The 61,574-nt window shown below is 43.6% G+C and overlaps 3 protein-coding genes and 3 pseudogenes across 8 annotated transcripts in view; 3 read left to right on the forward strand and 3 right to left on the reverse strand.

The window, feature by feature from the left end:
* Positions 1-1,965, forward strand: part of LOC147418337 (glutamate receptor 3.3-like) — a 16,739-nt gene extending 14,774 nt beyond the window's left edge. The window contains exon 8 of the mRNA XM_086507514.1: positions 554-1,965. Coding sequence (XP_086363640.1) covers positions 554-1,060 — 507 coding nt within the window. The 3' untranslated portion in view covers positions 1,061-1,965. The remainder of the gene's footprint in view (positions 1-553) is intronic.
* A 30,426-nt stretch (positions 1,966-32,391) lies between these two features.
* On the reverse strand, positions 32,392-35,006 carry LOC147418338 (uncharacterized). 6 transcript variants are annotated; one of them, XM_086507014.1, is made up of 7 exons: positions 34,882-35,006; positions 34,035-34,046; positions 33,866-33,947; positions 33,694-33,789; positions 33,394-33,446; positions 33,087-33,122; positions 32,392-32,851 (listed from the first exon to the last, which is right to left on the reverse strand). In XM_086507014.1, the coding sequence occupies exons 1-7, from the start codon at positions 35,004-35,006 to the stop codon at positions 32,785-32,787; spliced, it is 471 nt and encodes a 156-aa protein (XP_086363140.1). In that variant the 3' UTR covers positions 32,392-32,784. The 6 variants fall into 6 exon arrangements, 1 of the variants encoding a protein (XP_086363140.1); XR_015187295.1 differs by lacking the exons at positions 32,392-32,851; positions 34,035-34,046; positions 34,882-35,006 and having other exon boundaries at positions 32,921-33,122; positions 33,411-33,446; positions 33,656-33,789; positions 33,866-33,919; XR_015187296.1 differs by lacking the exons at positions 32,392-32,851; positions 34,035-34,046; positions 34,882-35,006 and having other exon boundaries at positions 32,921-33,122; positions 33,411-33,446; positions 33,623-33,789; positions 33,866-33,919.
* A 2,740-nt stretch (positions 35,007-37,746) lies between these two features.
* Positions 37,747-59,807, forward strand: LOC147418339 (uncharacterized; annotated as a pseudogene).
* LOC147418340 (uncharacterized) lies at positions 41,428-41,921 on the forward strand (annotated as a pseudogene).
* Positions 53,761-54,003, reverse strand: LOC147418341 (uncharacterized). The gene has a single exon (XM_086506550.1). It carries the CDS (start codon positions 54,001-54,003, stop codon positions 53,761-53,763), a length of 243 nt encoding a protein of 80 aa, XP_086362676.1.
* LOC147418342 (uncharacterized) lies at positions 54,091-57,550 on the reverse strand (annotated as a pseudogene).
* Positions 59,808-61,574: the final 1,767 nt, after the last annotated feature.

Consider the following 61,574-nt stretch of genomic DNA (forward strand, 5'->3'; position numbering starts at 1 on the left):
GGCCGTTTTCTTAAATGGTGTTTTAGTGGGTGCATGGGGGAGCCCTCTTAGCCAGTGTATGAATGTAATTGAAACTTTCAAAGTTCCAACTTCTTCAACTGTTGAAAACATTAGGTTATAAAACGCAGGAAAGTACTTGTTGAGGAAAGGTCCCACTTGGAGAGACATGGAGAAAACCTCAGAGTAAAGGGTCAGGAAATGAAGGGATATGGAAAAAACCTAAGACTGAAAGGTCAGGAAATCAAGAGAGAGAGAGAGTCATGCAGGGAAGTACTTAATCAAACCTTGATGTATGCTCAGCCTTTTAGATTTTGTTATCTGTTCATGTTATGGCTGTTAACAGTTTAGAGTGGTAGATCATTTTACCTCGGTATAGGTTATAACTTTTGGTTTTGATTTTCCTGATACCTGTTGTTTGGTTAAAATTGGTGTCGTATCAAGTGATGAAATGCACGTTGAGAAGCAAGACTCCGGGCTGACATATTTAAGTAATGCATTCTGAGAGTTGAAGGTTTTAGCAGCAGCATCTTGTAAGGGTCACTGATTTTTTCAGGCTTTTCCGAAGGACTCGGAGCTGGCAGTTGACATGTCTACGGCTATTCTCACTCTCTCTGAAGCTGGTCAACTGCAAAAAATCCATGATGCATGGCTTTCAACCGATAAATGTGCCTCGGATGGAAGCGAAGTGGACTCCAGTCAGCTTAGTCTAGACAGCTTTTGGGGCCTCTTTTTAATCACAGGGTTGGCATCAGTAGCCAGTCTCTTGGTCTACACTATCAGATTGCTATGCCAATTTTCTCGACACAGCCACCATCATGCCGCTGCTGCTCCCAACTCACCGGCAGATCAAACCTTGTCTTCCCGAAGTACGAAGTTTTTGAAGTCTTTTGCTTCTTATGTGGATGAATCGAGTATACGAACACCTGACACGAAAGGGGCTAGTACTAGTCAGAAGAAGAAGAAGATAGAGAACGAGAGCAAGGCACGGAACGGTTCTCAATCTGAAAACGACCATGGCTCTCTGCATATAGGCATGGTGGAATCAGATCAGCGATCATGACGATGATGGTCAACATAGCACATTGCGATGAAGTGGGCAGGAGTCTCTGTAGAAATAGCATAGCTGTGTCTCCAGTTTGAAGGCCGTGGAAACCATCGCACCATGAATTTACAAGCCAAGCTATTTTTTTCCATTGAATGGCAAGCTTGCAAAGCTCTTTCTACATGATGAGAAGAGGCTTCCTCTCAGAAGCATCTCATTACTTCTACTTCTCCTTTTTACTTTTTCGGGCAAGGGGGAAAATTGCCTCCAGCTGCCAGCTTGGAGCAGGAAGCATCACTCAAAATGTGGTATACTTTGTCTCCGCCTCCTTTTCAATCAAAGGGGGGGACAGAGGCCCTTTTTTTATTTTCAGAAAGCATGAAAACCAGATCAATTTGCCAGCAACGCGCTGTTGAAAGGCCTGTTAAGCGCTTGCTGGCGAGACAAAGAGATACCTTTCAAAACTCAGCTCTGCTCTTGAGCAGGCAACAATGAACTATTTTTCACATTATCGAGGGTACAACACTCTTCAAAAACTACAAGACTACAATGTTTCACACAGTTGTCCTACAAAATGATAGTCTTGCTGTGGAGTTGCCAAGCAACAGCAGCTGTAAAGTACGCTACTTCTTTGCGATCATTTGGAGTCTCTCTGGTACCACACAAAAGCTATAGAAATGGGCAGGATAGGCTGAATCTCAGCTAAACAAAGCCTTTCTTCCCATTGCAATGTACATCTTAAACTCTTTACACCACTTAGCACATGGGTAAGAGCGGCTCATATAGTCTCTCGCTCTCTCTCTCTCACACACACACACACACACACACAAAGTGGGTGACAGAAGGATCAAGGTACAACGGTCACATGGCTTTTATTTACCAGTGAGAAACACGGTAAGCTCAACATTCATTTGCTTGCTGAAGGTTTGAAGGCCGTTGACAAAATGCTGACCGGTAATTGTTCTGCATGCCCCATCAATCCTCCTGCCTCTCTCTCTCTCTCTCTCTCTCTCTCTCTCTCTCTCTCTCTCTCGGGATAGTTCCCCCCCCCCCCCGAGAGAGAGAGAGATTCATTCTCTTTTGGATTTTATTGTATTTTTTTTCCCCGACACCAAAGGGACCGGTGCTAAGTTGACACATGGCCAGACAAGGCCCGTGTACCATCGGGCAAGAGCCATGTGTATGCATTATCATGGCCACCTAATTGATGCACCACGACGATAGAGAGAACTCGTAGCAACCAGCTAGGAACCTCCTCCTCGGGTGACCCACCCTAGGAGGAGGATGTACTCGAGTGTCCAAGGGCAAGAGCCCAAGCAACGTGAACACAAGGTATCCCTCTAGAGGTGACCCAATGGGGGATTTGAACCGACAACCTGTAGGTTGAGAGGCCAAAGCCTTATTGTTAAACCAACTCTTTGGGGACCTCTTTCGGATTTTACTACGACACATTTGACATGTTAATGGGGGGAGAGAGAAAGAGAGGTGGAGGTTTTCTTTCAAATGAGGTTCCGTTCACAATGGCGGTGGAAACGGAGGGATGCAAGGGGTTGCATCTCATAAAGGCAATTTTTGCTACTTCTTTGTTCACACAAGCTTGGCGGAAGCCAACCTGGAGGGATTTACGTCACTCCCCGTTCACATGAATACCAGATATAACTTGAGGAAAGTTCACACAATAGCTCCGAGTTCTAGTTATCTATTATCAAAGGCACTACTAATCATCCAACTGTCAAAAAAAAAAACAAGAATTTGATTATGCTAAAATACTAGAACACAATAAAGTCAAATTGATAAACTGATTCGAGATTACAAACATCAAAACATGGACACCATGGTGTAAATCCAAACCCTATTACTATAGCTCAAATGGAATTTGATGATGATGACTCATCGGAAAAGTATCACCAAAGACTTGTACTTTGTTCTTAGCATATTCTTGGTACAATGATCTTGCAAGATTGTCGCTTGAACCAAGGTCATTCACCACTCTTCCTTGAACACCTCCATCACCTCTTTGAGCTTGCTCAATTGCATTGTCTGTCCTTGTGGAACGGAGAGCTCGAATTTCTACCATTTAGCTTGCTGTGGTTCTTTGGCTCTCTTAGAGTGAATTACCAACTAGTGCGGTGTCTTTGGTGTATCAGGGACCCATTCATTTTAAAAGCATCATTGTGTCGTATACAAATGTAACACGAGGTACATTGCCACAAGATCAGTGTCACGTCCTTCATAGCATCGGGACCGTGGAGCACACGTGGCATCCATAGATATGGTGCTTAGTACACACCGCTTGTGTAGAGCTAGGAGGTGGAGTCCACTCAGGGTTTGATGATGTGTGTAGCCTGGCACACCATGATGATGGGTCATGTCCAATTAAATGTGAATGGCCAGGGCCCAATCTCTTGATAAAGAGACTCCTACCTTCCCTCCTATAGAAGGAATGCTCCAGTAGAACGGTTACTAGCATCTGTTTTTAATACGAATAGTTTCAAAGATTCCACAATAGCTAAAATAGGAACCGTAGCTAATGCGTCCTTGAGAGCATCAAACTTAGCTCTTGAGCTACACCCTACTGAAAAAGTTTTCCTTTGGCTTTCAGTGGGTCCATCCATCAGAACAACAATATGGACATAGTTTATAACGAACCTTCGGTAAAAACTTACAAATCCCAAGAAATCTGTAACTCTTCCAGATTTCTTGGAGAATGCCACCTTCTAATGGCATCCACTTTGGATTATCCATATGTAGCCCGGAAGCTGAAATAACATGCCCTAAATAATGAATTTTCTTTTGGAGAAAATCACACTTTGATTCCTTGGCATGTAACTTATTTTCTTGTAACAATTCAAACACCTACTTCAGATGTTGCGAGTGATCTTCCTCAGAGGCACTGTACACTAGATTGTCATCGAAAAAAATGATAATAAACTTATCCAAATATTGTTTCAAGACATTGTCCATAAGCGTCATAAAAGTTGTGGACGCATTGGTCAACCCAAAGGGGATAACAAAAAACTCATAATGTCCAAACCTTGTTTGGAATGCAGTTTTGGGTATATCAGCAAGCCTAATGCGTATTTGACGATACCTTGACCGGAATTCTATCTTTGTAAAGATACAAGCATGGGTGAGCTTATCAAATAACTTATACACTCTTAACAACAAATACTTGTTCTTAGCAGTAACCATATTTAGTCCACGATAATCTACACACATGCACATACTACTATCTTTTTTCTTTACCAACAAGATGGGAGAGGTACATGGTGAAGAACTGGATTGTATAAACCCTCTACTGAGATAGTCAGCAACAAGCTGACTTTCCATCTCAACAGCCTCAAAATGACTCATTCTATAGGGTGGTTTACTTACGAGCTTACTGCCTACAACCATGTTTATGCCATGTTGCACAACACGTGTCGGCAGTAATCCTCATGCCAAATCATTTGGGAATACATCTAGTTTAGTGCTCGTAATCTTTATGCCATGTTGCACAACACATGTCGGAAGTAACCCTGGTGGCAAATCATCTAGGAATACATTTTTGTATTCCATAATTGAATCTTTTAACTTATTAGCAACATTTGCTTGTTTTGGTGAGAGAGAAGTAGCCATAGTTGGAAGAGAAGAGAGAGAAGCATGTGACATTGAGGAATTTTCTTTCAAAACATTATCAACATCTAACAAAAAATTATAAGAACTAGGGAACTAGACTATAGGATCCTCCTCCCAACCTCCCATTATATAAGCAGGCTCCTAGCCTCTTGCCTTAGACGGATCCCCTTTCCACACTATCTAGCCCAACCGCCTGGCCATAGTCCGTGACCGCCCTAGTCCTTGGGTTTGGACCGTGCCCCTTAGGTCCGTGACCTCTTGGCCTTGCCCCTACGGGACCCTTGTCCTGACATTACTACGCGCATAAGAAACAAACAGAATGGGAAGAGTATCTACCTCTTCTTGAGTTTGCTTACAACAGTGCTAAGCATGTCACGACTGGATTTAGTCCTTTCATGCTCATGTATGGTTTCCAACCTAGGTTACCCGTTATGGTGGCGTTGGCAACCGAAAAAATCCAACAGGTTAAGGATTTTCTCCAAGACCATATGGATATGCTGAAGCTCGCTGGTCAGAATGTTGGATAAGCGCAGGATTGGTATAAGAAGTATGTTGATGAGAAACGTCGGCAAGTTACCTTTGAGGAAGGGGAAGAAGTATTTTTGCGTGTGCCAGAGCATTCAAAAAGTCTAAAGACTGCGCCATCACTTAAATTATCTCCAAGATATTGTGGGCCTTTCAAAATGCTCAAGCGAGTTGGTGATCGTGCCTACAAACTATCGTTGCCCACACACTCTCGTGTCCATCCGGTATATCATGTAAGCCGTTTACGTAAGCGATTACATGGGGATGACAATGTTATTGACCAATAGATTCTGGTCGATTTCGTTGAACCTCCTACCCCACTGTATGAACTTGAGCGAATTCTTGACTATCATGATTTATATACGCTTTATCATGTACGTCGACAAGCTTCAATCAAGTGGAAAGATCGACCTGAAGAAGGCGCCACTTGGGAAAACATTAGTGCTCTTAAGAAGAAGTTTCCCACTTTTGTTTTCGAGGACGAAAACTCTTTCTTAAGGGGGAAGTAATGTCAGGACAAGGGTCTCGTAGGGGCAAGGTCAGGGGGTCATCACGTACAATGACAAGCTTTAATCAAGTGGAAAGATCGACCTGAAGAAGGCGCCACTTGGGAAAACATTAGTGCTCTTAAGAAGAAGTTTCCCACTTTTGTTTTCGAGGACGAAAACTCTTTCTTAAGGGGGGAGTAATGTCAGGACAAGGGTCTCGTAGGGGCAAGGCTAGGGGGTCACGGACTTAAGGGGAACGGCCCAAACCCAAGGACTAGGGAGGTCATGGACTACGGCAAGGCGGTCGGGCTAGACAACGTGGACAGGGGATTCATCTAGGGTAAGAGGCTAGGAGCTCGCCTATATAATGGGAGGCTGGGAGGAGGATCCTAGATTCTAGTTCCCTAGTTATTATAAAAATGATATAGTAGCACAAAAATAGTTCTTCTATTTCATCTATAGAAGAGAGATTCATAATCTTGGTTGTAAAAATAAGTGGTGAGAAAGGAACATCCTTCTCCACCAACAATAGCACGTGCACGCCATTGGATTTGAACATTAAACTATTGTGCTCACAGCTATATTTTAATGATGGTCCTAAACATATAACCACTCTCGACTAAGGATCACATTTGCCCGATCCATATTGATGACTTGAAAATTCAAGGACGTGTGTTACTCTTGAATCTCTAGTGGTACATCTTTCACTTGTATTCCACACCTTGGCGTCATGGCCGTTAATCATCACTACCTTGTAATGGTGGGAACTTAGAGTCTGGGGCAAACTAAGCCATTTCACTAACTTACAATCAATGAAACTTTGCGAAGTACCATTGTCTACCAAGATTTTCACTTTTTCACCTTGGATAAACCCATTCATATGCAACAACCCATGCGACGGACCATAGGTCGACTGCCACATTGAGGCCGTGATTCAGTACTTGTGTATCACTTTGGTGTGTGTTACTTCCACATTAAAGAAATGAGAGGAGGACTCAAGAGGCAGCGGTTGCACCATGTGTGCTGCTTTCTCCTTACCTTGGGATTTTTTTTTCCTCGAGACAATCCTTTTTGCCATGTCCACTCCCTAAACATGTAAAACATAACTTTTTCTTCTTACCCTTCTCAAACTCTTCATTAGACAGATGGTCCCTAGGCCCCTTGGGCTTCTTGGACCCATCAAATGAAACTAATATAATTTTCTCTATTTATGTTCATGCTATGTTTGTGCATTTGCAAGTGCAATGTCAAACACATGAGTGTTATGCAATGCTTTTTCATCTAGATCGTCGTGTATATGTACTTTCTCTATAGCCTCCTCAAGCATCGTTGGCTCCTGGGTATTGACATGCTTCTTAAGCTTTGGTGTCAACCCACAGATGAACCCATATACTTGATGAAAGGTATCTAAACCCTCCAACTTGAGAGTCACATCATGATAATATGAGATATACTCCAATAGTGGTTTGTATTCACTAACAAGTCATCCACCTCTTTTTGAGAGAGAAGGAGCAACCCCTCTAAATTGGAGCCTTGCTTCTACAGACCAGTTCCCATGATGCAAAAAAATTGAGGATCATCAAGGAAAATACATACACATATGCCGATCATGTTACTAAAATGACATATCATGAGACGATTGAAAGTACCCATGGCGCCTGTCAATCCAAAAGGCATAACAACATACTCCCACTGCCCTCGCTCGGTCCGAAGGCATTCTTGTAGATGTCGCCCTTGGATACCTTTATTTGATGGTACCCACTCGTGAGATCGAATTTGTTGAAAACCTTAGCTCCATCGAGCCTATCAAGGATATACTCAATGTAAGGCATCAAAAACTTGTTCTCGATTGTCATCTTGTTGAGTGCCCTATAATCTACACACAAACAAGAAGACACATCTTTCTTGTGGAAAAACAAAATAGAAGCAATAAAAGGAATCGCACTAGGTCGTATGAATTCCTTGGCCACCAGCTCGGTTAGTTGCCACTCTAAATCCTCTTCTTGAGACTTGTTCAAGCGGTAGGAAGCCTTGCTGATGGGCTGTGCTCCTTTCATGAGTTCGATGCACGATGATCCTCTGAACCCTCAAGAGGGAGACGGGGTGCGAGATGATCATGCAAGAAGAGATGCTCCTCCTTCTAAAACAAACTTGAATATCATTCTAGAGTCTCGAGTTCCAGAGTCACTGGAGTTGCATAAATGAACACCGCTTGAGCTCCTCGTCGTAGCTCGTGCTTAGCCTGAACATGAGAGATTAGAGGCAGAGAATAGATGTCCTTCTCGTTGCAAATGACCACGAGAGAGGCACCCTCGCATCCAGTGAGAGGAGAAACAAAAAATTTGTGGTGGAAAGATGCTTGCTGAACAGAGACTAGCACACTAGGACATTCCTGCATGATTAAAGAGTTCATGCGAGAAGTGAATCCAGACACCTCAATGGGAGTTGTTGAAGTAACTTCTAAGCGTGCCCTCTTCACAAGAGAATCACTAATCACATCATGTACAATGCGAGAATCAAACACGATCAGAATACACCGATCTTCATATGACTTTGGTGTAGAGGAAGATTGAGAAGAGGAAGAATTACCGTTGTCCTTACAATTGTTCTTACCATTATGTTGGTTATGATGGGGTACTTTGAGATGACTTATTGTCTTTAGGCTTACCTTTGTTGTGATTCATTTTTTGCTTGAGAGAAATTCTGACAGCGTCATTATAGTCAGTGGGTCGTAAAAAATTCACATCATATCTCATGTACTTGTCCAAAGCAAAGATGAAAGCCTCCTATAGATCCTTATCCATCTTACACAATTGAATACCTATTTGAAAAATACAATTAGAAAAAGACATAACGGGAGTGCCATTTTTCTTGAGGCCTCTCCAATCCTCTTTCAACCAATCAAGGTACTGAGGTGGCATAAAACGAGCCTTGAGCTTGTTCTAGAAGTCGACCCAACTGAAGGATAGGGGTAGCCATCCACTCCACGCTCAAGATGCTTAGCCAAATGTGCCTCTTGCTAGGCTTGATACCAATTAATGGCATCGCCCAAAGTTACATATGGCAACAATCAAAACATTAATGTAACTATTTTTCTTGTTAGTCGCAAAGTAAGCATTAAATTGATGCAACCTTGAAGAATGAATCACAAAAGCATCCATCTTACCATCATACTTATTGAAAGTCAAATTCTCAATGATTGGGTTGTTGGAGTCGTTGTCTTTACTTGAGCTACGTGATGACCCACCGGTCTCCTAGAGTGGCTTGCTCTTTGAGGAGGGCACTTGTAGGACCAACTCTTTCATGTGTTGGTCTCATTGCACCTCACTCTCTAGCTCCATAGCTGGCCTCCCTTATTTACATTTCCTTTCCATGGAGGCCCACCGAGCCTCTTGTTGTAGCATCATCTCCATCATAACTTAACCAAAGCCTCGATATGATTTGCTGTAATTTGTGGTGTAGATGGGGAGAGGAGGATCTAGAAACGGTCCTCTTAGTGTAGGGACTTCTTCTTCTCCAATTCCACTCTCATAACCTTCATGCAAAGTATCCATTCCACTTTTGGTGATGACCATGCACTGAGTACTTGGGTACTTGGGTTCTTGGGGTACTTCGGTACTTGGTACTTGGCACTGCCTGCAATTTGTGTTTAAGAAATATTTGCTCTTACCCAAGCTCAACTCCTTTCTGTGGGTGTACCCCTTGGTAGCCTTGTGCTCACACCAAGGTTTCTTTTTCCCACCTCATGTCGATTGGCCTGCCGCAATGTGCAAGGTGCGCTCTCAATGAGTGGAAAATAGAAACAAGGGAATGCTAGTCAAACCCTTTTTTTCTGGGTTACCTATAACTCTTCAAATACACAAATTAGAGAGATCGATACACACAAGTGGTCTTGGGTTACGTAAAATCTCAAACAAGTAAATTTTTCTTTCTATGGTTCTTTATGACCCTTTTGTTGAGCGATGATGGTGAACATTGCCAAAGAGCTCCGATACCAATGTTATGTGTAGCAGAAGTGAATGATGGTGATGGCTAAAGGTTGAAAAAGCTGAAGTGTACTAGTTGAAAACACAAAAATGTTGAGGCTACAAACAATGACTGATGAGGGCTGAAAACACTGAAGTGTTGAGGCTGCAAACGATGACTAATGAGGGCTGAAAACGCGGAATTTTTGAGGCTCCAAATGCTAACAGATGGGGGCTAAGCGTGAAACGTTGATGCTGTCCTTGTGCTGTGGGTATGAGGGTACTTATTTGCTGAGAACTGAACCCCCTAGGGTCATTTATATAGGATAAAAAGTTGGGTCTAGTAGTGCTTTTTTTTTTGGACCCCGTGATCTTGAAAAAATGATGTTAAAATGGCACTTATTAAATAGTTGAAGAAATACTAATAAGAGGTGCTTTGTATGCAAGTATTACCTGGGCTTGGTACTGATGGTGTTGTATGAAAGACTTCCCTATGCCTACACCTAGTAGACACTGGTTGTGCTCATGTGCAATCAGAGTATAGAGCTACTCTAAAGTGCCTGGACATGCACGTCATGCGTACAGGCTCACAAGGGTGCCAAAACACTTCCTAGGCCGCCTTGAACCCTAGAAGTAGAAGTTATAGCTTGTCCACATGCATATATGGTTAGATGTGCATGTGACAGTTGTATGTGTGACGAGAGAGAGAGAGAGAGAGAGAGAGAGAGAGAGAGAGAGAGAGAGAGAGAGAGAGGGTTGGGAAAGGGTGGGAAGAGGGGTCGAAGCATTATTTGGTATGGCAAAGAATAAACTGTCGCTACCTCAAAAATCATGGTCGCCGTAAATGGCCTACAATAACAAGGTGAAAGTTCACTATGGCCTACATAAGGCTATGATAACAATTTAGTAATAAAAGATTTTTTGGTGAGAGAAAACAAGAAAGTGACACTAATTTTTTAAAACATTTGTTATTACAACAAAACATTATGTTTCTTGAAAAAAGTGTAATACTAAATTATTTAAATTATATATATTCCAAAAACATAAAAAATAATATTTGAAAAACCACTTGGAAGCATTGTAGCAAATTGAGAAAAAAAAGGTGGAAGAGGACTAAAAAGATTGTGTGTGACCCAGTATTCAATGGTCCTCTTTAAAGAGAGAGGTACACAAATGTCAACACCTCTCACAAAGACCTAGAAGAAATATTAAAAAAGAAAGTTTTTTGCCATATGACACTAATCCGCAAGCTTTATCGAATGGTCCACAATTGCACAAAAAATCCAACGATTTACTAAGGACTCCTTATGTAGTTCAAAAAAGAGAGAACATATTACACATAATTCAAACACAAAGGTGCAACATTCCATTGCTTTGCACACATAGAAAATCACCTTCTTGCTCTTGTCACTATCAATTAAAGAAGGCAACCCATCTAATAATGCACAGTGCATGTAGAAAAAGCTCAAAAGAGAGGTGTGTGTGTGTGTGTGTGTGTGTGTGTGTGTGTGTGTGAGTGAGTGATAGTTTGTGAATGTGAATGTTTACAAAACAAGATGAAGAGGCAGTAAGGCGTTCTAAGTGAAGGGGAGATGAGGGAGAGTAAGTTTCAAAATGTGCCTACAATCACATGGAATTCTTATTGTGTTTTAATATAAAATTGTATTATCTACTATACATATATAATCAGAAATGGTTTGTATATTACGAAGGGCCTCACGTAAATAATGTGAAAGGTGCACATTGCACATCAACATTTTGAAACAAAATAAAATGAGAAGGAAGTAAAATAAAAACAATAAAATAATTTTCAATAAAAGCGACTTTTCATAAAAAAGATAAATTATCAAACATAAAAAGTAATTAGTGAAATAAATCTTTATGAAGTCCTTAAATCAAAGGACCCTTTATCAATACTTTTTTTTTTTAGCAGAACTCACAATTGTGAGTGATTGTATTATAATGTGACCAAGAAATATACAAATCAGCATCAAGCTCATGCCGAGCCTTGAGGGACAGAGGGTTACATCCGAGCTTAGTTAAAAGTGCCTAATAGGATACAATTGCAAAAATCCCAATCCTTTACAAGCAAGGCTCAACTGGATGGCGAGGGCCGCCCTAAGACAATCATTTGAGTTATGCCTTTTACCTACCACATATATTAACTCCTTGCTTTCTTGTACAATCTCTACGAAGCTAGCCACAGAAAGGTCGCTATTAAAGACATGACTATTCATGGCCTTCCAGATACTATTGAAGAAACAATATCTGACAATTTAAGTACATATTACAAGTATAAAACTTTGAAACTATTTGCCACCAAGTCACAGTTCCTTTCTGAAAAAGCTTATCTTCCACGTTATTTGTATCCACTTGTACATCTTTCCTGCAAGGCCCCTAATATACGGGCATTCCATGAAAAGGTGGGTGAGTAGATGATCTGCATCCTGAATGTCTATTGTGAGTGCGTGAATGCGGTGCATGTGCGGAGAGTGAGAAGGGGACCGAGAGAGAACAACACAGGATGTGGGGTGAAGCTCCCAAATCTAACTGTTTGAGCACCATGTGAGAATGAGTGAGAGCTCCTTATTCTTTGTATGTATAAAGAATAAGGAGATAAATGTGGGCGGCCGCACACTTCCCGACAAACACGGGCAAAGCAAGGTGAGACACACTGCCTTTACCTAACATTCTCCCACTAAAGGCTGTGTGCCGATAAGTGGCGAGAAGACTAGCCTACAACTAGTATATACAAGAGGTGAGAGAAGACGGCTCTCAACCTATGCCCACTGGCTCACTCTGTAACCGCTCTAGTGTAGATGCAACATGCATACCACTAAGACTAGAGCTGCAATGACACTCCTGATGCAGGTATGGAGTTACAACCTACATGGCTCCACAATGCACAATGCCAGTGTCAGTTATCGCACGCCTGAAAACTCCCATTGTAAATGCACCAACCGCATAAGCAAGATCAGGTCTCGTGACCAATAGGTCGACATGAGAGACCCTAAAGCCAACGAAACATGCACTATGTGTGGCACTCTATCCCTGTCGGCAATCTCAGTGCCGTATGCATCCTCATTTGGAATGACTTGACTATGCATCACCATGTCAACATCGTCTGACAAAGGCATATCTGATGAGATCGACTGCAAAACCAAAAGATCAGCACCACTGCAATCATACACAGCTTCTGAAGGACACTGTCGTCCTCAAATGTATCAGACGTTGAAGCGGTCCGGGGCGGGCAACAAGAAGAGCAACCTCTAGACACCCTTCAAGGCTCCCGTGCTGCTCAATGGGGCTAGGACACAACACAACACAAACCAAAACAACAAACCCCCAGTCAAATCCCAACTACACAAGGGGCACCACCTAGTTTAAGAGCGAACTAGGACGCAAAAGAGGAGAATCGTTAGAGCAACCCACAAACAAGCAAGGAATTTACACTAACCCTAACACCAATGGAACACTCTCACACACTAAAACACGAGAGAGAGAGAGAGAGAGAGAGAGAGAGAGAGAGAGAGAGAGAGAGAGAGAGAGAGAAAGATGGTGCTCGGGCTGCTTTGAAGTGTATCGTTAATGATCAAGCAAACATAAATATATATATGTAAGAAAGAGAGAGAAGGAAGAAGGGGGTGCTTGCTGCACTAATGCCTTCTTACAAATCTGTCATGACCAATCAAAGTGAGATTAGTATTTGTTCAACATAGCCTGAGTACATTACACCACAACACATCACAAGAAAAAAGCCACCCCAATCACTGTCTTAAGGCCAGGGGAGTCCTCTCCACCCTGTCGCCCTCTTACAGCATGTGAGATTTATGGCTAAATTGATAACAATACCCGGAGACAAGCTATCAAGAACTTAAATAAAACACCAAGACACTTACACATCATTATTGTCCATGACTTCACGTTGGAAGGGAGACAAGGTATCCATGCTTAGTCCAAATTCACCCTCCTTGATTCAGCAAATGTTGGGCTTACACTAGTAGGAGAAATGATAGATTTCCTACCCTCAATTTAATGATCCCTCTCTCTTACAATGGCATAGAGTTCCCTTGCTAATCACCCCTAATACAACACATACATATGCTTAATGCCAATGAGATTCCACTCAAGAGCTCCTTCTCAAGAGGTTGAGCTTGGCTTCTCAAGCTATAGCATAGTGCTCTTTCTTCTCCCCCCTTTTTTGTGCTAGCTACACCCTCCTTTTATAGAAATTTTGAAGGCTAGGGTTACTCCTCTAACCATGGTTGGGTTAGATTTTCAGCAATTTATCTAATTTCTTTTGCTTGGAATTATCAAGAAGTTGGTGGGGAAAGAGAGAGGAGAGAAATGGAGGTGATAGGACTTTTCATAGTGGGTTAGTGTTAGTAGAGTTAGTATTAATTTACAAATGGAATTGGATATTTACAATGGGAGTATCCATGTAGGATACAAATAAGGAAGAAAAACTCTTAAGAGGTAAGAAAAGGTGGATTTCTTACAAGGTTGATGCTCCAAGTGTCTTGAGTAGGGCCAATTTTGACGCTTGTTGACGGTCCACTAGCTTTGACGGTACATTTTTTCTCCACTCTTGACCTTCCTTGAGAGACAAGGTAATTGAAGCTGAGTAATCAACCACCATGATGCTGTCTTTTAAGAGAAGAGGCTGAATTTTGTGGTTTTTTTGATAGATATGGGTAATTTAGAGGAGGAAAAATGAGACTAGGTGGTCAATTTTGGAATGGAATTGTGTGTGGGAGGTATGAGTTCACCATGGTTTCTCTTATTCTTCAAGGTTGAGGAGAAGGTGAGTAGGGTGCAGAGAGGAGTGGTGAGAGAGGTGGGGGTGATGAGTGGAGAAGTGTGTGTGAAAAAGGAAAATGATAAAGTGGAAGAGAGAGTGTGGCTGCATAGCATGGGAAAACTGGGGTCCACTAATAAAATCATAGCTCACAGCTCGTAGCTCAAAAAAATATGAAAAAATTTGAGGCAAAAGTTCAGCCCACGAGCTACAACTTTTGTTTGTATCACCTTTTCAAATTTGGAGAGCAAGTGAACTTTAAAAATTCAGTAAAACCGACCGTTTTTTTCCACTGCACAAGGTCCTTGTGGGGTCCTTCTTTGGATGATTCTTTTGAATACCTCCAAGAGTGAGCCCTCCATAGTGCATGTATGCATGACACCTACCCTTGACCTTATTTGGTAGGTCTATAATTGAAGATATTGTTGAGATCATGATATAAGTGAATAGTACAACTAAGAAAATCAAATATTGAGGGGTCTAAAAAATATGTACATGTCAAATATAAATAATATAAGTGGAAAAAATATAAAGGGGTCAAAAGAAATCTCTCTCATTATGAGGCTACCATAAAAAGGTAAATATTTTTGGTGTTCTAATTTTTTAGAAAAAAAACAAAATAGATGTAGGAAGGGAAAAATCACAATAGTGAAAAAATATACACATAAATAAAACTAGTTTTTTTTGGATTTTTGTTGGGGTGGAGTTACACCAAATATAAGAGAAGCTTACATGAAAATATTTCTATATGGAATAAAGAGTATGAAAAATGGTAAGAAAAATTGTGGTAATGGTGAGGCAATGTACAGAGCATAAATAACACACACCTACGTAGAAATATTTAAATAAATACCAAAATAATTATGAAAAAATCTTTTATTTAGGCCCTATATACAAAGAAATATTTACATACGCATGGGCCATAATCTACTTATATTTTTTATATTTTTGGCTTAACTAGCCCAATGACTAGCTAATTGAGGGTTTTTTATTTCAGTAAGGAGATATGGGAAAAGTCCCCTAACTCACACACGCCTATGTACAGTGAAATGGTAGGGATAGCCATAGCGTTTGGGTGAATTTGGTAGGGTGGAGTAACTTACTATGGCAATTATGGAGAGCCGAAAAATGGCTATCAACGTATCATAGAACAATGCATTGGTCTCTGGCTCAACTGACATCACCTCAACTGATGACTGACAAATTTGTGCATCCCCAGAGATACCACTGCCTGCGTGAACGTCACCACAAGACAAATACACAACCTGCTCACCATGCAACACATCCGCAAAAGAGACACGCCTCGTCTCTCGCTCCAAACATGGATGCAAATACACAGAGACTACACCGCCTCGGGTGTCAGAAATATGCAAAGCGTATACCAGACCACTCTAGCACCTCTGGCTATCACCAGTGATCCCCTATGCATCTGAAATGACCGCTCTCCAAGCAGTACACAATGTACACTACTCTGCAATTGACGCACTTGAAATGAAACTCTGGCTGAGTCCTGGTACATAGCGTACATCTCGTAGCGTAAGCAATGCAGCGCGAGATAAAGACATGCATACATCTCCATCTATGTCATATGCTGAACCATTAGCAAACTACACACAACCAAGTGTTAACCCTCACGGCTCACGGACACCCTATCACCTACGAGACGGACGTTGTAACCTACGGTGGACATTGTATTATTTATTTGGTAGAGTCAGGTACCGGGCTTGTCGGTCCAATAGGAAAAGGGTAAGAGTGATCGCCGATGAGAGGCGCACTCTAACTGGGACATTCAAGGGATTAGTTGGCTAAGCATGGGTGCCCAAGTGTGAATGGGGTGAGCTCATATAAAAGCCAACTAAACCTAAAATTCACTCATTCTCTCATTTGTGCAATGCAAGAAAGGTACTCTTGCTCCATCCCCTTCTCCATCTCCTTGTGTACTAGTGTGTGTGTGTGTACTTGAGAGAGAGAGTGTGTGTGTGTGATCGAGCATTGCAGTGTCTCCTTCTTCTTCGCGGTGATGAATCCTCCACGGCAGGAGCATAGAGCGGTGAGTGACACACCATTGCCCTCTTTTGAGCTTACTAGTTAAGCTAGTTGTGTGCTTGGAGCCGTCTGTGGCTCGCACAAAGTGTTAGGGTTGGCACACAGTGTTAGGCAAGTCCCTTGCTTCGACAGTGCGGCAAGGAGCGCACATTTTTGGCGCCGCTGCCAGGGAATCGCCCTGCACTAAGCCCAAGAGGCACTTTGTGCTTCTTCTATGAGTTGTTTGTAGTAGGAAAGAAGAGGAAGAGGAAGAGGAATGAGTTATTTTTCTGCAAGTTGTTAATTTCTTGCTTGTCTGCAAGTTCTGTGATTTCTGCATAATCTTGTGTTTTCTGTTTTCACACAGTCTTTGCACAATTAGTAGTCGTTAGCTTATTCGCAGTGAATGAGTAAGTAGGTAGACAGTTAGCAATTTCTGTTTGCACACAGTCTGTACACAGTTTTCTGTTAAGGTTTGCCTGCACACAGTCTTTGCACAGTAAGGTAGTGAGAGAGGAAGTAGGTGGACAGTTAGCTCACTGTCAGTAAGCAGTTAGCAGAGTGGTTAACAGATTAGTTAGTAGATTAGTTAGTGGTTAGCAACACTGTTAGCAGCACTGGTAGTAAGTAGATAAGGTAGTGAGCTGTGAGCTGTTGACAGAGAGGTTAGGTAGATGTTGACAGTGTGTGTGGCCAAGAAAGGGTCACCTAAACCGCGCGCGGTTGTCGCCAATTTATTAAAAAAAAAAAGAAAAAAAAAATTTAAGCGTGAGTGACTGGGGGGCTACACTAAAATTTTGATCGAGATCATTTCCCCAAGCCCAAGCCCAAGCCCAAGCCCAAGCCTTAGTCCTCAGTCTTATGATATATACTAGACTCGCTCTTATATATATACCCTACCCCCTCAAGAGGGAATGAGAGCATGTGGGGCAAGTCCTCCACTCTCCTCCCTTCTCTTCCCACTTGCACCCTTAGAATTTCTAATTTGGGCCTAGTTCCCTACTAGAAATTGACGGTTTTAGGGATTCCGAGGGCATAAAGTGACCAAACGGAGGGCTGTAAAGCACGGCACGTCCCTCTGACCGAGACGCTTGTTTTGAGCTATCATACGTTCTATTCTATAGCTGGGTCAGAAAAAAAGGACCAAAAAATCAAAAAAAAAAGAAGAAAAGACTTGGGTTGCAAAACACCCAAAAATACTAGGTGAGTAGCCTTCACGGGCACTCACTAACACTTCTAGGGGATCCAAGTCATATGAACCTACGTTCTGGACGAGTGTTAGAGCACGAGCATATTGGTAGTGCCTCCATTTACGCGGGCATCCATTATTCCTCCACCCAAGGTTCTGGACCTTCGACCGGGACTCAAGGTAGCGCGATCCAAGATCCTCATATCGCGTCTAGTGATTCTTCCTCTGACTACGAAGTCATGGAGGGGTATCCTACACCAAACCCTGATAGTTCAAGTCAAGATATGCATGCCATGGGCCCACGGCCCGGGTCTAGCGTGTTTAGCCGCTTAAAAGAGACCCTTAGTAGAGCTACTCGCTCCGAACATGCGGTTAACGAAATAAATGAAGGGAGTGGGGAAGTAAATTCGTCATTCATGTCTAAAATAGACCCTATGCTTCTTGAGAGTGTGCATGTGAATGTTCCATCCACTGCACCTCCTGATCCTTTAGGACTATCTCCCTCTGAGGTTCTACTACCCGATGGTAGGAGTCTTGCCGAAGTACAAGAGATCGAACGCTATATGCAAGCAACAAGGGAGAGGGAAATTGAGAACCTACGAAGGCTAGAACAAAGTCGAGCGCTGAAAACAAAGGCTCCTATGACAACAATCATGTCAGCCAAGCAACCAAGTGCTCCCAAGGTAGCAATCATGGAGGGGCAAGCGATGGGGAGCAATAATGCTTCCACTTCGAGGGAAACCTCCAACACGCCAGGCCTAGATGGGATATTCCTAAACGAAAATTGGGAGTATGACCTACAAGCAGAAGCTTTAACTGATCGGTACACAGGACACACCTATCATGTGGGTTGGTTAGATGTTCTACAATCCACATCGGGTGCTACTAGCATAGATGAGAAACAATAGAAAGTCTGTGATGTCCTCCATAGGATTGTCGAGTTAGAAAGACAGAACACAGGGATCAACATGCCTTCAACAGGCCTAATGAGATTCTTGGATACGGGAAAGGCCAACCAACCAACCTTATCACAAATGGAGACTCCCTCAGTGAGCCCCATTGATCCTCCATATGTTGTTTCGCCAGGAGCCTCAGTACAATCTGAGCCCACAAGTGGCAGCTTTACCTTCCCAGATCTAGCTCATATTTCTCTGAATGACACTACGGCTACCATGCATATCCCAGTGGTGAGCATGACAAGAAGTACACCATGGAGTTTATTTGTTAACACTGCGCCGATGCCTAGTAGCACAGTGCCCCCAACTATACCTACATGTATGTATCAATCATGTGCACCTGTCGTACCTCAGCCTCATGTAGCTCCTACACCTCCGATTATTCCAAGATCTTACAATCCACAATGGCATTATCCAAGCTCTTATACAAGTGGAGCCATGCCATTTAATAATAACATGCCATATCAGGCACCCCCTATGCCTAGGGCCACGCCTGTAAACTTTGGACCACCATCTGGTACACCACCATACGAAATATGGGACCCAAGAGCTGCACGTATGCCAAGGCCAAGGCCAACTCCCATCTCACATGTGGTTCCAGAAGCACATACACCCATTATACCTGCTCAAATAGGAGATTTGGCAGCATTTTCTCAAACTATCGGTTGCTCTATTGCGGAAAACATGCGTAGTGCACCTGATAGAGAGCCTAGGAGCAAGGCAATTCAAGTAGCTAAGCTCACACAGAAATTCAGTGGAGACGGAGATGCTAGAAATCATATGGAAGTCTTTGAACATGTGTGCAATTCCTTGGAAGAGCACAATGAGCTACATAAGTGTAAGGCTTTGAGTTTGATCCTAAGCGGAAAGGCTGGAGATTGGTATAGAACCTTAAGAGTAGAAGAGAAAGCGATCTACTCTACTCTTAGGAGATTGTTCTTGAAAGAGCACATACGAGAGGGAGTACTTTGGGGTGTAGCCTCTCAGCTCCAGAAAGCCCAACGAGAAGAAGGTGAATCCGTGAGAGACTTCATTAGTCGCCTAAAGAATTTGAATTCTCGATGTAATCCAAACGAGCGATTCAACAACAACCAATTGCTCGATAGATTCATTAGGGGACTACGACATGAAAGTATCTATGATGGCCTAGTCATTAGAGGTATCACTACTTGGGAAGCAGTCACCATGAATGCAATCCAATTGGAGGATAATTTAATGATTGCAGGAGAAAGAGTGTCTGTCGAGCCGAAGTCTAGTAGCTCGCAAGCGTCAGGGCATGAGCCAATGAAGATAAAGCCAATTGTGAAAGAGCAAACGACATCTGAGATGACTTTGGCAGATCTCACCAAGGCCATCCAAGAAAGCCTTAGGGGTAATCGTGCTCCACAAAACACTCATATGTATCCAAGAAGGGAGCAACAATGGTGCTCAATTTGCTTGGGCCCACATACTACGAGTGAATGCCCTACTTTTAGAGTAAAGTTTAACGGGACTTGTAACGCATGTGGTAGGTATGGCCATCAAGCGAAGGATTGCCTAATGCTTAAACGCATCATGGAAAACCACCTATAGCTTGGGCAGACTCACCTCGAGTTCCTGCATTGATGCCTACCCCACCCATGGAGCAACAATTATCATTACAGCACATGGTCCCTAGAACCCAAAATGTGGTCCAAACCACACCGTTGCCACCTCCAGTGCTAGGACCGCAACCCCCTCATCCAAGAGTTACACCTATGAACCAAATAGGTTGCGAGTCATCTAGTACCTATGTAGATTGCGAAGAGGACATAGACTCTAGTATCACCTATGGAGTCGACATGCTTGAGGAGTGTCCCATGTACTATATGGAAGACCATTGGGGACAAATCAAACCGGTATATCAAGCTACTGCGCTAGCAGCAAGAGGCCAAAACATTAATAGTTTTGCCAGGAGACCACCTCTTCAGTGCTACGAATGTGGTGGACCACATCGAGTAGCTGAGTGCCCCATTAGAATGCAAAAGAATGCTGCACTAATGCAAACAAGTTAAGGGAGTGCATTGGCAATGCCAATACTCACTTGTAATCGTTGTGGCATAGATCATTTGATCGCACAGTGTCCTAACAATCCAAACGCACCGAAAATCACACCATTGAACTTAATAGAGATTGTTGATGGGACACCACCAACTATAAACATAGTACCAGTAAATGCACTCACACGATCGATGCTCCGAAAACAAAATTATATTCTTGAGGAAAGAGACACGGCATCAATTGCCCAATCTCAGAAAAAGAAGAAAACACGAAGAAAGAGATCGCAAAAAGCAGCGAAGTCAAACCCCAGCTCAAAGACCAACATAGGGACTGGTGATGACCCCATATATATGAACGACGCGGAAGAAGATTCTGATTCAGGTGAAACCATGGAGACCAAAACGACCACTAACATAGAAACCAACAAGGAAGATCTTCATGAGCCACAATGGCCAGGATCCAAAAAGAAGATAGGAACTTACCCAAACCCTATAGAGGAGATTGAGTGAGTCAAGCATTTAAGGATTTTGGTAGAAGATACCCAAAGGGATCTAGAACCAGCACCTAGGAAGATCCAGATTACAGACACCGTGTTCCCTACACAACAACAACCTCACCAAGTCCATAGACCCTTGGACATACCTAGTGTCATCCAAGAAGAAAGTGACTTAAAGTCATGGGAAAGTGGGCGTACTCACTTCTTGATGGAAAGAATGTTTACAGAGGGACTACCTGATCCTATCGAAGAAATGGAGATCCCATCTTCCCCACGTCAAGGGACTCAAGGCCAAAAGGTGCCGTTAAACATTGCCAAATTGATGGATTTCATGTCTTCAGAAGTTAGAACCACCATCATGTCCAAACTATATAAAAACCCGAGCTAGTCTCAGCTCTTCGAGCCTTCCTCAATGGAGAATTACAAGCTGGATTACCACAGTTTGCACATATGAACAAACCTGACTCGGTAATGAATGATGAGGAACATTTAGCACCACCATCTGACCTAGCGGGACATGAATCTGTAATTGAAATACCCGTTAACAAGTTGGGGCAATACTTTGAAGGTGATAAATCTAATGCTATTCTACCAATCACTACTAAAGGATTAACTGTAAAGGGGGTCCTTGACGGTGGTGCGGGAGTCAGCAAGGTGACAAAGAGTTGTTGGGAGTCTATGGGGAGGCCTCACCTTGAAGCCACAAGCGTAGTGGTAAAAATGGCTAATGGATCTATTGTTACGCCTATTGGAATGCTAAAGGATCTCAGGATCAAGGTCTTGGGACACAAGGTAAGGCAGACTTTCATTGTTATGGATTTTTCCAAGCATCCTATGTCATTTGAGATGATCTTAGGGCGTCCATTCATGAGGGAAGAAAAAATGGTGCATGATTGGTCCAAAAACCACGTTTACTTACAGTTCCAAGACTCTGTCATTCGAGTTGATCTTTTAAGTGGTCGAACGCATCCTCTAGGAAATAAATTCATCATTGATAATTGATCAGACACAACAATTCACTCAGCTCCATTACAGTATTGTTACACGTGTAACGAAGACACGGATATTGGGGAGAACTCTCCTTATGTGGATATCCTACCCGGAATGGCTGAGTCAGACAATGTCGATTGGGTACACCTAGCGGAAACTATAGATACATGGGGAGCTAGAGGAACAACCTGGGTAACACCAGATGGGGAAGAGATACCACACATTGCACCAGTAAACATGTTAGGTGTAGCGCATGTAACATCTGATGATAAGAAAGAGGCACACGTACCTGAGAGTGAAACCGATGATTCCTCAAAGGCTTCAGGCCAATACACATCAGAAACGGAACCTCAGGGAGAAATGGATTCAGAACCTGAGGAAACATTGAGTGAACCAAGTATAGAAACTAAACACTCAAGGCCTAGTACGACCATCTATGGTAATTTATATGAGAGTGAAGAGGATACAAGCGAAGACCTATCAGGCGAGTCGAGTTCAAACATTTACCAAAATCAAAACCTTAACAAGAAACAAAGGTCATATAAGAGACGACGATATCGAGCAAATGTGAGAGCTAGGATAAACAAGGAAAGATCTACTGCATAATGGCTTAGCTATCTAGGGGCATGTGATGCTCATCGAAATCTAGTAGACAATTGGGGTGAACATCTCTAGAGTGTCATGTGGTGCAGCCCGCGACCCATTGACCTCGCTCAATTGGAGGTTACAGAGCCGAAATAGAGTCGAACTATAAGAAGACGTCAAAACCGAGAGTTAGCACAACAACAACAGGAGACAGAACTAAAAGAAAGGTCTCTGTTAGGACAAGAGCCTGCTGACTCACATACGGCTCCTGAACATTTTAAATCTTATACCACGGGGGAGCGAAAGGTTGTGTATGCCAAAGCCCAACGAATACCTACCAATGGAAGCAGTGGAGTCTATGATGGTCCAGCGGTAGTCAAAGAGATGGAATTAGCAGAACCAAGTGAGTAGTCTAAACCAGTCTTTATTGCTCAAGACCTTACCGAAACTGAAGAGGCTGTACTTAAGGAGCTCCTCAAGGAATACAAGGATATCTTTGCTTGGACATATCATGACATGAAGGGCGTTCCACCTTCTGTGGTGCAACATACAATTCCCATGATCAACATTGCTAAACCCGTCCAACAATGACCCTATCCAATGAATCCTAAGTATGCCAAAATTGTACAAGAGGAGATTGAAAAACTTATCCAATGTGGATTCATATACCCTATTGAGCACTCAGAATGGGTTTCTCCAATAGTCATTGTGCCAAAAAAGAATGGGAAACTAAGAGTGTACGTGGACCTCAAGAAAGTTAATGCAGCTACTAGGAGAGATCATTATCCCTTGCCATATTCAGAACATGTGCTTGAAAGAGTTGCGGGCAAGGAAGCTTATAGGTTTTTAGATGGGTACTCTGGTTATAATCAAATCACAATTGCATTAGAGGACCAAGCTAAAACTGCTTTTATCACAGAGTTTGGAGTGTTTTCATTTCGTGTTATGGCTTTTGGCTTAACAAATGCCCCTGCTACATTCCAACGATTAATAAATACTGCGTTTAAAGAATTTCTAAGGGAGTTTTGTGAAGCTTTCCTAGACGACCTTTGTGTTTATTCTTCTTGGGAGTAGCATTTGTTATATCTACGAAAAATATTTGAAAGGTGCAGATTTTATCGCATCTCATTGAACCCTTTCAAATGCCAATTTTGGATTAAGCATGGAGTCATTCTAGGGCATATAGTGTCCAAGAACGGGATATCCACAGATGAGAGTAAGATTAAAGCCATTGCCGATTTGCCACCACCTACGAACTATAAAGGAGTTCAAAGATTTATGGGCCATGTTGGTTATTATCGAAGGTTTATTTTAAACATTGCCGAGATAGCGCGTCCATTGTACAAGCTTCTTATCGAGTTTCACTGGACGAAAGAATGTCATCAATCTTATGAGTTATTAAAGAAGGCCCTAACAAGTGCTCCAATCCTGCGAACACCTGATTGGAATGTACCTTTTCATGTGCATATTGATGCATCAAACTTTGCTATTGGGTGTGTTCTAACTCAACCAGGAGAACATAAATTGGACTACCCTATTAGCTTTGCAAGTCGCCAATTAAATGATGCCGAGATGAACTACACTACTACAGAGCGCGAAGGTCTTGCTATGATTTACGTAGTAAAGAAATTTTGCTATTACCTTCTTGCTACCAAGTTTGTGTTTTATGTTGATCATCAAGCATTGCTATATTTGGTAAACAAGACGTGTTCCACAGGTCGAATTACACGATGGTTGTTAATTCTTCTTGAGTTTGACTTCACCGTTGTTGTGAGGCCTAGGAGGAAACATGTCATGGCGGATCATTTATCTCGTATCCGTAATGGCGAAGCTCCTACGGGGGTTGATGATGAATTGCATGATACTCCTTTATTCATTGTTGAGACAATGCCTGAATGGAGTGAAAAGATTGTTAACTTCTTAGTTAATGGTTTTCCACCCAAAGAGCTGCGAAAAGATATAGCTCGAAAATTAATCAAGGAATGCGAACCCTATTGCTTAATGGCTGAACTCTCTATAAGAGAGGAAAAGATGATGTTCTTAGACGTTGTGCCTGCGAGAATCTACATCAGGAAGGGGGGCATGTTAACCCTCACGGCTCACGGACACCCTATCACCTACGAGACGGACGTTGTAACCTACGGTGGACATTGTATTATTTATTTGGTAGAGTCAGGTACTGGGCTTGTCGGTCCAATAGGAAAAGGGTAAGAGTGATCGCCGATGAGAGGCGCACTCTAACTGGGACATTCAAGGGATTAGTTGGCTAAGCATGGGCGCCCAAGTGTGAATGGGGTGAGCTCATATAAAAGCCAACTAAACCTAAAATTCACTCATTCTCTCATTTGCAAGAAAGGTGCTCTTGCTCCATCTCCTTCTCCATCTCCTTGTGTACTAGTGTGTGTGTGTGTGTGTGTGTACTTGAGAGAGAGAGAGAGAGAGTGTGTGTGTGTGTGATCGAGCATTGCGACGGCACGACGGCGGTGAAGCGGTTGAGCGCGACGTAGCGGCGTCTCCTTCTTCTTCGCGGCGAGGAATCCTCCACGGCAGGAGCATAGAGCGGTGAGTGACACACCATTGCCCTCTTTTGAGCTTACTAGTTAAGCTAGTTGTGTGCTTGGAGCCGTCTATGGCTCGCACACAGTGTTAGGCAAGTCCCTTGCTTCGACAGTGCGTCAAGGAGCGCACACCAAGTCTCCCACTAGAGAAAGAGCAAAACAAATCACGACGTGGCATCACGTGAAAAACTACATGCTCGTCTAGTAGAAAACGCGTAGACAATGTGCTATCCCAAGACACAAAGTAGTCTGAAGGCAAGCTAGACTCAAAAGTGACATGCCCGTACTCTCTAGCATCTGTCCTCATAGTAGCACTATGCATCTCCTTGTTCCACTGCCTCATACGCCTGAAACAACGGCGTCTAATGTGTCATGTGCGACCACAATGCCAACAACACAAGTATCGGCAAGAACGAGACCGTCATCTCTCAAAGGTCACCGTAGTGGACTCTACATTGTCACACATATCTGCAACCATAAGTGAATGGCTAAGAACCAAAGTATGGTGAGAAAACCTCAACCACTGTCCCATAAAAGAATACACAAAGCAAACACTCAAGACACCTGCTGTATCGAAATCGGTCTGCATGCCAAAACACCGCAAAAGATATCCTCAACTACAAATGGCAAGATATGTGGGAGTACTAGACTCAACCTGTAGCTGGGAGTCAAAATTGGAAGCTCCAAATGGCCGAGCACTCACAGCTCAAGACAAAAAATGTAAAGCAAAACACGCTCGCGATGCACCATTTAAAAGGAAAAACATTGCATGCAATCCTAAGTGCTACAAGCAATCGCAATCTCGATCGCACCAATTGTGCGCATAAAACTGTTGAGAAAATTTTGCCAAAATTTTGTCCACAAAACGACTACAAAGAAAGCAACCAAAGTGACTGTATGCTCAAAACCATGAGCAACCAAAGCACATCAAACCACACTCCAAATGCATGCACCAATCTCCACACTTTGCATACATCATTGCAAGCACCTGCAAATCTAGAACACAAATACCTGCTCTACCTGTGTATGCCAAAAAACACGCTCGAGGCATACATTGTCAAGCTCAAACTACAATCACATGAGTCTCCCTGAGCATCAGACCACACATATCATACTTCGTATTCTCCCACTTGTGAGCAAACTTGCAGCCAATACCACTCTCATATCCGAGAGCAAACCTTGTGTGGAATCCTCGACACACAATAAACAACTGCAGTTGCAAAAATTTCAGAGGTCAAAATCAGTCTAAATGGATGTCATCATTGTGTTCGGAGCGTGCTAAAACTCCAGGTTACACCCTAACCTTGCATAAATCGCATTCCGTATACAAAAGTTATGCAAAAAACTATGTTTTGGATCTCGAAAAATGACCTGCAAAAATAAAAATCTGCATTCTTCCTACAAGTATGGCTATAAAAAAGCATACACACTTGCAATACACCTTTCTCTCAAGCTTGGAAATGTCCCTCAAGCTTCCATAAACACAAATCTGGTGGTTGCTCACCGATCTCAAGCTTCCACCGAAAGTGAGCTCACCATAGCCGAAAGCTCACTTCTATGTAGCACTCCATATGTCGCGAAGCCAAAGATTTGATACCAATTGTGACGGCCGGACACTTTCCGATGGACACGGGCAAAGCACGGTGAAGCACACCGCCTTTACCTAACATCTATTGGGTGCGATGCCACATACTTGAATCTTGACGCCTATCAGTAAGGCCCCCAATAGAACCTTCCATAGAAATATCTTCATAAAATGAGGCCAATGTGCATATCAAATGTTCTTTGTAACATCTACCCATTGAGCCTCCGACCATTTCTTCTTCCACTGTTTGTTTAAAGAGGCAAACCAATTAGCCTCGTGTATTAATACTTAGTAAATGCCCTTGGTATGGGGTTTAGAGAATCAGCTACTCATGGGCCATTTCCAAGATTTCCACTCAAAAGTAGATTCACATAGCGACAAAAGAACATTATCCAGGCCTTCTACAACCTTGTCGCCAAGTAGCTTCTTAGTGCCATTGAGCTGAAATTGGGCAACCACCCGGTCGGAGGATTTTCAGCTCTTGCCATTTCTATCCCAGAAGTGGCCCAGTCGCTAAAGTTCTTTATTGTTCATCCTTCTTGCAGTTTCTCTCTAGTAAGGGTTCAGGATAACCCCAGCTGCTTTAGACAGCTAGGGGGACCAGTGTGAGATGTAGTTCTGCAAGTATCTGGTTAATTGACCCCATTCTTGTGCCCATGTTACTCTATTGCACTTTCGCACCAACTCTCCCATGATGCCACTCAGTCTTAGGCTAGCCTACCTCGGGGCCAATAGTTTGTCGTGCACCTCGATCCCTTTCCACAGACCACCTTCAGAGCAAAGTTTCTCCTTGTCTATCATATCCTTGGTCATAATAGCCCAAGACTCGTCTTGTTTTGAGATTGAGACCACAAACTTGGCACACATGGCCTCAACATGGGACAGTATGGTTGCGAATTTTGAGGCCACCTTGGACCAACGGTTGAGCAATACCTTCCCATTTTGCCCATTTCCATGGAGAGAAGGCTTTAGTATTGTTCCTCCATAAGAATCTTTTAATAGATTTCAAAAACTCCTTCGAGTTACATTTGGCTATTTTGAGGAGTGGGCTAGTGAAGGCAATATAAGGAAGCATAAATGAGTTGATCACTGTGACCCGGCTCTAAAAGGGAAGCATTACATACTCCCACCTTCTCATCTTCTCTAGGACCCACTGGGACCTTTGCTTGTGAGTAACGTCCACCCGTACAGGGACCTCCAGATGCCAAAAAATCCTACCTTTAGACACAATCTCCCCTGACCACAACATAAGCACGTGGCATGTGAGGTTTCAAACAAGGCTTGCCAATAACATTTTTCCTAATTGAACTAATTTACTAGCTTGCCAAACGATAAAAATACACTAAACTTTTACAAATTTTATAATTTTAACCAGATAAAAATATACTAAACCCCTTTTACAAATTTTACAATTTTAGCCGGATAAAAATATATTGAACCCCTTTTTCTTGGCAAACACATGTCTCCAATAGACCCAAAATGAAAGGGCATGAGACACATAAAAACTTGGGTGCTCAATATATCCCATCCACAGTCACTCTCTCGCCACCTTGAGTCCAAGCTATTTATAAAGAGGAGAGTGCACTTGTTGAAAATCTATTACACCCTCATGTGGGGCATGAGAGAGAGAGAGAGAGAGAGAGAGAGAGAGAGAATAATTGTAACTCCTTACGGGCTTGAATTTTCCCACACAGAGAGAAAGGTTGATAGAGAGAGACAGAGGGTAATCGAGTGGTTGTACGCAACACGTGTGTGTGTGTGTGTGTGTGTGTGTGTGTGTGTGTGTGTGTGTGAGTGTGAGAGAGAGAGAGAGAGAGAGAGAGAGAGAGAGAGAAGTAGAGAAGTTTTCATATCATAGGAACACATCGAGAGACCTCAACTCTCTAACCAAACAAATCTTTAATATTATAACCTCACATATTGTGAGATTTAAAAAAACAAGTGATAAAATCACAAGGCCTGCTAATACAAGATGTATCCAACCAAAATGGCCAAGTGTTAACGGTCACATAAGATATCTTTAACTTGTAATGAGGATCCCTTCTCTTATGAAAAACTACAATTTTTTTTTTTTAATAGAAATCTACTCTCACCGGGGTGTTGTGGGAATTTTGGAAAATTTGAAAGGCATTTTGGAAATTTATGACAAAGTAGGGGGTACCCGGCTGGGGAAAATCGGAAAAAAGACGGAATCATGCAAGATGCGTTTTGAAGCTGAATGGGACGTGTCGTCGGGCATCAAAGCAGACAAAGAAACGTGGGCAGAGGGAGGTGTGAGGCGATCTCAACGAGGGCGGCGACGGCCGTGCGACAGTGAAGCTGGCAGTTGTGCGCGTATTTTCTTTCTATAACATATGGTTGCGCTCTATGACAACAACAAGGTGATGTTCGGTTGGTTACATGGGAATGATTGAAGTCTGTGTATGTGGCGCGTGTTCGAATCCTCTCCACCTTTTGTAGGGGTGAAACCCATGAGAGAGATCTCAAATCAGCGAAACGTTAGCAGTGGGACGGAATATAGAGAAGGTATCATACGAATGAAGGAATATAATATCGAGAGAGCCATTTTGGATATATTATATTATAATATAATATAATATAATATGGTATGTCGTACCCATTTTGGAAAAAGGCTAAATAAGTCGAATCTCAAAAAATAATGGTCGCAAGTGGCGTAGCAGCATGGAAATGCGCGACGAGCACCCAGATGGTTGTGCAACAGTCAAACAGGTGGGTGTGCGAGCAAGGCGAGACAAGCATGGCATGGGATGCGCATTTCAGTGTTGTGGGCAAGGCGAGACAAGCATGGCATGGGATGCGCATTTCAGTGTTGTGGGCAAAGCAAAAGGAAGACCGCTTGCAAGATTTTTTTCATACATGAATTGCCATTTCGGAACACCTCGACATAGCTGCTTGGTTGGATACTTACGTGATATCATCAGAAGGGTAATTGTGTGATGGTGATGAGTTCGAGTCCACTGTTCCTTTTTATGAGGATATGACAACAATCTCCTAAGTGGTAAGAAACGCGAAATCTTGGCAGCTATCGAGGTAGTTTATTATCAAGCCTACCAAATAGGAAGCATGAACCATTGAAAGAAACTTAAAAGGTATACCTACCCTAGCCTAGCCCCGTACCCTTTCTTCTTTGCCTTTCTTTTCCCCACCCTCCCCTCCCCCCCCACCACACCCCAAAAACTAATTAATTAATAGGTTTGTGAAAACAACGTTTTGGCTCCCTACCATTGAAAGAACACACACACACACCCCAAAAACTAATTAATTAATAGGTTTGTGAAAACAACGTTTTGGCTCCCTACCATGGAAAGAAACTTAAAAGTATACCTACCCTAGCCTAGCCCCGTACCCTTTCTCCTTTACCTTTCTTTTCCCCACCCTATGGTGTATCAAGAGTACACGAGGCAATAGTGATGAAGGCACGGATTGGCCAAGGGCGAGGTTGGGCCATGTAGAGCTGCCCTGCATTGTGAGAGACTTGAGAACTTTGAGGGCGATGGGGCAAGCAGTGAGAACTAAATAGCACCCAAGGAGATGGCTAATGGAGAGAGAAAGACAGGTTTGTTTGCATGCAGGTAGCAACGGCAAATGTAGAGACTATATTTTCAAAAATCTCTCTCTCTCTCTCTCTCTCTCTCTCTCTCCGGCTAACTCCATTACCTTTGTTTTGCCTATTACCATCTTCTTCAAAAGAAGCTGAGTTCTTGCTAGGAGAAGTGCCATCAGCCCTTCCCCCTTTCTTGTGAGCAATTCTTCTCCTCCAAAGACTTGTATTATTCGACCAATATGTTTGCTTAGAGCTGCACAGCTTGGCCCATGTTGTTATGAGATCTTATGAGACCCATCCCTTGCCAACCACCTGGCGTCGGCATTTCCATTATGTCGATCGAATCTACAACAACGTAATGCAGCCAAGAGAGCATCTCATCGTGTTGATGTGGAGTCGCATTTCCAAGGGGCACATCAACAAAGCGCACGGACTTGCTCACTCCCATCATTGGTGGTTGCTGCTGCTCTTCTTATACGCCGAAAGCGGAGATTGCTGGATCCTTGGCCATCCCTGCTTTGCATAGTAGCGCATTGACTTGTTCACTCCCATCATTGGTGGTTACTACTACTGCTTATATGCTGCTGAAAGCCGAGGTTGTTGGATCCTTGGCGGTCCCTTCTTAGAATAGTAGCTCTCTATGAGCTAAGCTTAAAGATGTAGGTGCGATGGTTGAGTCAAGGAGGTGGGATTAGAGTCCCCAAACAGCACGAGGGGGAAACAATCACACTCGCTCTCTCTCTCAGTTGCAATTTGACTTTAGGGTAAAGGGGCCAACTTAAGGCCACCTAGGAGGAAACACACACTCCGAAAAGCACGCTAAACAGAATCGAGTGCTTAGATGTTCAAAATGAAGATCGAGATCGTCTCTACCAGTAGGAAAAATCTGGAATCAAGTTGCATTTATACAGGGGAGGAACGCCCGCACTACATTTTTTGTGTATAAAAAATGGGTGTAAATAGAAAACCAGAATGGGGGGGCATTTAAAGCCATTTTGCCAACAAGGCTTGAACCCAAGATCTAATGGCCAAAATTGCAAGTTGGCTACATTGTCCACTCCAACTCTCACCCATTTGTGTCTCACAATGGGTCCGAAAGTGCACAAAAAAACTAGCCCCGGCAGTCCTAAAGGGGGTTGGTTTTTTATTGGCCCCTTTACCCTAGTCAGAATCTCTCTCTGTTGTGTGGTTTGTGGATTCATAACATGCAAGGGGCATTGCGGCCTGTGCAATGGTTTTCTGGGATGAGTTGAGGAGGGCTTTTTGTAATGTGTTGGTCGAGTGGAAGGGCAGAACCAGATGGCATAGAGACCACACACAACAATGAGGAGTCGTCCATCTGTCCGTGAGTGTGATAAGGGAGTTAGGAGCACCGTGCAGGGGAATGCCAGGGGCAAGGTAAGTAACCTAAACCTACTGAGCGTAGAGTGTAGCCCTACGGTTGCAAGGTGATGTACTTCCTAACGTGTCATGAAACTAAGGAGGAATCTCGAAAAGCGAAACATTCCTCTTAATGAGAGCCTAGCTGGAAATGTCCGTGCTCGATTTCAAAAAATCCAATTCATGATTTGAGAGCACTTATTATCTTTGTAATGAGCAGATCTTACTAACCAATGAAAAAATTGTCCTTTAAAAAAATACTTCCATTTTTCACTAAGAACAATTGATAAAATCACAAGGCCTCCAAATCAAGGAATATTTTTTTAAAATTTAATATTGCTTGAAAAAATAATAAGCAAGAGTATTCTGCAACCAGCATGGAATAATTATTTAATAAAAAAAATTTGGGACAACGATTTTTATTAAAGGACTCTTTTTTGTTATTCACCAATCTTCCATCAAGTAAGGTTGAATTTAATTCAAAAAAGAGGAAAATTATTACAATTTGCATTTCCAAAATTTATAAATATTTTCTGCCTACGGCTTTATACACTATCTTAATTTTCTAATTAAAAACCCGAGTAAATTGAAATGAAAATTTTTCAGAAGCTGGAACTATTTTTGAATATCACTCCATTAAAATTACACACATGGCTCAAAGCTAGAGAGAGAGAGAATTATTATACATCGCAGAATGCAGTATCATCTTTAAAATTCCTCACAAGGTCCCTAAGTAATACACTCATCATTGCCGCGATACAACTAAAATCTCCAGATCTTGCGCATAACAGATTTGTTTTTACCTCCAGGAAAAATTCATATCTTTTTTTAACCATAAGCTGAGAGAAAATAACCACAAAATGGACATGAATCCATAATAGGTATGTATTCATCATCATAGCTTATCCTAAATTCCAAATCACATCCGAATCTAGAGCTTGCTCAGCCTTCTCTCTTTTCATCTGAAACATCTAAAGATGCCCAGGCAATTAACGAGACATCATTGCAAATACCCTGTCGCAGAAAAGAAGACGAGCATACCACAAAGCTGTACTTGTTTAATTGCCCTGGCAAAGCAAAACGAAATCCTATACAGCAAGATAAAATTGACAACAAGCTTAAATCTAGACAGAATATGCAACAAAGCAAGCATTTTGTTGCTCATTCTCAGCCATGTGTAGGATACACTAGCATGAAATCTGTAATCTGGATGAAGCAAAGCTCATGGCTGATTTTACAAAACTACTGCCATATATACTTTTGACTAACACTGAGCAACCACCACCTGAGCCCTGCACATACCCAAAGCAAATGCTTGTCTGCAATCTCCAAAGCAGCCTGCAAACATCAATGACATGAGTGGTAATTAGCTTGCTGCTTGTCAAATAAAATGCAGATGACATTTCAGACACTAGCATGAATTTTGAACAACAAGCTTAAATTTAGACAGAATATGCAGCAAAGTAGGCATTTTGCTGCTCCTTCTCATCCATGTGATACACTAGCATGGAATCTACAATCTGGATGAAGCAAAGCTCACAGCTGATTCTACAAAACTACTGCCATAGATACTCTTGACTAATACCGAGCAACCACCATCGGATCCCACCTGAGCCCGGCACGTACCCGAAGCGAATGCCTGTCTGCAACCTTCGAACCAGCCTGCAAACATCAATGACATGAGTGCTAATTAGCTTGCTGCTTGTCAAATAAAATGCAGATGACATTTCGGACGACAAGAAAGACCACAGAAGCATGACAAATATAGAACTCGCCAGCATGCAAAACAACAAAGCTAGAGGATGTAAAACCCTAAGATAAAGCCTTAAGAGCCTCACTGTGACTCCGGAACAGCTAATGAGAACCTTTACCCTCACTGCAACGTTGGTGCAGATACGAAAGGATTTACCCTCTCTGCGACGTCGATGCAAATGACGACATCAATAGAAACCAGCGACAGAGCAGCGGCGTAGGAGGATGCAGAACATGGCAACTGGTGCGCCACCTGCAATTCCATCATAAGGGCAGCAAAGCAGGTTCAAATGCACACCCGAAACCTCAGGAAAGAAAATAAATCATACCCTAAGGAGCTTCGTCGGCAGAAACCACATCCGCCAGCAAGTTCCCCAATTCAGGGCAGTGCTACGCAGGGGCGGAAATATCCTATCATGAACAAACCAAGTCAATAGCAGCGTGAAGCAGTAAACGACCCAGCAAATCAGCTAACGCTTGCGAACTGCGAAGGCTTACGGGCCTGTGCAGCTGAGTGCCACCCTTTAGAACTGCTTCTGCTGATGGGTTGACTTGGAGCAGGTGGAATATGCAGTTCGGCAGCTGCAGGAGACGGCCCAGCAAGGGAAGCAGAAGGCGCGAGTAGCGATGGTAACCTCCACGTGGTGTAGCCCCGCCGTGGCCGACTCGCGCACAGGCAGATTCTTGGGAGCCAATAGGCTACCTTGGATTTGGTAAAGAAGACTACTGATGAGACTTACAACCCTAGACGTCTTATCACTCCCTCCGCGTTCGTAGAATGGCCACATTTCCAACCACTTTAATGATGGCACATAGTGGTTCTTGATATAAACCCATGTAGGCCCGATCAATTTTGGAAATGGGGTCTGTTAGATGGTATCTAGGGAGATACCTTTGTGAAGTTAAGTGTTTTGTAGGGGTGGTAAACGAATGGAGGGAAATGCTTTCTCTTTTGTCGAGAGAGAGGAGACAAAAAGATTTTTTTTTAATGAGATTTTTTTTGTAATGGGAGATAGAGAGACAAATGTCATCTGCAGGTGGCTTCGCGACATATTTTTTTTAATGAGACTTTTTTTGTAATGGGAGTTATTTGGCATTGCGTGGCAGTAGGGCGGAGAGTAGACGATCGACATGCCATGGAATTTGGAAAGGGTGTTATGCTGTGCAACATGCGAGGGAGATGGCAGGTGGACAGACGAGGGCAATGCTGCCAGTGCAGACATAGGCGGAGAGAAGCCCAACAGAGGAGAGTGGCTGGGAGAGAGAGAGAGCCTCAAGGGAGGTGCAGGCCAACCAGCATTGCGCCCATGCAGCCCGATCATCCGCCCTCCCTTCGACTTCTCACTTCGGCACTAGTCCGGCTGCAGGGTGTTGGTCGCAGCAGTTATCAGGATGAGGGCATGAAAAAGGAGACGGAGACCCTACGAAGAGTTTAAGGGCTCCAGAGGAAGAAGACAGCCCTCTTTTCATCTTCCTTGGACTACCAGACCTCCACTCCTTGCCCTGAGTGATGCTTCAAAGAAGTCGGGAGCAAGCAAGCAAGGGGGGTGAATCGAGCGAGCGGGCGAGGATTGGGGTTGGACTGGCGCGCGATGCGAGGGGGGAGCATGGAGCGAGCGGCCAAAGCGGGGTGCTCGGGGGTGTTTGCTTTTGCCTTAAAATTGAAGATTTGAAAGGAATCTTCTGAGTTAATTAATGGGTTGTGCCGTACGTAGACCCATAAAATGAACAAAATAAATAAAAAATATTTTAGTCAGCAAAAAGACAATGCATCGCTATAGCCTTTGCCCTTTGGGCAGGCCAAAAAAGGGAACACATCACTAGGTATGGCCTTAGCCCTTTTGGGCAGGCCAAAAAGGAGATCGTTTTTTAAAGGGAATTGTGATAACCAATCCAGCACACTCAATGGTTATTTTAGTTTCATCTTTTTATTCATTGAGAGAGATCTCAAATACCTACTTTACAAGTCTTGACCTGAAAATGGTGGGCGAAACGAGTAGAACGAGCTTGTAGAGACGAAGGCTCTTGAACCCTTGTCTTGACCTCAGCCCACAATCCACGCTGCCTCCACTGCAAGCCCATGTGCCGTCCGTCAACCCACCCCAGCAAGCCTTCCCAAATCTTAGTGGGCGAAACGAGTAGAACGAGCCTGTAATAAGCGAAGTCTCTTGAACCCTTGTCTTGACCTCTTACTTTAAGTATACTTTTTGTGATCTATAGACTGCACCACATTAGGCATACATGTCGACCAATGTAGTGCCAAGCACAACCACTGACTAACAATATCAAAATTAATTCTTTTCTCCATATCAGCATCTTGTGCAATACCATATGCCTTCAAGGTGCAAGTGTACTTGATTGCATTTAGAGAAGAAGAAAAAGAAGAAGAGGATTTTAATGTCGTAGGAAACTATCCCAAGAGACCTCAAAGATCTATCCGACGAGTTAAACTCAAGATGTGTTATTGAAGAGAGATGCCCTCTCTCTGCATTTGTTGAAAATAATCCCTCCCTTCCTAACCTGACACTACTGCAATCAATGCACTCCTTGAGATAACATTGCATTTCGAGAGATGCCCTCTCTCTGCATCAGCTGAAAACAATCCCTCCCTTCCTGACCTGACACTACTGCAATCAATGCACTCCTTGAGATAACATTGCATTTCGAGAGATGCCCTCTCTCTGCATCAGCTGAAAACATTCTAGAGCATATGTGATTGCATCTGGAAGAGAGCAGGAGCGTAGGCTATCATAAGCTGGCAATTGTAGGTGAGACATTGAGGGAGACGGCCTAGCCACTTGTCCTAAAAGCTGAGTCGATCTGCTAGATGGCCTCTGATTGCTGTTGCTCATATGTGACTGCGTCTAGAGAGATATCCTCGCTTCGTCCAGTGAAAAACGACCAGAGCTCCTTGGCCCTGCCCACGTTGGGCATATCCTGTAGTCACTGCATTTCAAGAGACATCTCAGACATAAAGCTCTTGTTAGGTGCAGTGGAATGATTGTTTGCGCTTTTCTCAAGATGAGTGCTCTGAACTGTGCTCAAGATTCCTTTTGTTTTTATGGAAGGTAGAGTCTTCCGTTCTTAATGAGAAAATGCTATGATCACAAACAAAGTGAATGGACACTGTGCGTGCAAGTGAATGAGAATGAGAGATAGAGAGAAGAGAGATACAACACCAAAGACGTTGTAAAACCCTCCTCCGAAGGCCCCACTCTCGTCGGCGAGAGTGGTCTACTTTTTGATTGCACAAAGTGGTACAATGCGTATGCAATGGACTGATGCAACCTGGGACCTGCCGATGACGACGACGGTGATGACGATGACTACTTTAGGGCTGAAATCTGTGGTCTTCTAACTGCTGAAATTCTACAAATCTTTGGGCTATTTCGGGTGGCTGAAAATGACTGTTTTGCTGCGTTTTTATGGCTGAAAATGGGGGTTCTCCGCAATGCTTCAAGGGGTTGATTTGGTATTGTGTCTGATGCTGAAAATGCTGCTGCAAGTGCTTTATCAACGGCTGATCTGGGGTAATCCCTTCAAGGGTGAGAGAGAAGGGAGTAGTGGTGGCTGGGGTGATATCACCCTTCAGGGCTGAGAGAGAAGGGAGTAGCGATGGCTGATCTGGCTCTATAGCACAGAAAACGCATCCTGAGAGGTGAAAACGCTGCTGTTTGTAGAAAACACAGCCACCAAGGGGGAGCGATCTCAGTTTTGAGGGAGTTTTTCGTGACGGAAGCAATCAGCAGGGGATCGTCGGCTTGGGAGAAGAACCTCAGCGTCTGATACCATGTGAGAGTAGGCAGCGAAAGCGCTGCCAGCAACAGCATATAGCTGAGGTTGAGTCCCTTCTAGGAATACATCCAGGTCTGATTCATTTTGTCCACATCTGCCATATGGTTATAAGCTCGTGCTGCATTCGACCACAAACCATCAAATCTCTCATGTACCTTACTCTTGCATTGAATTTGTTACTGAGCGTGTTTCTCTTTAAGTTTTGCTACCTGATCTTGCATTTGATTCATAACCTTTTGAAGCATCTGTAGCATTTTTGTTTGATCTATTTTGTTGTAGTCCACTCCATTCATGGCTGCTTCGACCTCATCTGTAGATTCTTGCTCTATTAATATTTTTACTTGCATTGATGTTACATGCAGATACGATGTTTGTGTTAGTTTGACATATGGTTTGTTTTAAATATACAGATATGATGAGTGACCAGGGTCATAGAGTGAAGTTGACGTTCATCAAGACTTTGCTACGTACCACTGGACTATCAAGAAAGGCTTTGACGGAGGCTATGTCAGATTATATGGAGATGGATGACGCCCGTTTAGATAGCTCCATCGAGTTTCTTGGGCGATTCAGTTTGCCCGTACGTCCTAGAGAGGGTACATCCTCCCAGCCACACGCAGGAGTGAAGACTTCCTCTCATGCAGATCAGACCATAGCACATCGGTAATCTTCTCGATTGATAAAGTAGTAATGTCATTCTTTTTTTTAATATTGAAATCTTAATATATGTATTCCCTTGATGTCTTTGTTTGCTTAGGACTCCTATTCCAGGTACATCACATCATGAGAGTCAGGGGCTTACTCCTAATGTACCTCCTAGTACTCAGTTGACACCTGATTCACAAGCTAGTGGCCGTCAGTCTCGGAGGTATATCTATTATGGTGATTATGGAGTTAAATATCAAGTAGTTTTTAAGAACTCTCATCTAATCTGCCGTATGTTTATATTGCATGTAGGCATCACCGGCAGAGTAGCACGCCACCATGCCGATCGACTCGTGAGACACTGCCTCAGCCGCCAGCTCCCCCATCAGTGCCTCCACCTCCACCAATGCGCACGTGCATTGGCAGCTTGGGTGTCACATGCGACATCTTGCTTGACGGGGCTATCCTCCAGCTCGGAGCCGGCATCGCCCTCAAACGTCGGATGGGAGACCTCTACTCATTTTATCTAAAGCAGGTTCATATACCATGGGAGTAAGTATTAATTAACATAAAAAAATATAAATTTTAGTTTGTTAGTTGAATTACTAATCGGCTTTATTTTGCACTGTAGTGATCAGCATGAGGATGACAAGAAATATGTTCTCAACACACTAGAGACGGAGTATGGGACAGGATGGAGTCCCAAGTGGATGGTCAAGCAAATGTGCAAACTCATGGGTCATCGACGCGATGTAGCACGGTAAGTAGAAAGAAAGAAACATTTTTAACATCTCTCTCTCTCTCTCTCTCTCTCTCTCTCTCTCTCTCTCTCTCTCTCTCTCTCTCTCTCTCTCTCTCTCTCTCTCTCTCTCTCTCTCTCTCTCTCTCTCTCTCGTCTCTCGTCTCTCGACTCTCGATCTGTCAAGGTGGAAATCGGTCGGAGCTGCTCTCTGAGTAGGTGTAGCGTATAGTAGAGGCAGGCTGTAGGCAACTCTTGCACCATGCACTGTTGGGGTGCATGATTTTTCCTCTCTTCTATCATGCTCACCGCTTGGGACCATATGAGACAAATCAAATGTACATGGTGTCCAGCCAAATGAGCATCCTCAACGCTTCCAGCTGTCCTAGAATTTTTGTGTGTTGATGGCACAAGGTCTAGAAAAGGTGCATTCGTTGCAGCAGCCACTCCTCTTAGATCAAAATCTTTATCTTCCCAATGCTCAGGTCCTTGAACTATGGTACCTCCTCCAAAGATGCTGCAAGTGCTTCTTCAGTTCATTTTTCCTCACTTGTTTCACAAGAAAGTCCACAGCTCCCTTTGACAAGAATTTGAAAATGGAATTCATGGAGTCATGAGAGGACATCATGATAACCGGAATGTGCTTGAGGGCCCCATGGTTCATAATTCACCCCAATAGACCTATGCCTGATAAACAGGGCATCACGACCTCCGTCAGAACAAGATCGACTTGGTTTTTCTGGTCCATCAAAAGATCCCATGCTAGTAACCCATTGGAAGCAGGTGTAACTTCATAGCTGCAATCGCGTAGGAGAGCACCAACTGGATCAAGCTGAATGCATTGAACTGATGCAAGTCTAGGCTATGTCAGCAATGACGAAGGGGATGACGACACCGTCCTAAGGGCTGAAATCTGCAATCTCGTATCTGCTGTCCAAAAACGCTATGGGCTGAAATCTACGACTATGTCCAAAAATGCTGATTCTGGGATTGTTCTGTAGGTCTTTGACGCTGAAAATCTGCAGGTTTAGGGCTGAAAACTGAGGTTTCTTGGGGCTGAATGTGCTACTCTTTAGGGGCTCAATCTGCTGGTCTTTCATTGCTGAAAAACGCCATGCTGAAAACTGTCAAAAACGTTAGGTGATGGGTCTCCAAAAACGCTAGGTTGCTGAGCTTCTGTTGTCGATGGAGCTTCTGCTGAGCATCTATACTAAGTGACTTCATAGATGCAATTGCGTAGGAGAAGTGGTGTGACTGATTCTACTGTTTTAAGGGCCAATCTATTTTTTCAAGCTTTTGGATATGGCCTCACTGAAGGCATGGTTCAACGTGGAGGTTGCCCTCTTATGCTTTGAAAGAGCGATACGACGCATGAGGGAACGCTTTGCTGGATGGAGAGAAGGAAAACCAGGATATGACTGGGATGCAGTGCAAAAGGCTATGTAGACCTCGACTCAGACACTCTTGAGGACGACTGAGAGTTACCACAAGGATGTAGAGGCAATGCGGCTGGAAAGTAGAAGAGCGAGAACAGAGCTCGAGAGAAAGAAAATGCTTATGGACGCCGAGTTCCGTCGGCAAGAGCAAGTGATGACCTGGTTTTTTGAAAAGGTGTCGATGATGCATGCCAAGCTGAGCGAAGAGGAAAAACAAGCAAAAGAAGAGAAGGAGACAGATGCCCCGTGTATGGACGAAGGAGAAGAATGTATGGATGTCCCGTGTGTGGACGAAGGAGAAGAATGCATGAGTGAGGAAGAGTTGACGAAGAAATTGGATGCGATGTTTCCCGGCTATGTTGATGCCCATTATGAGGAAAAACTATTGCATGAAACCGGAAGTAGTGCTAGTCATACCCTGTTGGATGGGGAGTTGTTGGCTTGCGAGCCATACTTAAATGGTGGGTATTGTACCAGTGAAGAAATTGAGGAGGAGCACCAGGTGAACCCTGTGGACTCCTATCCCCCACATGAGAGGGGAGAGCTGGAGCATGCGACACGCAGCGACCTACATGTTGCTACCTTCGAATTGCCCGAGAAGGGGATTGTGGAAATCCATGGCAATAAGCCATTCGTATGAGAAGAATTGAGAGGAGATGTGGCGAACCTGGAATGTGGCACTGTGGTCGTGATGCTTGATTGTGAAGTGAAGATAAAGGATGTGAGCCAGGCAGGGTCTGCTGATATGCGTATAACCTACGGTATACTGCTAAGTTGGGGTGTGTGCATGAGGCCGAACCCCTCAGCAAATGGTGTTCACAGTATGGCTGCGAATAGCTTGGACCAGATGGCGGTCGGGAAAATAGGAAGGTCAGTACAAGCCTACTGGCTTGGAGCACACATGGGAAGGATGATTGTGGGATTACCCGGAAAAGGTGGTCAGCAAGGTGTGACTAGGGTTATGAATTGACAATGGTGCAAGGTCATTGGGTCACGAAGGAGGTCATGGAGACCCGATTGGGAATGTCCCTGAAGGGGCCTTATAGACTAGTGTATGCGAGCCATAAGCTAGCTGAGGCAAACCCAGTGGGATTAATCGCCGCGTGGTTATAGTTCGCCGCGTGGTTCGATGATGGGTGTTAAAAAATGCGACTGCCCGAGTCATGTGTGGCAAGCACAGCTGCTTGGGGTTGTGGACAGTGACCTACTGGAGGTGAAGATATGCATATGGGACCTGGGAGAAGGTTACCCATGCGGGGATACATTTGTTTATGGAATGACCCGAATGCGCGGAGGTGCTGAGCTGACAGCACGCTGGAATATACTTGGCCGATGTGGGATTAAGCCCGAAGGGTTAGAGCCGTTTGCTGGTTCTGACAGACGGAATGTAGCAAGACGAGTGCTGGCACAAATGCAGGCCACAGATGGCCGTTGGATCCCACCGCGACAAGGCAGGTTGCAAGAGGATGCGGAGCGAGTCAGGTGGACTCGACAACATACCAGGCAGCCAGGGACTAGATCGCATAATCGGGGATGTAACACAACTAGGAGGTATCGGGCTGAGTCGGAGGGCCAGCAAACAACTAAGGTGCAGGGTGAGATATGCAGGTACGACACTGCTGGGGCAGGTTATGTATGGCCGATGTGTTTTCCCTCGAAGAGACGGGTGAGCCACTGAGTGCGAATGCAACAAGACTACGCATTGCAAGAGGGCGGGCTCCGATCAGAACCAGCCCACCTTTCATTCGGGGAGCTGTGTTGTGCGAGTGATTAGGCACATGCTATTATACCTTAACCGGTACTGGTCCGAATGGGGTTATTCGACATCGGGCAGCGGGCTGTATGCCAGGCCATTTTGGATGAGATTACTAGAAGGCCTACGGGCCTGGGGTCCCCAAGTAAGTAGTGGGGGCACACTGATGACGGTTATGCTACTGGTATGGTTGGCACTTCATGGAGGTTACAGTCAAGGGCGATGCAAAGGGAGGAATTCCAATGGGGAGAATCTTGAGGTGGATTTTCTTTGGAGCTTAGGAGCTTGGTGTGGTCAAGCTTGGTCGAGGAGGCGGTTGCGGATTCCTTGGTGAGAGGAGCTTTGAGCTCAGTGGAGCTCGATAGAGAAGTGATTGGCGGAGGAGAGCTTGACATTCGAGTGCTTGGATGCTATTGTGGCAGAGCTCTTGCATTGGAGCTTGCATTGAGAGGACATTGCATCACGCAGAGTGGAGCAGGAGCAGGTTCAAGACTGTGTGCAACTCGTTTTTTGCCATTTTCGGGCTCTAAAACATAGTTTCTTGCGTAGCTCCGTCATACAGAATCAGATCTACATGATCAAGGAGTCTAGGTCAAGGTTTTGGCACGCTCCGGAAGCGATGGCGATGTCTATTTGCTGAAATTCTGCTTTGAATTACAGCAGGTTGTTACGGCATTAGCTGCACATGCGGTCCTGCGGAGGTCTGGACACTGCGGATTAGGAGTCATGCGGTATGCGGCGGCCATGGCGACAGTTCTTCACAGGATATCATGGGACATGAGTGTGTGCACCGTTCTTGATCTGCGCTGGAGCAACGGTTGTATATGGAGGGCCATACCTGTCTTTTGATGTAACCCAACCAATCTCTATGATATTCATGGCATCTACTGTTGTAACTCTGTGTCTGGATCACACATGAATGAAGCAAGAGGTGTTCTGTGCCTATGTAGTGTGTACTCTCTTCTATCATCATTCTATGTGTTGATGTTCATATGATGTAGTTGCGGGTAATCATTCCCGTAATGCTTATTGCTCTTGTGCGGGCAATAGCCATTACATCTGGCGATGCGTGATGGACGACTTGCGATGAATATGCATGCGCACTAGGTCGCAGGGTCCGCCTGACCCTGTGGTTCCAATTGTAGGAAGACGTTGAAGGAGAGGCGGTTCGGATGAATTTGTTTTTTCTTCACCGCAGATTCAGGAATCTGTATCTCCATCACCAAGCCCAGTGCGTGGTAGGCGGTTGCGGCGAGCGAGGTGTACTCCACGTAGTCATTCATGTCCTCCTATCATATGTTCACCCTCACCCACACAGGTTGCTCCACCACCGTCTCCAGTAAGCAGTCGGGGGGTGTCTCCGCCACTATCTCCACCTCCTAGTGCTCGTCAGCTTTTTCCGGGAGGAGGTACAGTTGGGCAAGGGGTGATGGCTCATCCTCAGATTAAGTATAGTTGGTTTCGAGGTCTTTCGAGAGAAGGCTCTGATGCACATTTGCGTCAATTCAATAAAGCTTATGAATTGAATCATCCTGGGGTGGTGATTCCTCTCCATCAACAATCAGTGTTTGAATCTGCACTCTCGGGGAAAGCTGCGAAATGGTTGTCCGAATACCCTGATGATCATTTTCAGACGTATGTTGATGTACCTCAGGCACAAAGGCCGGCAGCCGAAGTGCTGAATGATTATTTTTTGTGGGGGCTCAACAAGAATCTTAGAACGGCTATGGCAACAGTGGATAAGGTAACTACTCCACTGGATAATGTATTTGCTAGGGCTGTAGTAGCAGGAGAAGCTTTAGAGGATACGGAATCTCCAAAGAAATCAAAGAAAAAAGATAGGAAGAAATCTCATCGGAAGTCGCAAGACAGTGACAGTGATAGTTCGGAGTCGGAATCCACAGTATCAGATTCCTCAAACTCAGGCAACAACGATTCGGGGAAAGAATCAGAAGAGACACCTCGAAAAAAATACCAGCGTCACGGGAAAGGTGTTTCATCCGGATCGTCGGAATCGGCTGTGGTGGCTAAAAGTCTGAAGGAACTATGGTGTACCCAGTGTCGAAATCCGGTCCATGCTGCTCAGGAGTGCGCAATGAATCAGAAGTGGTGTGCGATTTGCACGACCAATACTCATAATACAGTGGAATGTTATTTCAATGGCCGGGGTCGTCGGAGTCGAGGAGACTCTTCTACTTGGAAACAACCACAGATAGGGCAAGGACAAGAGCCTGTTGTGGCGATGGCTCATGCTCATACATCAGAGACGCCTTTGCAAGGTCAAGTAGGAGGACGGGGTCAAGGGGGAGGACGAGGTCGCGAAAGAGGTGGACGAAATCCTAATCGCCCCAAGACATGCCTTTTCTGTTTGGGGGATGGACACTGGCAATCCGAAGAAGCAGGAACGCGCTGCAGGGAAACAGCCTAGTGTGGCTATGGTTCAAATTGAAGGATTGGAAGAGTCTGATCCAGTGATTTCATTAATCACGCGATCGGGTAAAAATGTGGTTCCAACACCCGATGTAAAGATTCCGGATTGGACGGCTCAGGAAGAAGTGCGGAAAAATACTGTGTCCTGGTTGCCACAATCTGCACCACCAGTGAAGTTATCAGGACCATCGACTGTGGGCCTAGAAATAAAGGAAGGAAAAGTTGGAAATAAGGATGATATTAGAGAAGAGGAGGATCGGAATTCAGTTTGGAAAGAGGTCCTCACGTCACCAATACAAGTACCTTTGGGTTCATTGCTGAAATTGGTCCCGAATTTTCATAATGCATTGCTGCGACAAACGTCTACAAAGCTGAAGGAAGTCTCCATCGGGAAAGTTGAAAGCGAGGAGGATGATTCAGCCCCGTTGTGCCGACAAATAGGATCATGCATATCTGCATTCCGGAGCTTTCAATTAGATACCATGGAACATACATTGACAAGGTACTATTGGATGGAGGAGCGAGAGTAAACATTATTACTCAAGCAGCTTGTGAGCGTTTTGGCCTCAGTGATTGGGAGCCTGCACCCTTTGTAGTCCGTATGGCAGATCAAAGAAGAGTGCAACCAGTGGGGTTACTTCGGGGCATTGTCTTGGATGTGGCGGGCTTATCCTTTGCTGTTTCCTTAGTAGTCTTGAATATTGAAGATCATAATCAGGATTATCACATTATCTTGGGGAGACCCTGGTTACGACAAGCGAGGGTAAAGTATATTGGGAAGCAAATATGCTTACAGTAAAGAAGGGTAGAAGGAAAGTGCGGGTGATGTTGGGAACATGAAGACAACTAGTTCAGGCAGCATGGCCGGTGATAGCAGAAACAGTAAATATGGTGGAAGGATTAGAAGAGGATGAAGAGGAACAATTTCTGAAAGCTAATCCGGATTTGGTCTCTTTATATCTTGCGGATATTTCTCTAGTTCCGAAAGGGAACTCGGTGGGGATTTCAGGAACTCCAGCAGGAATAGGGGATCAACAACAGGTGATTCGAAGTCCTGAATCATTGGAGGACGTTATTCAGCAAGAACGTGCGTTTGAGGCGCATATGAAAAAAATTACAAGGGTTAAAGTTAGAGAAGGTCTTTCTTGGGGAGCAAGCGGAGTCATAGCCCATATACATTAATAAGCAACTTGAGGCAAGTTTTATAGATGATTTGATCAAGTTACTGACAGAATTTAAGGATGTTTTTGCATGGGAATATGCGGATATGCAGGGATTGGATCCTAAGTTTTATCAGCATACGATAAATTTGAAACTGGATGCTGTGCCAGTGAAGCAGCACTCATATAGGATGAATCCGAATGTGGCAAAGCAAGTTAAGATGGAAATTGATTGTCTTTTGGAAGTGGGTTTTATTACCCCTATTGATAATCCGGAGTGGATTTCTCCAATTGTGGTTGTACCAAAGAAAAACAAGCAAATCCGAATTTGTGTGGATTACCGGAAGTTGAATGTGGCTATTGTTCCAGATCCTTTTCCTCTTCCATTCTTGGATTCCATTTTGGATGATGTAGCAGGACATGAGATGTATACTTTTTTGGATGGGTTTAGTGGATATAACCAAATCCAAATGGCATTGCGGGATCAGCCAAAAACAGTTTTTATTACCGCATGGGGTGTGTTTGCCTGCACAGTGATGTGGTTTGGATTGCGGAATGCGCCTTCAACTTTTCAAAGGGATATGTTCCAAATTTTTGGTCCTTATTTGACGGATTTTATGAGAATTTTTTTGGATGATCTCAGTGTTTTTGGAGCGCAATTGGAGCATTTGAAGCAATTATGGTCATGCTTTATGAAATGCAGAGAGGTAAATTTCAGTTTGAATCCTTTAAAGTGTGCATTTACTGTTCGTAGTGGCAGGCTATTGGGGCATATAATTTCTGAAGATGGTATTTCCGTGGATCCGGATAAAATAGCCGCAATTATGGAAGCGTCTCCACTGCGGAACCAGAAACAGTGTCAGATTTTCCTGGGTCAAGCCCGTTGGCATGGGAGGCATTTGCGGTTTGTCGCGCATTTGGCAATCCCGATTACTCAGGCAGCGCATGCTATAGATTTTGAATGGACACAAGAATGTGACTTGGCTTTTCGGAGATTAAAACTTCAGCTATCCAAAGCTCCGATTATGCTTGCTCCGAATTGGGGTCAGGATTTTCATGTGTTTGTGGATGCTTCGGATCGAGCTATTGACAGCGTGCTGATGCAGGAACAAAGTCAAGGATGGTTTCGACCTGTCTATTATGCTAGTAGACGATTATCATCCGCAGAAAGAAATTATTCAGTAACCGAAAGGGAATGTTTAGGGATGATTTATTCAGTGAAGAAATTCCGGCACTATCTGTTGGGCCGACGTTTTTTCTTCCATGTGGACCATTCGGCTCTTTTATACCTGGTACAACAACAGAATTTGACGGAAAGATTGGCCAGATGGGTGCTTTTGCTGCAGGAGTTTGACTTTGAGGTCATACATCGGCCAGGGGCTCAGCATGCGGTGGATGACTACATATCCAGGTTAGATTTCGGTGAGCCGCCGGGTGTAGCTAATGAATTTCCGGATGCGTCTCTGTTTCTAACAGGTGTAGTTGCAGAGGATATAGCAGTTCTGCAACAGGCAAGGGTCATCCCTAGCATCCCATGGACATGGCATGAGGAGATGTTTCATTTTCTCGACAGCGGCGAAATGCCTTCCTTCTTGTCCAGCCATCAGAGGAAACGTATGGCTATCAGGCAGGAATTTTGAGATTATTATGGGGAAGCTCTATTATCGTACGGTGGCGGATGTATTATTGAGATGTGTGCTACCACAGGATCAGGAAGCAGTATTGGAGGAAGTCCATACCGGTATTGCAAGAGGTCACTTTGCAGCATTAATCACAGCTCGAAAGGTTCTCCGATCATGATTATGGTGGCCCACATTGTTTCGGGATGCGAGAAATTATGTGCAACAGTGTGATGTGTGTTAGTGGTTGGGGCAACCTACCAAAAGGTCCAGAATGCCTTTTTAGCCGGTTTTGCCCTTGGAGCCTTTTCAAAAGTGGGGTTTGGATTTTGTTGGACCTTTTGAACCAGTTGCAGCTCACATAGGTAATAAGTATATTTTGACAGCCACGGATTACGCCACCAAATGGGTGGAGGCATGGCCTTTGAGAGATAATACTGCAGTTTCTGTGGCTGGATGCTTATATAAGGATATCTTTTCTAGATATGGCTGCCCTATTGAGCTGGTTAGTGACAGGGGAAGTCATTTTTTGAATAAGGTGATGGAGAGAATGCTACGGTTTTATTTTGTATTGCATAGGAAATCTTCTCCATATTATCCTCAGGCGAATGGGCAAGCAGAATCAACTAATAAGCAATTGATTCGGATTTTAACAAAGTTAGTGAATATGCATCGAACAGATTGGGATGTGAAACTTCCTTCCGCCTTATGGGCCTATCGGACAGCTTATAAAGTGGCAACAGAATTGACTCCTTTTAAGTTTGCATTTGGCATGGAGGCAATCACCCTGGTGGAGCATGTGATTCCGAGTCTGCGGATGCTGATTGCGGATCGGCTTCTTCCGGAAGATTCTGTGATTTATCGATTGGATGTTTTGCAAGAACTAGACGAAGAGCGGTTGCATAGCTTTGCGGTGCTGTAGGATCTGCAGTCTAGGCGGAAAAAATGGCTGAATCGCGCGAAAGCACGACAATTTGTTCGGGGACAGCTGGTCCTTGTCTTTAATTCCTGTCTCGGGAAGATGCCGGGGAAGCTTAAATTACAGTGGTCAGGACCATTCTGGATTTTTCAAGCATGCGGGCCCATCTCTTTTTATTTGGCGGATTTGCGGGGGGAGGTTATTTCTGTACCGGTCAATGGTTTCACACTGCGCCATTATGTTTCACCTACCCCGATTCAATGCCCCTTTGCTGTGGTACAAGAGCCGAAAGCCGCCCTAATCATGATTGGGGATTCTTTTGCATGCAATCTTGGAAAGCGGGAAAGGAGCTATGATGGTTGCGACACGGTGGATCGCCCTATTTTGGGAACTCATTGTGAGAGGGTTACTACATGTAGACGATTATTGTTGTGCTTCTCCTGTTTTGTGTATCGCGCGTCCTTAGCTCTATATTCTCTGCTCCTGTATCTCATCGTCGCCATGACGGCTTCTCTCCTGCAATGCATCCCCTTCACTCCCGTGCAGCAGCTAGCGCTTTGACGAGTGGACGCCTGGCTGCAAGACTTGCGGCTACGAGTGTTTGCCAACTTGGATTGGCAAGGGATACCTGTTCACCCGCAGGCGGCAGGCATGATTGAGCAACTGGCTGTTGGAGATATTGTGGTGCTGAATAATCAACAGATTCAGTTGACAGCCGAAAGGATCTCTAGGTGTTGTTGTTTACCCAACGATGGCGTGGTGCGCGAGTCTCATGTGATCCCTGCTGCAGATGTCGAGCAGGAGTTTGGCTTGAAAGTAAAAGATGAATATAAGCTTTCAGGGTTGTCAGATGTAGCAACTAGGGATGCGTATCGATGGTTTCTCGAGGAAATTTGACTACAAGCCAAAACCTATACCATCTCGACCAGAGCAAGAAATGTTCTGCATTCGGCCAACTTTGGGCCAGTGCCTTGGGTAGCAGTTGCTAGAGAAAGACTGCTGGCAGAATGCCAAAGAGTGATGGCACAGTTGGGGCGAAATACCCAAACCAATACAAAAGTTGGCCAACTACTCACACTGATCTTTCCCTTAAGGGAAGTTTTTTCTCTTGCCCTGCGTGCTCTATGCCACTTTGAAGATGACCGATTGGTGGTCCAAGGGACTGTTGCCCCTCTATCGCAAACACAAATTTTGGCAGTTCCTGTTGGGGGGAAACACAACAGCAGAATGTTGGCACTGGGGATTTTCCGGGTCCTTCGACGGCAGTGGTATCCTTTGGAGCCCAAGAGATGGCCACTGCAGGTGCAGGATCAGCAACCCGCAAGCGCGGCAGGGAGGAGCAGCAATTTTCTACACCACCTCTGGTGACTGCATCTCCTGTGCTGGAGGATTCTGCGGTGGCACGCTGGCGCCGCCGAATGCAGGAGAGAGTGGCAAGTGCTACTCCGTTGAGGACGGGCTCTCCGGTTGCGGATGTTCCCTCAACCGGAAACTTCTGTAACTACCAATGCGGGTGCCTCGACGGGAGGTACTCTTCTCGCAGCGCTACCCTGGGAGGCTACGACAGCAAACCCTGCTGACCAAATACAGGCGTGCGACACTTTTTTGAGCAGACTTGCAGAGTCTATTCGTGCGGCCTGGCCAGCCTTCGCCACACAGAGGGAAGAGTTGATGAGCTGGAAGCGCAGGTAGCGGCCTCCAGACTCGCATTGCCGAGTTGACCAATCGGAATAAAGATCTAACTGCAACAACTCGCCAGCAGGATGCAAAAATACAAATACTTCGGGGGGCTAATGCTGCGTTTGTGGCTTCTATTCAAGAGGAACTACTTCAATTGAGAACACAGCATAGCCTTGCCTCATACTTAGCCTCGCACCCTGGTGATGTAATGATCAGTATTAATGATTTGGATGCGTTGGCAGTGGAGATGCAACAGGATCTCCGTGTCTTTTTGGACAACCAACTACAAAGCTGGAGCACACACTTATCTGTTGAGGTGAGAGCACAGCCACCCACTCAGCAGGTTGTGGTGCAGCAACCTAACTCATCCAACACTGACACAGGTAAGAGTGTTGTTCCCGAAGGTTTTGATGTTGCTGATTGGACGCAAGCTACAGAGGATTGTGCTGAAGCCCAGGCTCATGTATCTTGTTTGCAGAAAAAGGAGCGGCGCAGGGTCTGTTTTTGGGTGGAGACCTTGGCTCATTCTTTCTCTCTTAGTCTACCACCTTGCCCTCCATTTTGGTCTGCTCTTAATAGATACCTTTCTCGCTATTATCCTTTACATACGCCTCTTGCTCCTTTGCCACAGGCGTCGCAATCTATTTCTTTGCCAACGCACTTTATTCCTCCGGCTCCTTGGCCGGAACATATTGAGATAGATCCACATCCTTTGGATGAGGTCTATCGGGCACACACTTCAGATTTTAGAGGTTTTGGCTACATTGATATTTCCTCTTCACCAGAACAGGTTGAAGAGAAACAACCGGAACCTTCCAACCAGAGGGGCTGAGTGTAGGTTCGCGCAATCCACCGTGCGTGCCAGGTGTTACGGCATTAGCCGCACATGCGATCCTGCGGTCCTGCGGAGGTCTGGACACTGCGGATCAGGAGTCATGCGGTATGCGGCGGACATGGCGGCAGTTCTTCACAGGATATCATGGGACATGAGTGTGTGCACCGTTCCCGATCTGCGCTGGAGCAGCGGTTGTATATGGAGGGGCATACCTGTCTTTTGATGTAACCCAACCAATCTCTATGATATTCATGGCATCTACTCTTGTAACTCTGTGTCTGGATAACACATGAATGAAGCAAGAGGTGTTCTGTGCCTATGTACTGTGTACTATCTTCTATCGTCATTCTATGTGTTGATGTTCATATAATGTAGTTGCGGGTAATCATTCCCGTAATGCCTATTACTCCTGTGCGGGCAATAGCCATTTCACAGGTACAGCAGCAGGTTTGTTTGTGCCCTTTCGGGTCCCAAAAACACTGTTTTGGTATATCTCACACACACGGAGTATTTTCTGCAGCAACCAGCAAATTCATAGGTGTACACAGGTTTTTGGATATGCATTTGTCCAGAGAGACACTCATGCGAGAGTGAGCTATGTTGCCATGGTCTTGGCGGTTTATGTATGCCATATATGGATTTGTGTATTTGTTTATGGCTGAGATTATTTGAGATTTGGCTCAATTTATAGAAGAAACTCTGTTGGATTTTATTCAGGTTCTCGCCATACGTATCCGCAGGTTGCTCTTTGACAGTTTAGTGGTTGAGTTTACTCCCACTTTGATAGGTGATTTTCAGCCATCATTTGGTTGGAGTTTGGAGTCACTTGTGTATGCCCTTGTGTGCCGTATTTCACATTGCGCATAGCGACAGATCTTGCAAGGTTTTGCAAAATGTTGCTATAGTTATCTGGCAGACATTTGGTCATCGATTGGAAGGTATTTTGGCAGCAATCATCACTCACATGTATGTCATTTGAGGTGCCGTTAAGTGGTACTCCGGCAAGAGCGGGTATGCTCATGTGAGGTGATTCCGGTCGAGTTTATTCCCAGATTGGCCATTGTGGCATATGTTATTGTCTCTTTGAGGTTTACTGTTGAGACTTTGCTCCAGTTACAAAGGAGACTGCCAAAATTTTGTCAGATATTTATGCGCGATTGAGTCATATTGACTTGTGATTTTGTCCAAGGTTTTGCACGGTTATTGGTGCAATTTTGCATCAGGTTTTGAGCCATATTTGCAGACTTTTGTTGATGCGATTTTCCAGTTTAGGGCTGATTTGGTTGACATTTGCTACTCATTGTTGGTTGCTCTTTTGCGAGCATTATGGCTGATTTTTCATTTGACTTCCAGCGTTATGGTCTGACACAATTTGATGGTGCAGATTTTGTTGCTTGGAAGGAGCATATGCTTGTTGCATTGGCGGATTTGAGGCAGGATAAACCCTTGCGTGGTTTATCGGCGAAGCCCAAGTCTATGCGTGGTGATGATTGGCAGGATCTTGATGAGTTAGCAATGTCTACGATTCGTTTGCATCTGGTTGAGTCTGTTTACTGGCAGGTCTCAAGGGAGACTACAACTCATGCTTTATGGCATAGTTTACATGCTATGTACGTGACATCCATGTCTACAAGGGAGTGGGCAGCCTGCTAGGTTATAGCAGACAGTAGGGACAAGGCTACAATTTTGCTCAAATCGAATATACTCGATGAGGACATGGTGCTCTCTCGTAGGCGGGGAGAGTGTTACGGGTCTCTATGCATAGGCGGGTTCTGAGACCCTCCACAGTCACTCGTCCTCTTGAGTCGACTTCGTGAGATGCGACCTCGAGGGTCCTTGGCCGACGAGAGGTCTCTACCTCGGGTGATCACCCTTGCAGAGGGAAGCTATACAAGCCACACTCGAGAAGGGATGCTATACAAGCAGTAGAAAAACGCAAATTCAGCAGTTTAAAAACGCAGCAGATCAGCGTTTTTAATAGCCCCAAATCAGCCCTAGTTGGTTGCAGAAGATCTCCATTTTCAGCCCTCGAAAACGCAGCCAAAACAGTCATTTTCAGCCACCGAAACAGTCCCGAAATTTAGCAGATAGAAGACCATAGATTTCAGCCCTAAAGTCGTCGTCGTCATCACCGTCGTCGTCACCGGCATAGTCCCAAGTTGCATCAGTCCATTGCATCCGCATTGTACCACTTTGTGCAATCAATAGTAGACCACTCTCGCTGACGAGAGTGGGGCCTTCGGAGGAAGGTCTTACAACGTCTCTGGTGTCGTATCTCTCTTCTCTCTCTATCTCTCAGTCTCTACACTTACACGCACAGTGTCCATTCACTTTGTTTGTGATCATAGCACTTTTGATTAAGAACGGAAGGCTCTCCCTTCCATAAGAACTAAAAGGAACCTTGAGCACAGTTCGGAGCAGTCATCTTGAGCAAAGCGCAAACAATCATATGCTATGGACTTGCCGACAATGTCGACGAAGATCAGGACGACAACGAGACGGGCCGGAATCTGAAAAACGCTATGGCTGAAATCTGCGAATCTTTATCCCCACTGAATTTTGACTCTATGTCGATGATGACAATGCAACGACGATGCGCTGAAAACGCAGATGCTGAAATCTTTGGGTTGAAACTGCAGACGCTTGTGGATCTGACCATGCGGTGAGGAACTATTGCTGCGGGAAGGTGAGGTCTGTGAGGTTCGATGATTCTATGGCGGAGTCTGATTGCTGAAAACTGAAAACGTTGGTCTAGATCTATGTTTCGTCGTGGTAGATCTACAAAATGCTAGATGGTTATGCTGATGCAAAAACGCTAGGGATGATCTGCTATCTTGCTGTGGAATCTGCTAATGCTAGGGCTGATCTGTCTTCTGCTGCTGTCGGGATTGATCTGCAGTGCAAAAACGCTAGGGCTGATCTGTCATGCAAAATGCTAGGCTTTTCAGATGGGCTTCACTGTCGGTGGCAACGTCCTCGTATCTTGAGCAACGGCGTGTTTTGATTACCTTGTACATAGCTACAAAAAGAAAAACGAGTCTGAAGGGAATCGAACCTTGACACTAGCCATATGAGGCTATCACCACGAGACTCCCCACCACCCACCCTTATTAGTAAGATTTCAAAAGAATAAAAATCATTACTTAACAAAATGAATTACTGCGAGATTAAATCTTACCCAATATAGGTTGATTTGTGAGTTGATACGCACGGCTAATAGTCCTCATCGTCATCTCTGAGATTAACCGTCAATAAAATATCATCTTCATTATCTTTGTTTACTTCTTCAAACTCCTCTGCCGTTAAATCTGTGTTGACGTTCATTTCCTCCGTGTGCTCGACATCCACTATTTCTTCCTCTTCGGTGTCTGTAGTGTCAGAGTACTGATGGTTGTCGTTCTCATCATCTACAATGTCATCATGATCGACAAGGGAAATTCTACACGTCTCTAACATGGATGTGTCTACATTCGAGGATGTTACCAATTCATCCTGATTTGCTTCCTCAGGGTCAACGCTATCAAACAACTGACGACCTCTAGGTTAGACATGCACAACTTGCCACCATGGATGAGAATCTGGGTTCTTGTAAAAGAACGCTTGCTCAACATGAGTTGGCAGAATGTAAGGCTCTCTTGTTGCACGCATTAACTTTGAGGAGTCGACGGACCAAAATTTGAACGGTTCTCTTCTCATTGTGGCACTATTGCCTTTATACTCGGCACGAAACCAATCCACCTTTAGAATCACCTGTCAAAATGCACGAATCAAAACTTCAGAATTATGTATAACTTCAAGAAATCTACATGTCATTGTTGTATGAAGAGGGATTTCATTCACTTGTTTGAAGATCCGATACGATATTTCATAAAGGCCGACTATGGTTCCCACATAACCCAGTACTATCAACAAGATTTGTGTCTCTTGAACTTGCACGTGATAATTGCTTGAAAGAGGCAACAACGGAATAATCTTGAGTTAGACGTAAATTGTCAATAGCTTTTATTCGAAGATGTTGACCATAAGCCCACATGTTTGTATACATTTGAGCCTAGATCAATATATAAATGATATAAGAAAAAAAGAAATATTGCTTGTTTAGTTTAAAGTTTTCAAAACCCAAAAGTTACCTTTCTTTCACATCAGATCATAAACTCTCTCTGTTCCCTTGAGATTGTCTCATGATCTCTATCCGCCCGTTGCATACGGGTGTATAACCAATCCATGAAAGTAGGTACGTCTTCGATGTTATTTACGTTGGTTTGACGTCTGGATCTCCTGTTTTTACGTCTGCCAACTCGTTGGTTCGCAAGTTTCTCCTCATACTCCTCAACAAATTGTTGCATGCATTCGAAAGTAGAAATATCCAAATTATCTTGGATCTTAAGTCGAAAAGGGACTCCCTTACCAGACAATACCTCGTCTGACATGGTAGAAGAAGACTCATTTGTCCATACGCGTGGAGCTTCAAAATCGGTTTGCTCAAGATATTCACAAACGTAATACATGCATTCTTCAAGCATCTATCCTTCCGCCATAGAACCCTCTGGTCTTGCTTTTTGACGTACATAACCTTTCAGTACTCCCATAAATCTTTCGGCCCAAAACATCCATCGAGTAGAAACAACACCAGCAAGCTCTATCTTGTCCACTAGATGGATTAGCAGATGAACTTGGATATCAAAAAAGGAGGTTGGAAGTTCCTTCTCCATTAAACAAAGAAGCTCTATACATTCACGCTTCTTTTGTGGAATTAACCCTTTGTCAATTTATTAGATGTAATCCATCTATCAATAAAAGAAAGAAGATATTAAAGTTATATTTGAATTAAGAACTTATCAACTAAAATTTTACACTAAAATTTAATGAGCGATAAATACCTTGCAAGCGATCCAAAGTGATATATTACGTCTCGGACTCCTTGGGTAGTACATCCATCAATAACAAGGGTTAGAACATGTTGTATACATGATTAATCCAATCAACAAAACATGCAAGAAAATAAATACTTACGAAGATTGATAAAACATTACCTTCACAAAATTGTGCCAATCATGTGTTTTTAAACCAGAAAAGCTCTTGTCATCTAAAGTGAACATGTTTCGACAAGATGCTCCATATCCTGTAGACGTACGAATCAATTGAATCCTCTTGTTGATAGTCTATACCTCTTCTGCGCTGAGTACTCATGGGGCAGGCTCATAGGTTGTGTCACGTCCAGTTTCATCAGAAAGTGGCCATAGATTAGGCTTTGAGTTTCGATCCTTTAAGTCATTTCTTGCTGCCACTGTGTCTTTCAAGCCAACAAGGTGTTGCCATAACGAATGACCAACGTTCTTAAATATATGCATAGGATCAAGAAGATGACATATCTTCAAATCCTTCCAATATTCTAAAGTGTACCATATCGAAGGACTTTGAGCCAGAGAATGTTTTCCTCTGGCTCGCACCTTCACAGCGTCATCATCATCACCGCTTATGATCTCCGACTCCGGATCAATAGCGGGCCCAACAGTCCACTTTAGATACCAATCCTTTGGTGTGTTTGGTATTGGGCATTTCCCTTCTTCTACCTTCCCGTTGAAATGTATGGCTTGCCTTCTATTTCGTAGATGATGCTCTTCAGGTAAAAATCGTCTGTGTCGAAGATATATATTTTTGTTGAGGTTTTTGCTATAAGTTGATCTCAACCAATCACCACACACAGGGAAAGCTTTATAACCCTTGGTACATACTCCTGCATGAAAAACATAACAAAGATTATTAGTGCAATAAATATACAAAAAACATATGAGAAAATGTATATATCTAATTCATTTACCTGAACAAAATCCATATCCTGGAAAGTCATGGTTAGTCATGCTAAAATCCCACGAACAATGAACTGTCTTTCACCAATGCTTCTTGACATATCCACGACATCAATCCCTCTCCACAAATCTTGAAGATCGTCAATGAGAGGAGCCAAATATACATTCAGGTCTTTAACTTGTCGCTTTCATGGGATTAAGAGTGAGAGCATTAAATGCTCTTTCTTAATAAGATATGGGGGTAGATTATAGTTAATAACTACCACCGGCCATGTAGACCATTTACTTGATTTTATAGAAAATGGATTCACACCATCTAATGCTACACCCATCTTTAAATTGCGTGGATCTTTTGCGAAATCTGGCCATAGCGAATCAATATGCTCAAATGCAGGACTATCCTGCGGAATTCGCATTACTCCATCTTTTCTCTTGTGCTCCGCTCCCCATGTCATAAGCTTAGCTAATTAAGGACTTTGAAACATATGTTTTATACGCGGAGCCAAGGGAAAATGTCTCAATACCTTTCTAGGGACCTTACCTTTCTCATCTTTATAACGAGGAATTTGACATTTTGGGCACGTCACATTGTCCTGGTATTGATGTCTATATAAAATACAATCGTTGGGACATGCATGTATAGAAGAATAGTCAAGTCCAAGACTACTTATCATCTTCTTCACCTCATTGTGTGATGCAGGAAGGGAATTGCTTGTCGGCAAGAACTTTTGAGAGACTAGCCTACAAGTTGATCAAAAATATGATCAATAACAAGCACCAATGTTTAGAGTGTAGCAAACAAATATGTTAGATGTATACATACTTCAATAGTGCTGAAACGGATACATTACTCCATCCAAAATTGTTTTGAAGATTAAGCTTGCACTCAGTCGTGTCAGTTGGCTTCCTTCGTAGATATGCTTTAGAGCTTCTTCTCAAAGATACTTCTCGTTTTTAGGAATATCGCTCGCACTATCATTTTGATGCCAATCCTCAATAAAATCAGCCATGCCATCGTCATTATCAAAGATATCATCACGTCCATTAAAGTCCTTCAAATATTGTTCCGTTAGTCTTGCATACGTATTAGGATCACTCCTGCATAGGATCCTCATGCACTCTATTGACATTTGAGATACGTCATGTGAATGTTGATTTGTGACGTTATCGATGTCATAATCTGGAATCTGCATATTTGAAGGTAAAGAAGATTGTATCAATAGCATGCTTATATATAAAAGGAGAGAGAGAGGTGCATGGAATTCAATAACATTTGGAAACAACAAAAAATAATATCAAAATAAATTAGCGACAGTACGAAACGTAATGCAAATTAAAGTGTAGAATTAGGGAACAAGAGTTCAAAATAACATTAGGAATTGTATACAATGAGCTCTTAACCCTCATCTGTTAAGGGTGCTCGTGGAGGTCTACGCCATCCATAATTGACTAGCAATTCATCATCAACACGTAATGATTTAATAGCATGGACAACTATATATCTTGGTACATCCCTAGTCATGTGTCTTGGTTCATGACTATTCTCACACTCCACAAATATGCAATTGGTTCTTGCACTTCTCCCTCGACTACTATTGATTAAACCTGCTATGTTTCCTTGAGAGTAAGGTCTTCCATCAACATAGAGTCTTTGGCCTTCTGCATGTGTAATCCCTCTAGCAGAAAGAGAGACTGCATTGAGACATAATCCATAAGTAGTCATGCTTTTGATGTAGCGAGTGAGCTGATGCCATGGACCCCATCTATATATAGGTCCACAAAAAGACATAAGGGTGACCTCTGAATGAGGGGGCACATGCAAATCCTGTGCAATAAAGACTCCTCATCCCGCTCCGTTGATGGTGGACGGAGCAATCATGTAGCGATTGCCCCAAAAGCCAAAAACCACTCCACTCTGAAGGAAGTGGCCCTCCCTGCCAGCCTCCGTATCGTCTACGATCGTAGCTCTGTACTAGATCCTGTAAATGAGTAGGCAGTGGATGATCTCCACCCATCTCAGCCTCCAATGGAGGAGGTAGAGGATGTCGAGAAACCTCGAACTGCAAAACTGACAAATGACCTGTCCGTGCCGTGTGTGAGAGACATGTGCACCACTGGTAGTAAAGTCATCCTCGCCGTCAAGTGAAGATACCTACATATATAATCTAGTTACATTATATATTTTACTCTTTGATTTTTAAAACTCCAATATCAAACAAAGGGAGATCAGAAATATACCATAGGTCGATGTCGCTCCTTAGGTGGTGGTGCTTGCTCAAAAGTACCATAAGTCATCTGATGTGAAAAGCACTCCCGTCGTGGCCTGCGATACGTGCCACAACAACGAGCACACCAACATATAATAGGCTCATCATAGTAGAAATCATCGTAAACGGGTTCATGTACAGTATCGGAACTCTGTGCACCCTGGCTACCACTAGTAGGAGGTGGTGGTGTACCCTCTGATTGATCCGAATCTGGATTTCAATTACCATAAAAACATGAGACATTTATCAAATGACCAAAATAAAAAATTCAATAAAAGTAACAAAACATTGAAGTCTAATAGTTATATGGTATATTCTGACGCTTATTGTAATTTAAAAAATAAACAGGCGCTATTGTATGGTGCCGTCAAACAAGCGAAAGGCAACCATTGCATGGAGACATGGCAATTCTTCCGCAAGGAGATGCGCCTACGCATTAATTTTCCCCAACAAAAGATATGTGACTTTGGTAATATATATTAGAATTAATATGAACTTTCCTAGATTGATTCTAACTTTCTCTAATCTATGTTATTTTGTTTATTCAAATTTGCTTCGGAGGCAGCAAGAAAGAGAGTAGCTTTACGTCACACATCTAGACTAGGGCGGATGGGATGGGATGGATTTGTGGCCACATTTGTGAGTATAGACCATTCACATTTTAACTTTTAAAGGTAGTATTATTGAATGCAAAAATTAATAAGTCTTTGGTTGTGTCTTAATGTAGACGGAAGACTATGGTCGTGCACCGACGACACAGGAGATAGAGTACGCCACATACTGCGGCTATCGTGCTTTGTGTCAGACACTTACTGACACTCCAGATCCACTTGTACGTATCTTTGTTTTGCTTTGTAGTTTTTTGCATGGTAACTGTAATATAATCTTTTTTTATTTCACTAACTAATACAGGAGCAGCATGGGGAGGCTGATATGACAGAGGTGGCTCGACTGGAGGCCGAGGGATGACGTCGAGAGGTTGAGAGGAGCAGCGGCCCAATCACTGGCCGTGATGGTGACGATCGCGGAGATGGGGACAGTCGTAGTCCCACGGTTCGGACAAGTGGTGGTGGCACTAGCGATCATGAGACCGATGATAGTGAATCTTCCAGTAGTGATGGATCACATAGTGATCTTGCGTAGAGATTTCTTTTGCATATTTGGGATCATTATATATGTATTTTTCAGTGTGCATTGCTACATCGTATGTGATGATGAGATTTATTTTGTATATGTGAGGATTGATCACCACACATTTTGGACACATGTACATAAACTTACTGATGATATATAATGACATGTGTTTGTTGCATCACTGAATTTGTCTATTGTCAAACAATTAATTATTTGTCGATAAGATAATTAACCTAAGTAACCATCTCAATGTTATTTATTTGTCTTTATATATATTTTTTAAAAAGATGGATTGAAATCATGGTCATTGTGCTACCAAATGATGATGTGGCATGTGAAACCTAGTTCTAAGTGTTCTGTTAGTTGCTCTACTTCTCAAAATTAAGGCATTTTGATCTTATAGCACTCTTGTACAAGTCTTTAAGAATATAAAAGAAATATCGCTAGGGACGCTAGTCTTTCTGTTCAGTTGTTGTTGGCCTGGTTTGGGTCACCGCCTATGGCTTTTCGCCCGGTCGGTTTACACATTGTTAAAAAGGCTTCCAATGTTTTTTTTAAGATGAAGATTTGAACTATGACGTTTCAAAGTACCAAGAATCATACGCTCCAAGTTTCAAGTTACGTACCATGTACCATGTACCATGCACCAACGACAATTATCAAGTTTCATTATGGAACCTGATACCAAACTCTAAATCAACTGCCAAATCTAACACTAACAAGTTTTTTGGGTTTCTATGTCAGGCTCTAGTATTAACAAGCTTTTGATTTTCATATTTTTTGTAAAGGTAGCAGATTTTACGCTAAGTGTCAGATTCTACATATCTTGTACCAAATCAAGTACCAAGTTTCAAGTTGCAAGTACTAAGTACCAAATCAAGTACCAAGTACCAAGTACCTTATACCAAATCTAACACTAAAGAGGTTTTATTGTTTTCATGTTAATTTATTACAGTACCACAAAGTTACATCGACCAATTAATACCATGGACCATGTACCAATTGCAAGTACGAAGTTTCATTATGGAACCTACAACCAAATTAAAGCAAGGACCAAGTACCAAGTACCGACATGTACCAAGTACCAAGTATCAACATGTACTAAGTACCAAGTACCAAGTACTGACATGTACCAAGTTTTCTTTATTTTTATGTTAAACCCACATGTCCCGAGTTGTATGAAATAGGGACAAGTTTTTTTTTTTTTTTTTTTGTGGACTCTAGAAACGGTCCATCGGCGAGCCGTTGGAGCTCTTGTGAGTCCACATGGAATGTCCATGTACCAATGAGGCATATGGGCAAGCTATACGGCTCGCTAAGAGCTCAAACAACTCGTTGATATATGGATCGTTCTCAAAGTCCTCAAGCAAAAAACTCTAAAAAACAATACATCGGTCAGCTGTTTGAGCTCTCGGCGAGTCCTATAGCTTGCCCATATGCCTCTTTGGCACGCAAAAAAGCTATGTGGGTTCGCAGAATCTTAAATGGTTTGCTAATGGGCCGTTTCCAAAGTAGTCCGTCCAAAGTAGTCCGCGAGCGTTTTTTTGGTCATGGACTTCAGAAATGGTCGATCGGCGAGCTTTAGCGCATGGAGCCCACATGCCAATGAGGCATGTGAACAAGTTATACAGCTTGTTTGAACTTTGAAAATGGCCCATTTGCGAGCCGTTTGAGATCTCGTGAGTCCACATAGCTTGTCCACGTGCCAACGAGGCATCTTGGCAAGCTTTATGGCTCACGAGATCTGAAGCGGCTGGCCAATGGATCATTTTAGAAGTTCGCAAGAATTATTTATGTTATACATCAAGAACGTTTT

The sequence above is a fragment of the Adiantum capillus-veneris genome, chromosome 30, assembly GCF_014529385.1.
Source record: "Adiantum capillus-veneris isolate H3 chromosome 30, ASM1452938v2, whole genome shotgun sequence".
NCBI classification, from domain to species: Eukaryota; Viridiplantae; Streptophyta; class Polypodiopsida; order Polypodiales; family Pteridaceae; genus Adiantum; species Adiantum capillus-veneris.

What these genes read in the sequence shown, in the direction of transcription:
- LOC147418338 (XM_086507014.1), bottom strand. Translation starts at nt 35,006, where the DNA reads ATGAAAAGAGGGCTGTCTTCTTCCTCTGGAGCCCTTAAACTCTTCGTA. An exon ending in GCATCGACGTCGCAGAGAGG is followed by an intron (nt 33,447 to 33,693) that starts GTAAATCCTTTC and finishes TGATGTTTGCAG; the next exon opens with GCTGGTTCGAAGGTTGCAGA. An exon ending in CGGGTACGTGCCGGGCTCAG is followed by an intron (nt 33,123 to 33,393) that starts GTGGGATCCGAT and finishes TGATGTTTGCAG; the next exon opens with GCTGCTTTGGAGATTGCAGA.
- LOC147418341 (XM_086506550.1), bottom strand. Translation starts at nt 54,003, where the DNA reads ATGTTAGAGACGTGTAGAATTTCCCTTGTCGATCATGATGACATTGTA.